A 72,089-nucleotide genomic window follows, 5' to 3' on the forward strand; every position below is an offset into this window, starting at 1 on the left:
AGCTTCTGACAGGTGCTGATCATCTGGCTGACAGGTGCTAACCAAGCTGCTGATAGGCGCTATTTGCGCACCTGAGACTGCAATGATCAAGCAGCTGACAGGCACTGATCAATCGGTAGGCAGGTGCTGATCAACTGGTTGACAAGTGCTAATCAAGTAGCTGATAATCGATGATCAAGCTGCTGACAGGTTCTGATCAAGAGGCTGACAGGTGCTGATCAACTGGCTGACAGGTGCTAATCACACGGCTGATAGGCGATGATCAAGGGGCTGACAGGTGCTGTTCAACTGGCTGACAGGTGCTAATGAAGCGGCTGACAGGTGCTGATCAATTGGCTGACAGGTGCTGATCAACTAGCTGACAGGTGCTAATCAAGTGGCTAATAGGCCCTGATCAAGCTGCTGACAGGTGATTTTCAGGCGGCGGACTGATACTTATCGCGAGGCTGCATTGGCGCTTTTCAATCGGCTGAGTGGGCAGTGGTCAAGCTGCTGACAGGCGCTAATCAAGCGGCTGACATTTGCTCATAAAGTGGTTGACAGGTGCTGATCAAGCGACTGATAGTCGCTGATAAAGTGGCTGACAGTACTTATGAAGTGTCTGTCAGGCGCACCTCGCACGGCTGAGTAGGCGCTGATCGCGGGGCTGAGTAGACACAGATCAAGCGGTTGAGGCGATGATCATGCGGCTGAGTAAATGATGATCGCGTGGCTGATTAGGTGCTGGTCAAGAGGCTGACACGCGTTTAGCAAGCTGCTGACAGGTGCTGATCAACTGGCTGACTGGTACTGATCAAGCGGCTGAGTAGGCGCTGATCATGCAGCTGGTTAGACGATGATAAAGTGGGTAACAGGCGCTGATAAAGCGGCTGACAGGTGCTGATCAAGTGGCTGATAGGTACTACTCAAGTGGCTGATAGGCCCTGATCATGCTTCTGACAGGTGCTTGTCAAGCGGCTGAGAGGCACTTATCGCGCGGCTGTGTAGGCGCTTTTCAATCAGCTGAGTGGGCACTGGTCAAGTGGCTGACAGGCACTGATGAAGTGCTTAACCAGGCGCTGAATGACCAGCAGAGCAGAAAATGATCAAGCGGCTGACATGCGCTGATCAACCGGCTGAGGGTCACTGATCACGTGGCTGAGTAGGATCTGATCACGCAGCAAAGTTGACGCTGATCAAGCAGTTGACAGGTGCTGATATAGTGGCTGACAGGTGCTGATAAAGTGGCTGACAGGTACCGATCAATCGGTTGAGTAGGCACTGATAGCGCAGCTGATTAGGCGATGATAAAGCGGCTGACAGGTGCTGATAAAGTCTTTGACGGATGTTGATCTAGCGGCTGATAATCGCTGATCAAGCGGCTGACAGGTCCTGATCCAGTGGCTTACAGGTGGTGATCAACTGGCTGAGAGGTGCTGATCAACTGAATGACAGGTACTTCTCTAGCGGCTGACAGGCACGGATCGGGCGGCTGAGTAGGCGTTGATTGCTGGGCTCAGTAGGTGCAGATCAACTGGCTGAGAGATGCAATTTGCGCGGCTGAGTAGGCACTCTTCAACTTGCTGACAGGTGCTGATCAAGTGGATGACCGACTCTGATAAAGAGGCTGACAGACTATGATCACGCGGCTGTGTAGGGGCTGATTCGCGGCTGAGTAGGCGCTGATCGCGCAGCTGAGAAGGCAATGATCGCGCAGCTGACAGGCACGGATGAAGCGGCTGGCAGGCGCTGTTTAAGCGGCTTACAGGTGCTGATCAAGCAGCTGACAGGTGCTGATCAACTGGCTGACAGTTGCTAATGAAGCGGCTGACAGGTGTTGATCAACATGCTGACAGGTGCTAATCAAGCAGCTGATAGGTGCTGATAAATCTGCTGACAGGTGCTGATCAAGCCGCTGACAGGTGCTGGTCAACTGGCTGACAGTTGCTAAAAATGTAGTTGACAGGTGTTGATCAACATGCTGACAGGTGCTAATCAAGCAGCTGATAGGCTCTGATCAAGCTGCTGACAGGTGCTGGTCAACTGGCTGAATGGTACTGATCAAGCGGCTGAGTAGGCGCTGATCATGCAGCTGATTAGGCGATGATAAAGCGGCTAACAGGCGCTGATCAAGCGGCTGACAGGTGCTGATAAAGTGGTTGACAGGAGCTGATCAAGCAGCTGATAGTCGTTGATCAAGTGACTGTCTGGAGCAGATCGCATGGCTGAGTAAATGATCATCGCGTGGTTGATTAGGTGCTGATCAAGAGGCTGACACTCGTTTATCAAGTTGTTGACAGGAGCTGATCAAGCTGCTGACAGGTGCTTAACAAGCGGCTGACAATTGCTCGTCACCTGGCTGACGGGCTAATCAAGAGGCTGATAGGTGCTGACAAGCGGCTGATAAGCGTTGAACAAGGGGCTGACAGGTGCTGATCAACTTGCTGATAGGTACTCTTCAAGTGGCTGAAAGCCCTGATCAAGCGGCTGATAGGCACTTATCTCGTGGCTGCGTAGGCGTTTTTCAATCAGCTGACTGGGCACTGGTCAAGTGGCTGACAGGCACTGATGAAGTTGTTGACCAGGCGATGAATGACCAGCAGAGCAGGAAATGATCAAGCGGCTGACAGGCGCTGATCAACAGGCTGAGGGTCACTGTTCACGTAGCTGAGTAGGATCTGATCACGCAGCAAAGTGGTCTCTGATCAAGCAGTTGAAAGGTGCTGATATAGTGGCTGACAGGTACTGATAAAGTGGCTGACAGGTACTGATCAAGCCGTTGAGTAGGTGCTGATCGTGCAGCTGATTAGGCGATGATAAAGTGGCTGACAGGCGCTGATCAAGCGGCTGACAGGTGCTGATATTCATTGACAGATGTTGATCTAACGGCTGATAATCACTGATCAAGCAGCTGACAAGCGCTGATCAAGCGGCTGACAGGTGCTGGTCAACTGGCTGACAGGGTCTAATCAAGCGGCTGAAAGGTGCTGATCAAGCGGCTGACAGGTGCTGATCCAGTGGCTTACAGGTGGTGATCAACTGGCTGACAGGTGCTAATCAAGCAGCTTATAGGCGCTGATCAAGGTGCTGACAGGTGCTGATCAACTGGCTGAGTAGGCGCTGATCATGCAGCTGATTATGTGATGATCAAGCGGCTAACAGGCGCTGATCAAGAGGCTGACAGGTGATGATAAAGTGGTTGACAGGTGCTGATCAAGCGGCTGATAGTCGTTGATCAAGTGGCTGTCAGGCGCAGATCGCATGGCTGTGTAGGCGCTGGTCGTGGGGCTGAGTAGGCACAGATCAAGAGGCTGAGGTTATGATCGCGCGGCTGAGTAAATGATCATTGAGTGGCTGATTAGGTGCTGATCAAGAGGCTGACACGCGTTTATCAAGCTGCTGACAGGTGCTGATCAAGTGGCTGACAGGTAGTTGTCAAGCGGCTGAAAAGCACTGTTCGGGCGACTGTGTAGGCACTGACTGCGGGGCTCAGTACGCACAGATCAACTGGCTGAAAGATGCTATTCGCGCGGCTGAGACGGTGCATTGCAAACGGCTGAGTGGAAAGTGGTCATGCGCTGATCAAGCTGCTGACAGGTGCTTAACAAGCGGCTGACAATTGATGATCAACTGGCTGACAGGGGCTAATGAAGCCACTGAGAGGCGCTGATCAAGAGGCTCACAGGTGCTAGTCAACTGGCTGTCGTGTGCTCCTCAACGGCTGATAGGCACTCATCAAGCGGCTGACAGGTGCTGATCAAGCGGCTGATAGGCGCTAATCAACGAGCTGACAGGTGCTGATCAACTGGCTGATAGGTACTATTCAAGTGGCTGATAGGCCCTGATCAAGCTTCTGACAGGTGCTTTTCAAGCGGCTGTGAGGCACTTATCGGGCCGCGTAGGCGCTTTTCAATCAACTGAGTGGGCACTGGTCAAGAGGCTGACAGGCACTGATGAAGTGGTTGACCAGGCGCTGAATGATCAAAAGAGCAGGAAATGATCAAGCGGCTGACAGGCGCTGATCAACCCGCTGAGGGTCACTGATCACGAGGCTGAGTAGGAACTGATCACGCAGCAAAGTGGTAGCTGATCAAGCAGTTGACAGCTGCTGATATAGTGGCGGACAGGTACTGATCAAGAGGATGAGTAGGTGCTGATCGCACAGCTGATTAGGCGATGATAAAGCGACTTCTAGGTGCTGATCAAGCGGCTGACCGGTGGTGATAAAGTCGTTGACAGATGTTGATCTAGCGGCTGATAATCGCTGATCAAGCGGCTGACAGGCGCTGATCAAGCGGCTGAAAGGTGCTGATAAAGTCGTTGAGAGATGCTGATAATGGCTGATAATCGCTGATCAAGCGGCTGACAGTACTTCTCAATCGGCTGTCAGGCACATATCGCACGGCTGAGTAGGCACTGATCACGGAGCTGAGTAGGAACAGATCATGCGGCTGAGGCGATGATCCCATGGCTCAGTACATACTGATAGTGAATCTAATTAGGTGTTGATCAAGTGGTTTATAGGAGCTTGTCAAGCGGCTGACAGGTGCTGATCGCGCCGCTCAATAGGCGCTGATCGAGGGGATGATTAGTCGCTGATCAAGAGGCTGACCGTCTCTGATCAGGCGGCCGACAGAGTATGATCACGCGGCTGTGTAGGGGCTGATTCGCCGCTGAGTAGGTATTGATCGCGCAGCTGAGAAGGCACTGATCAAGTGGCTGGCAGGTGCTGTTTAAGTGGCTTACAGGTGCTGATCAAGCAGCTGACAGGTGCTGATCAACTTGCTGACAGTTGCTAATGAAGCGGCTGACAGGTGTTGATTAACATGCTGACAGGTGTTAATCAAGCAGCTGATAGGTGCTGATCAAGCCGCTGACAGGTGCTGATCAAGCTGCTGACAGGAGCTGATTAAGCGGCTGACAGGTGCTAATCAACTGGCTGACAGGTGCTAATCAAGCGGCTGATAGGCGCTGATCAAGCGGCTAACAGGTGCTGATCAACTGGCTGAGAAGTGTTAATTAAGCAGCTGATAGGCGCTGATCAAGCTGCTGAAAGGTGCTGATGAAGCCGCTGACAAGTGCTGATTCAGTGGCTTACAGGTGATGATTAACTGGCTGATAGGTTCTGATCAAGCGGCTAACAGGAGCTGATCAACTGGCTGAGAAGTGTTAATTAAGCAGCTGATAGGCGCTAATCAAGCTTCTGATAGGTGCTGATCAAGCGGATGAAAGGTGCTGATCCAGTGGCTTACAGGTGGTGATCAGCAGGCTGAGAGGTGCTGATCAACTGGCTGACAGGTACTTCTCAAGCGGCTGACAGGCACTGATCGGGCGGCTGAGTAGGCGCTGATTGCGGTGCTCAGTAGGCGCAGATCAACTGGCTGAGAGATGCAATTTGCGCTGCTGAGTAGGCACTCTTCAACCTGCTGACAGGTGCCGATCAACTGGCTGACATATTGTGATCAAGCGGCTGAGTAGGCGCTGATCGTGCAGCTGATAAGGCGATGATCAAGTGGCTAACAGACGCTGATCCAGTGGCTTACAGGTGCTGATCAACTAGCTGACAGGTGCTAATCAAGCAGCTGATTGGCGCTGATCAAGCTGCTGATAGGTGCTGATCAACTGGATGACTGGTACTGATCAAGTGGCTGAGTAGGCGCTGATCAGGCAGCTGATTAGGCGATGAGAAAGCAGCTAACAGGTGCTGATCAAGTGGCTGACAGGCACAGATCACACGGCTGAGTAGGCGCTGGTCGTGGGGCTAAGTAGGCACAGATCAAGAGGCTGAGGCAATGATCACGCGGCTGAGTAAATGATCATCGCGTGGCTGATTAGGTGCTGATCAAGAGGCTGACACGCGTTTATCAAGCTGCTGACAGGTGCTGATCAAGTGGCTGACAGGTACTTGTCAAGCGGCTGACAAGCACTGATCGGGCGGCTGTGTAGGCACTGACTGCGGGGCTCAGTAGGCACAGATCAACTGGCTGAAAGATGCTATTCGCGAGGCTGAGTCAGTGCTTTTCAATCGGCTGAGTGGAAAGTGATCAAGCGCTGATCAAGCTACTGACAAATGCTTAACAAGCGGCTGACAATTGCTGATCAACTAGCTGACAGGGGTAATCAAGCCACTGATAGGCGCTGATCAAGCGGCTGACAGGTGCTGGTCAACTGGCTGGCAGTTGCTAATCTAGCGGCTGATAGGCGCTCATCAAGCGGCTGACAGGCGCTGATCAAGGAGCTGACAGGTGCTGATCAACTGGGTGATAGGTACTATTCAAGTGGCTGATAGGCCCTGATCAAGCTTCTGACAGGTGCTTGTCAAGCGGCTGAGAGGCACTTATCGCGCGGCTGCGGAGGCGCTATTCATTCAGCTCTGTGGGCAGTGGTCAAGTGGCTGACAGGCATTGATGAAGTGGTTGACCAGGCGCTGAATGACCAGCAGAGCAAAAAATGATCAAGCGGCTGACAGGCGCTGATCAACCGGCTGAGGGTCACTGATCATGTGGCTGAGTAGGATCGATCACGCAGCAAAGTGGTCGCTGATCAAGCTGCTGACAGGTGCTGATATAGTGGCTGACAGGTGGTGATATAGTGGCTGACAGGTACTGATCAAGCGGTTGAGTAGGCGCTGATCGTGCAGCTGATTAGGCGATGATAAAGCGGCTGACAGGCGCTGATCAAGCGGCTGATAGGTGCTCATAAAGTCGTTGACAGATGTTGATCTAGCGGCTGATAATCGCTGATCAAGCGGCTGAAATTACTTCTCAATCGGCTGTCAGGTACATATCGCACAGCTGAGTAGGCACTGATCGAGGGGCTGAGTAGGCACAGATCATGCGGCTGAGGCGATGATCACATGGCTCAGTAAATACTGATAGCGAAGCTAATTAGGTGTTGATCAAGTGGTGTATAGGCCCTTGTCAAGCGGCTCACAGGTGCTGATCGCGCCGCTCAATAGGCGCTGATGGAGAGGGTGATTAGGTGCTGATCAAGCGTATGACAGCCTCTGATCAAGCGGCTGACAGACTATGATCACACGGCTGTGTAGGGTCTAATTCACGGCTGAGTAGGCATTGATCGCCCAGCTGAGAAGGCACTGATTAAGTGGCTGGCAGTCCTTGTTTAAGCGGCTTACAGGTGCTGATCAAGCAGCTGACAGGTGCTGATCAACTGGCTGACAGTTGCTAATGAAGCGGCTGACAGGTGTTGAACAACATGCTGACAGGTGCTAATCAAGCAGCTGATAGGTGCTGATAAGGCTGCTGACAGGTGCTGATCAAGCAGCTGACAGGTGCCGATCAACTGGCTGACAGTTTCTGATCAAGAGTCTGAGTAGGCGCTGATCGTGCAGCTGATAAGGCGATGATCAAGCAGCTGACAGGTGCTGGTCAACTGCTGACAGGTGCTAATCAAGCGGAAGATAGACGCTCATCACGTGGCTGACAGGTGCTGATCAAGCGGCTGATAGGCGCTGATTAAGCGCCTGAAACGTGATGATCAAGCGGCTGACAGGTGCTGATCCAGTGGCTTACAGGTGGTGATAAACTGGCTGAGAGGTCCTGAGCAACTGGCTGACAGGTACTTCTCAAGCGGCTGACAGGAACTGATCGCGCGGCTGAGTAGGCGCTGATTGCGGGCCTCAGTAGGCGCAGATCAACTGGCTGAGTGATGCAATTCGCGCGGCTGAGTAGGCACTCTTCAACCCGCTGACAGGTGCTGATCAAGCGGATGACCGACTCTGATAAAGAGGCTGACAGACTATGATCACGCGGCTGTGGAGGGGCTGATTCGCGGCTAAGTAGGCGCTGATTGCGGAGCTGAGAAGGCAATGATCAACAGCTGACAGGCACTGATGAAGCGGCTGGCAGGCGCTGTTTAAGCGGCTTACAGGTGCTGATCAAGCAGCTGACAGGTGCTGATCAACTGGCTGACAGGTGCTAATCCAGCAGCTGACAGTTGTTGATTAACAGGCTGACAGGTGCTAATGAAGCAGCTGATAGGTTCTGATAAAGCTGCTGACAGGTGCTGATCAAGCGGCTGACAGGTGCCGATCAACTGGCTGACAGGTTCTGATCAAGAGTCTGAGTAGGCGCTGATCAAGCGGCTAACAGGAGCTGATCAACTGGCTGAGAAGTGTTAATTAAGCAGCTGATAGGCGCTAATCAAGTTTCTGATAGGTGCTGATCAAGCGGCTGAAAAGTGCTGATCCAGTGGCTTACAGGTGGTGATCAACTGGCTGAGAGGTGCTGATCAACTGGCTGACAGGTATTTCTCAAGCGGCTGACAGGCACTTATTGGGCGGCTGAGTAGGCGCTGATTGCGGTGCTCAGTAGGTGCAGATCAACTGGGTGAGAGATGCAATTCGCGCTGCTGAGTAGGCACTCTTCAACCTGCTGACAGGTGCCGATCAACTGGCTGACATATTGTGATCAAGCGGCTGAGTAGGCGCTGATCGTGCAGCTGATAAGGCGATGATCAAGCGGCTAACAGACGCTGATCCAGTGGCTTACAGGTGCTGATCAACTAGCTGACAGGTGCTAATCAAGCAGCTGATTGGCGCTGATCAAGCTGCTGATAGGTGCTGATCAACTGGATGACTGGTACTGATCAAGTGGCTGAGTAGGCGCTGATCAGGCAGCTGATTAGGCGATGAGAAAGCGGCTAACAGGTGCTGATCAAGTGGCTGACAGGTGATGATAAAGTGTTTGAAAGGTGCTGATCAAGCGGCTGATAGTCGTTGATCAAGTGGCTGTCAGGCACAGATCACATGGCTGAGTAGGCGCTGGTCGTGGGGCTGAGTAGGCACAGATCAAGAGGCTGAGGCAATGATCACGCGGCTGAGTAAATGATCATCGCGTGGCTGATTAGGTGCTGATCAAGAGGCTGACACGCGTTTATCAAGCTGCTGACAGGTGCTGATCAAGTGGCTGACAGGTACTTGTCAAGCGGCTGACGAGCACTGATCGGGCGGCTGTGTAGGCACTGACTGCGGGGCTCAGTAGGCACAGATCAACTGGCTGAAAGATGCTATTCGCGTGGCTGAGTCGGTTCTTTTCAATCGGCTGAGTGGAAAGTGGTCAAGCGCTGATCAAGCTACTGACAAGTGCTTAACAAGCGGCTCACAATTGCTGATCAACTAGCTGACAGGGGTAATCAAGCCACTGATAGGCGCTGATCAAGCGGCTGACAGGTGCTGATCAAGTGGCTGATAGGCGCTGATCAAGGAGCTGACAGGTGCTGATCAACTGGGTGATAGGTACTATTCAAGTGGCTGATAGGCCCTGATCAAGCTTCTGACAGGTGCTTGTCAAGCGGCTGAGAGGCACTTATCGCGCGGCTGCGGAGGCGCTATTCAATCAGCTCTGTGGGCAGTGGTCAAGTGGCTGACAGGCATTGATGAAGTGGTTGACCAGGCGCTGAATGACCAGCAGAGCAGAAAATGATCAAGCAGCTGACAGGCGCTGATCAACCGGCTGAGGGTCACTGATCATGTGGCTGAGTAGGATCGATCACACAGCAAAGTGGTCGCTGATCAAGCTGCTGACAGGTGCTGATATAGTGGCTGACAGGTGCTGATAAAGTGGCTGACAGGTACTGATCAAGCTGCTGACATGCGTTTATCAAGCGGCTGACAGGTGCTGATCAAGTGGCTGACAGGTAGTTCTCAAGAGGCTGACAGTCACTGATCGGGCGGCTGAGTAGGCGCTGATCATGGGGCTCAGTAGGAGCAGATCAACTGGCTGAGAGATGCTATTTGCGCGGCTGAATAGGCACTGTTCAACCGGCTGACAGGTGCTGATCAAGCAGCTGACAGACACTGATCTCGCGGCTGATTAAGCACTGATAGCGCAGCTCAGTAAGTGTTGATCAAGCGGTTTACAGGTGCTTGTAAAGCGGCTGACAGGCGCTTATCGCTCGGCTGCGTAGGCGCTTTTCAATCTGCTGAGTGGGCAGTGGTCAAGCGGCTGACTGACACTGATCCAGTGGTTGACCAGGCGCTGAATGACCAGCAGAGCAGGAAATGATCAAGCGCCTGACAGGAGAAGATCAACCGGCTGAGCGTCACTGACCGCGTGGCTGAGTAGGCTCTGTTCATGCAGCAAAGTGGGTGCTGATCTACGGTTGACAGGTGATGATCAATAGACAGACAGGTGTTAATTGAGCAGCTGATACGCACTGATTAACCTGCTGACAGGTGCTGATCAAGCGGATGACAGGTGCTGATCAACTGGCTGACAGGTGCTAATGAAGCGACTCTCAGGTGCTGATCAACTGGCTGACATTGGCTAATCAAGTGGCTGATAGGCCCTGATCAATCTGCTGACAGGTGCTGATCAACTGGCTGACAGGTGCTGATCAAGCAGCTGATACTCGCTGCTAAAGCTGCTGACAGGTGCTGATCATCTGGCCGACAGGTGCTAATCAAGCGGCTGATAGACGATGATCAAGGTGCTGACAGGTGCTGATCAACTGGCTGACAGGTGCTAATCAAGCAGTTGATAGGCGCTGATCAAGCTGCTGACAGGTGTTGATCAACTGGCTGACTGGTGCTAATCAAGCGGCTGATAGACGATGATCAAGGTGCTGACAGGTGCTGATCAACTGGCTGACAGGTGCTAAACAAGCAGCTGATAGGTGCTGATTGCGCAGCTGAGAATGCAATGATCAAGCAGCTGACAGGCACTGATCAATCGGTAGGCAGGTGCTGATCAACTGGCTGACAAGTGTTAATCAAGTAGCTGATAGGCGATGATCAAGCTGCTGACAGGTGCTAATGAAGCGGCTGACAGGTGCTGATCAATTGGCTGACAGGTGCTGATCAACTAGCTGACAGGTGCTAATCAAGTGGCTAATAGGCCCTGATCAAGCTGCTGACAGGTGATTTTCAGGCGGCTGACTGGTGCTTATCGCGCGGCTGCATTGGCGCTTTTCAATCGGCTGAGTGGGCAGTGGTCAAGCAGCTGACAGGCACTAATCAAGCGGCTGACAGGTGCTCATAAAGTCGTTGACAGGTGCTGATCAAGCGACTGATAGTCGCTCATAAAGTGGCTGACAGTACTTCTCAAGTGTCTGTCAGGCGCACCTCGCACGGCTGAGTAGGCTCTGATCGCGGGGCTGAGTAGACACAGATCAAGCGGCTGAGGCGATGATCGTGCGGCTGAGTAAATGATGATTGCGTGGCTGATTAGGTGCTGGTCCAGTGGCTGCCAGGTACTTCTCAAGCAGCTGACAGGCACTGATCAAGTGGATGACTAGGAGCTGAATGACCAGCAGAGCAGGAAATGATCAAGCGGCTGACTGGTGCTGATCAACTGCCTGACAGGTTCTGACCAAGCCGCTGAGTAGGTGCTGATCGTGAAGCTGATAAGGCGATGATCAAGCGGCTGATAGTCGTTGATCAAGTGGCTGTCAGGCACAGATCGCATGGCTGAGTAGGCGCTGGTCATGGGGCTGAGTAGGCACAGATCAAGAGGCTGAGGCGATGATCCCGCGGCTGAGTAAATGATCATCGTGTGGCTGATTAGGTGCTGATCAAGAGGCTGACAGGTACTTGTCAAGCGGCTGACAAGCACTGATCAGGCGGCTGTGTAGGCACTGACTGCGGAGCTCAGTAGGCACAGATCAACTGGCTGAAAGATGCTATTCATGCAGTTGAGTCTTTGCTTTTCAATCGGCTGAGTGGAAAGTGGTCAAGCGCTGATCAAGCTGCTGACAGGTGCATAAAAAGCGGCTGATAATTGCTGATCAACTGGCTGACAGGGGCTAATCAAGCCACTGATAGGCGCTGACCAAGCGGCTGACAGGTGCTGGTCAACTGGCTGACAGGTGCTAATCAAGCGGCTGATAGGTGCACATCAAGCTGCTGACAGGTGCTTATCAAGTGGCTGACAGGTACTTGTCAAGCGGCTGACAAGCACTGATCCGGCAGCTGTGTAGGCACTGACTGCGGGGCTCAGTAGGCACAGATCAACTGGCTGAAAGATGCTATTCATGCAGTTGAGTCTTTGCTTTTCAATCGGCTGAGTGGAAAGTGGTCAAGCGCTGATCAAGCTGCTGACAGGTGCATAAAAAGCGGCTGACAATTGCTGATCAAGTGGCTGACAGGGGCTAATCAAGCAGGTGATAGGTGCTGATAAACCTGCTGACAGGTGCTGATCAAGCGGTTGACAGGTTCTGATACAGCGGCTAACACGTGCTGATAATGTGGCTGACAGTTAATGATCAAGCTGCTTATAGGGGCTGCCCTAGCGCCTGACAGTTGCTGATAAAGTGGCTGACAGGTGCAAATGAAGTGGCTGACAGATGCTGTTCAACTGGCTGACAGGTACTGATCAAGTTGCTGACAGATGCTTCTCAAGTGGCTGACAGGCGCTTATCGCGTGGATGCGTATGCGTTTATCAATCAGCTGAGTGGGCACTGGTCAAGGGGCTGACAGGCACTGATCTAGTGGTGGACCAGGCGCTGAATGACCATCAGAGCAGGAAATGATCAAGCCGCTGACAGGCGCTGATCAGCCCGCTGAGGGTCACTGACCCTAAGGCGGAGTAGGCTCTGATTAGCAGCTAAGCGGGCACTGATCAAGCTGTTGAGAGTTGCTGATATATTGGCTGACAGGTGCTGATCCAGTGGCTTACAGGTGCTGATCAACTGGCTGAGAGGTGCTGATCAACTGGCTGACAGGTGCTAATCAAGCAGTTGATAGGCGCTGATCAAGCTGCTGACAGGTGTTGATCAACTGGCTGACTGGTACTGATCAAGCGGCTGAGTAGGTGCTGATCAGGCTGCTGTTTAGGCGATGATAAAGCGGCTAACAGGCGCTGATCAAGCGGCTGACAGGTGATGATAAAGTGGTTGACAGGTGCTGATCTAGCGGCTGATAATCGCTGATCAAGCGGCTGACAGGTGCTGGTCAAGTTGCTGACAGGTGCTAATCAAGCGCCTGATAGGCGCTCATCAAGCAGCTGACAGATGCTAATCAAGCGGCTGATAGGCGCTGATCAAGGCGCTGACAGGTGCTGATCAACTGGCTGATAGGTAGTATTCAAGTGGCTGATAGGCCCTGATCAAGCTTCTGACAGGTGCTTGTCAAGTGGCTGAGAGACACTTAACGCGCAGCTGTGTAGGCGCTTTTCAATCAGCTGAGTGGCCACTGGTCAAGTGGCTGACAGGCAGTGATGAAGTGGTTGACCAGGGGCTGAATGACCAGCAGAGCAGGAAATGATCAAGTGGCTGACAGGCGCTGATCAAGCGGCTGAAATGTGCTGATAAAGTCGTTGACAGATGCTGATCTACCGGCTGATAATCGCTGATCATTCGGCTGACAGGACTTCGCAATCGGCTGTCAGGCACATATCGCACGGCTGGGTAGGCACTGATTCCGGGGCTGAGAAGGCACTGATCAAACGGCTGGCAGGCGCTGTTTAAGTGGCTTACAGGTGCTGATCAAGTAGCTGACAGGTGCTGATCAACTGGCTAGACAGGTGCTAAATAAGCGGCTGATAGGCGCTGATCAAGCAGCTCACAGGTGCTGATCAACTGGATGAGAAGTGTTAATTAAGCAGCTGATAGGTGCTGATCAAGATGCTGAACGGTGCTGATGAAGCGGCTGACAGGTGCTGATCCAGTGGCTTACAGGTGCTGATCAACTGGCTGACAGGTGCTGATCAAACGGCTAACAGGTGCCGATCAACTGGCTGAGAAGTGTTAATTAAGTAGCTGATACGCGCTGATCAAGCGGCTGACAGGTCCTGATCCAGTGGCTTACAGGTGGTGATCAACTGGCTGAGAGGTGCTGATCAACTGAATGACAGGTACTTCTCAAGCGGCTGACAGGCATGGATCGGGCGGCTGAGTAGGCGTTGATTGCTGGGCTCAGTAGGTGCAGATCAACTGGCTGAGAGATGCAATTTGCGCGGCTGAGTAGGCACTCTTCAACTTGCTGACAGGTGCTGATCAAGCGGATGACCGACTCTGATAAAGAGGCTGACAGACCAGGATCACGCGGCTGTGTAGGGGCTGATTCTCGGCTGAGTAGGCGCTGATCGCGCAGCTGAGAAGGCAATGATCAAGCAGCTGACAGGCACGGATGAAGCGGCTGGCAGGCGCTGTTTAAGCGACGTGGCTCAGTCCGTGCTTTTCAATCGGCTGAGTGGAAAGTGGTCAAGCGCTGATCAAGCTGCTGACAGGTGCTTAACAAGCGGCTGACAATTGCTGATCAACTGGCCGACAGGGGCTAATCAAGCCACTGATAGGCGCTGATCAAGCAGCTGACAGGTGCTGATCAACTGGCTGATAGGTACTATACAAGTGGCTGATAGGCCCTGATCAAGCTTCTGACAGGTTCTTGTCAAGCGGCTGAGAGGCACTTATCGCGCGGCTGCGTAGGCGCTTTTCAATCAGCTGAGTGGGCACTGGTCAAGTGGCTGACAGGCACTGATGAAGTGGTTGACCAGGCGCTGAATGACCAGCAGAGCAGGAAATGATCAAGCGGCTGAGGGTCACTGATCACGTGGCTGAGTAGGATCTGATCACGTGGCTGAGTAGGATCTGATCAAGCAGAAAATTGGTCGCTGATCAAGCAGTTGACAGGTGCTGATATAGTGGCTGACAGGTGCTGACAAAGTGGCTCCCAGGTAGTGATGAAGCGGTTGAGTAGGCGCTGATCGCGCAGCTGATTAGGTGATGATAAAGTGGCTGACAGGCGCTGATCAAGCAACTGACAGGTGCTGATAAAGTCGTTGACAGATGTTGATCTAGCGGCTGATACTCGCTGGTCAAGCGGCTGAAAGGTGCTGATAAAGCCGTTGGCAGATGCTGATCTAGCGGCTGATGATCGCTGATCAAGCGGCTGACAGTACTTCGCATTCGGCTGTCAGGCACATATTGCACGGCTGATTAGGCCCTGATCGCGGGGCTCAGTAGGCACAGATCATGCGGCTGAGGCGATGATCACATGGCTCAGTAAATACTGATAGTGAATCTAATTAGGTGTTGATCAAGTGGTTTATAGGTGCTTGTCAAGCAGCTGACAGGTGCTGATTGGGCCGCTCAATAGGCGTTGATCGAGGAGGTGATTATGCGCTGATCAAGCGTCTGACAGTCTCTGATCACGCGGCTGTTTAGGGGCTCATTCAAGGCTCAGTAGGCATTGATCGTGCAGCTGAGAAGGCACTGATCAAGCGCTGACAGGCATTGATGAAGCGACTGGCAGGCGTTGTTTAAGAGGCTTACAGGTGCTGATCAAGCAGCTGACAGGTGCTGATCAACTGGCTGACAGTTGCTGATCAACTGGCTGAGAGTTGCTAATGAAGCGGCTGACAGGTGTTGATCAACATGCTGACAGGTGCTAATCAAGCAGCTGGTAGGTGCCTATCAAGCGGATGACAGGTGCTGATCAAGCGGATGACAGGTGCTGATCAACTGGCTGATAGGTACTATTCAAGTGGCTGACAGGCCCCGATCAAGCTTCTGACAGGTGCTTGTCTAGCGGCTGAGAGGCACTTATCACGCGGCTGCATAGGTGCTTTTCAATCAGCTGAGTGGGCACTGGTCAAGTGGCTGACAGGCACTGATGAAGTGGTTGACCAGGCGCTGAATGACCAGCAGAGCAGGAAATGATCAAGCGGCTGACAGGCGCTGATCAACAGGCTGAGGGTCACTGACCACGTGGCTGTGTAGGATCTGATCATGCAGCAAAGTGGTCGCTGATCAAGCAGCTGACAGGCACTGATGAAGCGGCTGGCAGGCGCTGTTTAACCGGCTTACAGGTGCTGATCAAGCAGCTGACAGGTGCTGACCAACTGGCTGATAGGTGCTGATCAAGCGGCTAACAGGTGCTGATCAACTGGCTGAGAAGTGTTAATTAAGTAGCTGATAGGCGCTGATCAAGCTGCTGATAGGTGCTGATCAAGCGGCTGACAGGTACTTCTCAAGCGGCTGACAGGCACTGATCGGGTGGCTGAGTAGGCGCTGATTGCTGGGCTCAGTAGGTGCACATCAACTGGCTGAGAGATGCAATTCGCGCGGCTGAGTAGGCACTCTTCAACTTGCTGACAGGTGCTGATCAAGCGGATCACCGACTCTGATAAAGAGGCAGACAGACTATGATCACGCGGTTGTGGAGGGGCTGATTCGCGGCTGAGTAGGCGCTGATCGCGCAGCTGAGAAGGCAATGATCAAGCACGTGACAGGCACTGATGAAGCGGCTGGCAGGCACTGTTTAAGCGGCTTACAGGTGCTGATCAATCAGCTGAAAGGTGCTGATCAACTGGCTGACAGTGGCTAATGAAGCGGCTGACAGGTGTTGATCAACATGCTGACAGGTGCTAATCAAGCAGCTGATAAGTGCTGATAAAGCTACTGACAGGTGCTGATCAAGCGGCTGACAGGTGCCGATCAACTGGCTGACAGGTTCTGATCAAGCAGCTGAGTAGGCGCTGATCGTGCACCTGATAAGGCGATGATCAAGCGGCTAACAGGCGCTGATCCAGTGGCTTACAGGTGCTGATCAACTGGCTGAGAGGTGCTGATCAACTGGCTGACAGGTGCTAATCAAGCAGTTGATAGGCGCTGATCAAGCTGCTGACAGGTGTTGATCAACTGGCTGACTGGTACTGATCAAGCGGCTGAGTAGGTGCTGATCAGGCTGCTGTTTAGGCGATGATAAAGCGGCTAACAGGCGCTGATCAAGCAGCTGACAGGTGATGATAAAGTGGTTGACAGGTGCTGATCTAGCGGCTGATAATCGCTGATCAAGCGGCTGACAGGTGCTGGTCAAGTTGCTGACAGGTGCTAATCAAGCGCCTGATAGGCGCTCATCAAGCAGCTGACAGATGCTAATCAAGCGGCTGATAGGCGCTGATCAAGGCGCTGACAGGTGCTGATCAACTGGCTGATAGGTAGTATTCAAGTGGCTGATAGGCCCTGATCAAGCTTCTGACAGGTGCTTGTCAAGCGGCTGAGAGACACTTAACGCGCAGCTGTGTAGGCGCTTTTCAATCAGCTGAGTGGCCACTGGTCAAGTGGCTGACAGGCACTGATGAAGTGGTTGACCAGGGGCTGAATGACCAGCAGAGCAGGAAATGATCAAGTGGCTGACAGGCGCTGATCAAGTGGCTGACAGGTGCTGATAAAGTCGTTGACAGATGTTGATCTAGCTGCTGATAATCGCTGATCATGCAGGCTGACAGGCGCTGATCAAGCGGCTGAAATGAGCTGATAAAGTCCTTAACAGATGCTGATCTACCGGCTGATAATCGCTGATCATTCGGCTGACAGGACTTCGCAATCGGCTGTCAGGCACATATCGCACGGCTGGGTAGGCACTGATTCCGGGGCTGAAAAGGCACTGATCAAACGGCTGGCAGGCGCTGTTTAAGTGGCTTACAGGTGCTGATCAAGTAGCTGACAGGTGCTGATCAACTGGCTGACAGTTGCTAGTGAAGCGGCTAACAGGTGTTGATCAACATGGTGACAGGTGCAAATCAAGCAGCTGATATGTGCTGATCAAGCTGCTGACAGGTGCTGATCAAGCTGTTGACAGGTGCTGATTAAGCGGCTGACAGGTGCTAATCAACTGGCTAGACAGGTGCTAAATAAGCGGCTGATAGGCGCTGATCAAGCGGCTCACAGGTGCTGATCAACTGGATGAGAAGTGTTAATTAAGCAGCTGATAGGTGCTGATCAAGATGCTGAACGGTGCTGATGAAGCGGCTGACAGGTGCTGATCCAGTGGCTTACAGGTGCTGATCAACTGGCTGACAGGTGCTGATCAAACGGCTAACAGGTGCCGATCAACTGGCTGAGAAGTGTTAATTAAGTAGCTGATACGCGCTGATCAAGCGGCTGACAGGTCCTGATCCAGTGGCTTACAGGTGGTGATCAACTGGCTGAGAGGTGCTGATCAACTGAATGACAGGTACTTCTCAAGCGGCTGACAGGCACGGATCGGGCGGCTGAGTAGGCGTTGATTGCTGGGCTCAGTAGGTGCAGATCAACTGGCTGAGAGATGCAATTTGCGCGGCTGAGTAGGCACTCTTCAACTTGCTGACAGGTGCTGATCAAGCGGATGACCGACTCTGATAAAGAGGCTGACAGACCAGGATCACGCGGCTGTGTAGGGGCTGATTCTCGGCTGAGTAGGCGCTGATCGCGCAGCTGAGAAGGCAATGATCAAGCAGCTGACAGGCACGGATGAAGCGGCTGGCAGGCGCTGTTTAAGCGACGTGGCTCAGTCCGTGCTTTTCAATCGGCTGAGTGGAAAGTGGTCAAGCGCTGATCAAGCTGCTGACAGGTGCTTAACAAGCGGCGGACAATTGCTGATCAACTGGCTGACAGGGGCTAATCAAGCCACTGATAGGCGCTGATCAAGCGGCTGACAGGTGCTGATCAACTGGCTGATAGGTACTATACAAGTGGCTGATAGGCCCTGATCAAGCTTCTGACAGGTTCTTGTCAAGCGGCTGAGAGGCACTTATCGCGCGGCTGCGTAGGCGCTTTTCAATCAGCTGAGTGGGCACTGGTCAAGTGGCTGACAGGCACTGATGAAGTGGTTGACCAGGCGCTGAATGACCAGCAGAGCAGGAAATGATCAACCGGCTGAGGGTCACTGATCACGTGGCTGAGTAGGATCTGATCACATGGCTGAGTAGGATCTGATCACGCAGAAAATTGGTCGCTGATCAAGCAGTTGACAGGTGCTGATATAGTGGCTGACAGGTGCTGATAAAGTGGCTCCCAGGTAGTGATGAAGCGGTTGAGTAGGCGCTGATCGCGCAGCTGATTAGGTGATGATAAAGCGGCTGAAAGGCGCTGATCAAGCAACTGACAGGTGCTGATAAAGTCGTTGACAGATGTTGATCTAGCGGCTGATACTCGCTGGTCAAGCGGCTGAAAGGTGCTGATAAAGCCGTTGGCAGATGCTGATCTAGCGGCTGATGATCGCTGATCAAGCGGCTGACAGTACTTCGCATTCGGCTGTCAGGCACATATTGCACGGCTGATTAGGCCCTGATCGCGGGGCTCAGTAGGCACAGATCATGCGGCTGAGGCGATGATCACATGGCTCAGTAAATACTGATAGTGAATCTAATTAGGCGTTGATCAAGTGGTTTATAGGTGCTTGTCAAGCAGCTGACAGGTGCTGATTGGGCCGCTCAATAGGCGTTGATCGAGGAGGTGATTATGCGTTGATCAAGCGTCTGACAGTCTCTGATCACGCGGCTGTGTAGGGGCTCATTCAAGGCTCAGTAGGCATTGATCGTGCAGCTGAGAAGGCACTGATCAAGCGCTGACAGGCATTGATGAAGCGACTGGCAGGCGTTGTTTAAGAGGCTTACAGGTGCTGATCAAGCAGCTGACAGGTGCTGATCAACTGGCTGACAGTTGCTGATCAACTGGCTGAGAGTTTCTAATGAAGCGGCTGACAGGTGTTGATCAACATGCTGACAGGTGCTAATCAAGCAGCTGGTAGGTGCTGATAAATCTGCTGACAGGTGCTGATCAAGCGGATGACAGGTGCTGATCAACTGGCTGATAGGTACTATTCAAGTGGCTGACAGGCCCCGATCAAGCTTCTGACAGGTGCTTGTCTAGCGGCTGAGAGGCACTTATCACGCGGCTGCATAGGTGCTTTTCAATCAGCTGAGTGGGCACTGGTCAAGTGGCTGACAGGCACTGATGAAGTGGTTGACCAGGCGCTGAATGACCAGCAGAGCAGGAAATGATCAAGCGGCTGACAGGCACTGATGAAGTGGTTGACCAGGCGCTGAATGACCAGCAGAGCAGGAAATGATCAAGCGGCTGACAGGCGCTGATCAACAGGCTGAGGGTCACTGACCACGTGGCTGTGTAGGATCTGATCATGCAGCAAAGTGGTCGCTGATCAAGCAGCTGACAGGCACTGATGAAGCGGCTGGCAGGCGCTGTTTAACCGGCTTACAGGTGCTGATCAAGCAGCTGACAGGTGCTGACCAACTGGCTGATAGGTGCTGATCAAGCGGCTAACAGGTGCTGATCAACTGGCTGAGAAGTGTTAATTAAGTAGCTGATAGGCGCTGATCAAGCTGCTGATAGGTGCTGATCAAGCGGCTGACAGGTACTTCTCAAGCGGCTGACAGGCACTGATCGGGCGGCTGAGTAGGCGCTGATTGCTGGGCTCAGTAGGTGCACATCAACTGGCTGAGAGATGCAATTCGCGCAGCTGAGTAGGCACTCTTCAACTTGCTGACAGGTGCTGATCAAGCGGATCACCGACTCTGATAAAGAGGCAGACAGACTATGATCACGCGGTTGTGGAGGGGCTGATTCGCGGCTGAGTAGGCGCTGATCGCGCAGCTGAGAAGGCAATGATCAAGCACGTGACAGGCACTGATGAAGCGGCTGGCAGGCACTGTTTAAGCGGCTTACAGGTGCTGATCAAGCAGCTGACAGGTGCTGATCAACTGGCTGAGAGGTGCTAATGAAGCGGCTGACAGGTGTTGATCAACATGCTGACAGGTGCTAATCAAGCAGCTGATAAGTGCTGATAAAGCTACTGACAGGTGCTGATCAAGCGGCTGACAGGTGCCGATCAACTGGCTGACAGGTTCTGATCAAGCAGCTGAGTAGGCGCTGATCGTGCACCTGATAAGGCGATGATCAAGCGGCTAACAGGCGCTAATCAACTGGCTAAGAGGTGCTGATCAACTGGCTGACAGGTGCTAATCAAGCAGTTGATAGGCGCTGATCAAGCTGCTGACAGGTGTTGATCAACTGGCTGACTGGTACTGATCAAGCGGCTGAGTAGGTGCTGATCAGGCTGCTGTTTAGGCGATGATAAAGCGGCTAACAGGCGCTGATCAAGCGGCTGACAGGTGATGATAAAGTGGTTGACAGGTGCTGATCTAGCGGCTGATAATCGCTGATCAAGCGGCTGACAGGTGCTGGTCAAGTTGCTGACAGGTGCTAATCAAGCGCCTGATAGGCGCTCATCAAGCAGCTGACAGATGCTAATCAAGCGGCTGATAGGCGCTGATCAAGGCGCTGACAGGTGCTGATCAACTGGCTGATAGGTAGTATTCAAGTGGCTGATAGGCCCTGATCAAGCTTCTGACAGGTGCTTGTCAAGTGGCTGAGAGACACTTAACGCGCAGCTGCGTAGGCGCTTTTCAATCAGCTGAGTGGCCACTGGTCAAGTGGCTGACAGGCAGTGATGAAGTGGTTGACCAGGGGCTGAATGACCAGCAGAGCAGGAAATGATCAAGTGGCTGACAGGCGCTGATCAAGTGGCTGACAGGTGCTGATAAAGTCGTTGACAGATGTTGATCTAGCTGCTGATAATCGCTGATCATGCGGCTGACAGGCGCTGATCAAGCGGCTGAAATGTGCTGATAAAGTCGTTGACAGATGCTGATCTACCGGCTGATAATCGCTGATCATTCGGCTGACAGTACTTCGCAATCGGCTGTCAGGCACATATCGCACGGCTGGGTAGGCACTGATTCCGGGGCTGAGAAGGCACTGATCAAACGGCTGGCAGGCGCTGTTTAAGTGGCTTACAGGTGCTGATCAAGTAGCTGACAGGTGCTGATCAACTGGCTGACAGTTGCTAATGAAGCGGCTAACAGGTGTTGATCAACATGGTGACAGGTGCAAATCAAGCAGCTGATATGTGCTGATCAAGCTGCTGACAGGTGCTGATCAAGCTGTTGACAGGTGCTGATTAAGCGGCTGACAGGTGCTAATCAACTGGCTAGACAGGTGCTAAATAAGCGGCTGATAGGCGCTGATCAAGCGGCTCACAGGTGCTGATCAACTGGATGAGAAGTGTTAATTAAGCAGCTGATAGGTGCTGATCAAGATGCTGAACGGTGCTGATGAAGCGGCTGACAGGTGCTGATCCAGTGGCTTACAGGTGCTGATCAACTGGCTGACAGGTGCTGATCAAACGGCTAACAGGTGCCGATCAACTGGCTGAGAAGTGTTAATTAAGTAGCTGATACGCGCTGATCAAGCGGCTGACAGGTCCTGATCCAGTGGCTTACAGGTGGTGATCAACTGGCTGAGAGGTGCTGATCAACTGAATGACAGGTACTTCTCAAGCGGCTGACAGGCACGGATCGGGCGGCTGAGTAGGCGTTGATTGCTGGGCTCAGTAGGTGCAGATCAACTGGCTGAGAGATGCAATTTGCGCGGCTGAGTAGGCACTCTTCAACTTGCTGACAGGTGCTGATCAAGCGGATGACCGACTCTGATAAAGAGGCTGACAGACCAGGATCACGCGGCTGTGTAGGGGCTGATTCTCGGCTGAGTAGGCGCTGATCGCGCAGCTGAGAAGGCAATGATCAAGCAGCTGACAGGCACGGATGAAGCGGCTGGCAGGCGCTGTTTAAGCGACGTGGCTCAGTCCGTGCTTTTCAATCGGCTGAGTGGAAAGTGGTCAAGCGCTGATCAAGCTGCTGACAGGTGCTTAACAAGCGGCGGACAATTGCTGATCAACTGGCTGACAGGGGCTAATCAAGCCACTGATAGGTGCTGATCAAGCGGCTGACAGGTGCTGATCAACTGGCTGATAGGTACTATACAAGTGGCTGATAGGCCCTGATCAAGCTTCTGACAGGTTCTTGTCAAGCGGCTGAGAGGCACTTATCGCGCGGCTGCGTAGGCGCTTTTCAATCAGCTGAGTGGGCACTGGTCAAGTGGCTGACAGGCACTGATGAAGTGGTTGACCAGGCGCTGAATGACCAGCAGAGCAGGAAATGATCAACCGGCTGAGGGTCACTGATCACGTGGCTGAGTAGGATCTGATCACGTGGCTGAGTAGGATCTGATCACGCAGAAAATTGGTCGCTGATCAAGCAGTTGACAGGTGCTGATATAGTGGCTGACAGGTGCTGATAAAGTGGCTCCCAGGTAGTGATGAAGCGGTTGAGTAGGCGCTGATCGCGCAGCTGATTAGGTGATGATAAAGCGGCTGACAGGCGCTGATCAAGCAACTGACAGGTGCTGATAAAGTCGTTGACAGATGTTGATCTAGCGGCTGATACTCGCTGGTCAAGCGGCTGAAAGGTGCTGATAAAGCCGTTGGCAGATGCTGATCTAGCGGCTGATGATCGCTGATCAAGCGGCTGACAGTACTTCGCATTCGGCTGTCAGGCACATATTGCACGGCTGATTAGGCCCTGATCGCGGGGCTCAGTAGGCACAGATCATGCGGCTGAGGCGATGATCACATGGCTCAGTAAATACTGATAGTGAATCTAATTAGGCGTTGATCAAGTGGTTTATAGGTGCTTGTCAAGCAGCTGACAGGTGCTGATTGGGCCGCTCAATAGGCGTTGATCGAGGAGGTGATTATGCGCTGATCAAGAGTCTGACAGTCTCTGATCACGCGGCTGTGTAGGGGCTCATTCAAGGCTCAGTAGGCATTGATCGTGCAGCTGAGAAGGCACTGATCAAGCGCTGACAGGCATTGATGAAGCGACTGGCAGGCGTTGTTTAAGAGGCTTACAGGTGCTGATCAAGCAGCTGACAGGTGCTGATCAACTGGCTGACAGTTGCTGATCAACTGGCTGAGAGTTGCTAATGAAGCGGCTGACAGGTGTTGATCAACATGCTGACAGGTGCTAATCAAGCAGCTGGTAGGTGCCTATCAAGCGGATGACAGGTGCTGATCAAGCGGATGACAGGTGCTGATCAACTGGCTGATAGGTACTATTCAAGTGGCTGACAGGCCCCGATCAAGCTTCTGACAGGTGCTTGTCTAGCGGCTGAGAGGCACTTATCACGCGGCTGCATAGGTGCTTTTCAATCAGCTGAGTGGGCACTGGTCAAGTGGCTGACAGGCACTGATGAAGTGGTTGACCAGGCGCTGAATGACCAGCAGAGCAGGAAATGATCAAGCGGCTGACAGGCGCTGATCAACAGGCTGAGGGTCACTGACCACGTGGCTGTGTAGGATCTGATCATGCAGCAAAGTGGTCGCTGATCAAGCAGCTGACAGGCACTGATGAAGCGGCTGGCAGGCGCTGTTTAACCGGCTTACAGGTGCTGATCAAGCAGCTGACAGGTGCTGACCAACTGGCTGATAGGTGCTGATCAAGCGGCTAACAGGTGCTGATCAACTGGCTGAGAAGTGTTAATTAAGTAGCTGATAGGCGCTGATCAAGCTGCTGATAGGTGCTGATCAAGCGGCTGACAGGCACTTCTCAAGCGGCTGACAGGCACTGATCGGGTGGCTGAGTAGGCGCTGATTGCTGGGCTCAGTAGGTGCACATCAACTGGCTGAGAGATGCAATTCGCGCGGCTGAGTAGGCACTCTTCAACTTGCTGACAGGTGCTGATCAAGCGGATCACCGACTCTGATAAAGAGGCAGACAGACTATGATCACGCGGTTGTGGAGGGGCTGATTCGCGGCTGAGTAGGCGCTGATCGCGCAGCTGAGAAGGCAATGATCAAGCACGTGACAGGCACTGATGAAGCGGCTGGCAGGCACTGTTTAAGCGGCTTACAGGTGCTGATCAAGCAGCTGACAGGTGCTGATCAACTGGCTGACAGTGGCTAATGAAGCGGCTGACAGGTGTTGATCAACATGCTGACAGGTGCTAATCAAGCAGCTGGTAGGTGCCTATCAAGCGGATGACAGGTGCTGATCAAGCGGATGACAGGTGCTGATCAACTGGCTGATAGGTACTATTCAAGTGGCTGACAGGCCCCGATCAAGCTTCTGACAGGTGCTTGTCTAGCGGCTGAGAGGCACTTATCACGCGGCTGCATAGGTGCTTTTCAATCAGCTGAGTGGGCACTGGTCAAGTGGCTGACAGGCACTGATGAAGTGGTTGACCAGGCGCTGAATGACCAGCAGAGCAGGAAATGATCAAGCGGCTGACAGGCGCTGATCAACAGGCTGAGGGTCACTGACCACGTGGCTGTGTAGGATCTGATCATGCAGCAAAGTGGTCGCTGATCAAGCAGCTGACAGGCACTGATGAAGCGGCTGGCAGGCGCTGTTTAACCGGCTTACAGGTGCTGATCAAGCAGCTGACAGGTGCTGACCAACTGGCTGATAGGTGCTGATCAAGCGGCTAACAGGTGCTGATCAACTGGCTGAGAAGTGTTAATTAAGTAGCTGATAGGCGCTGATCAAGCTGCTGATAGGTGCTGATCAAGCGGCTGACAGGCACTTCTCAAGCGGCTGACAGGCACTGATCGGGTGGCTGAGTAGGCGCTGATTGCTGGGCTCAGTAGGTGCACATCAACTGGCTGAGAGATGCAATTCGCGCGGCTGAGTAGGCACTCTTCAACTTGCTGACAGGTGCTGATCAAGCGGATCACCGACTCTGATAAAGAGGCAGACAGACTATGATCACGCGGTTGTGGAGGGGCTGATTCGCGGCTGAGTAGGCGCTGATCGCGCAGCTGAGAAGGCAATGATCAAGCACGTGACAGGCACTGATGAAGCGGCTGGCAGGCACTGTTTAAGCGGCTTACAGGTGCTGATCAAGCAGCTGACAGGTGCTGATCAACTGGCTGACAGTGGCTAATGAAGCGGCTGACAGGTGTTGATCAACATGCTGACAGGTGCTAATCAAGCAGCTGATAAGTGCTGATAAAGCTACTGACAGGTGCTGATCAAGCGGCTGACAGGTGCCGATCAACTGGCTGACAGGTTCTGATCAAGCAGCTGAGTAGGCGCTGATCGTGCACCTGATAAGGCGATGATCAAGCGGCTAACAGGCGCTGATCCAGTGGCTTACAGGTGCTGATCAACTGGCTGAGAGGTGCTGATCAACTGGCTGACAGGTGCTAATCAAGCAGTTGATAGGCGCTGATCAAGCTGCTGACAGGTGTTGATCAACTGGCTGACTGGTACTGATCAAGCGGCTGAGTAGGTGCTGATCAGGCTGCTGTTTAGGCGATGATAAAGCGGCTAACAGGCTCTGATCAAGCAGCTGACAGGTGCTGATCAAGCGGCTGAAATGTGCTGATAAAGTCGTTAATAGATGCTGATCTAGCGGCTGATAATCGCTGATCAAGCGACTGACAGTACTTCTCAATCGGCTTTCAGGCACATATCGCATGGCTGAGTAGACATTGATCGCGGGGCTGAGTAGGCACAGATCATGCGGCTGAGGCGATGATCGCATGGCTCAGTAAATACTGATAGCGAAGCTAATTAGGTGTTGATCAAGTGGTGTATAGGAGCTTGTCAAGCGGCTGACAGGTGCTGATCACGCCGCTGAATATGCGCTGATCGAGGGGGTGATTAGGCGCTGATCAAGTGTCTGACAGTCTCTGATCAAGCGGCTTACAGACTATGATCACGCGGCTGTTTAGGGGCTGATTCGCAGATGAGTAGGCATTGATCCCGCAGCTGAGAAGGCAATGATCAAGAGGCTGTCAGGTGCTGTTTAAGCGGCTTTCAGGTGCTGATCAAGCAGCTGACAGGTGCTGATCAACTGGCTGACAGTTGCTAATGAAGCGGCTGAAAGGTTTTGATCAACATGCTGACAGGTGCTGATTAAGCGGCTGACAGGTGCTGATCAAGCTGCTGACAGGTGCTGATCAAGCTGCTGACAGGTGTTTAACAAGCATCTAACAATTGCTGATCAACTGGCTGACAGGGGCTAATCAAGCCACTGATAGGCGCTTATCAAGCGGCTGACAGGTGCTGGTCAACTGGCTGACAGGTGCTAATCAAGCGCCTGATAGGCACTCATCAAGCGGCTGACAGGTGCTGATCAAGCGGCTGATAGGCGCTGATCAAGGGGCTGACAGGTGCTGATCACCTGGATGACAGATGCTGATCTGGCGGCTGATAATCGCTGATCAAGCGGCTGACAGTAATTCTCAATCGGCTGTCAGGCACATATCGCACGGCTGAGTAGGCAGTGATCGCGGGGTTGAGTAGGCACAGATCATGCGGCTGAGGCGAGCATCGCATGGCTCAGTAAATACTGATAGCGAAGCTAATTAGGTGTTGATCAAGTGGTGTATAGGAGCTTGTCAAGCGGCTGACAGGTGCTGATCACGCCGCTGAATAGGCGCTGATCGAGGGGGTGATTAGGCGCTGATCAAGCGTCTGACAGTCTCTGATCAAGCGGCCGACAGACTATGATCACCCAGCAGTGTAGGGGCTGTTTCTCGGCTAAGTAGGCATTGATGGCGCAGCTGAGAAGGCACTGATCAAGCGGCTGGCAGCACTGTTTAAGCGGCTTACAGGTGCTGATCAAGCAGCTGACAGGTGCTGATCAACTGGCTGACAGTTGCTAATGAAGCGGCTGACAGGTGTTGATCAACATGCTGACAGGTGCTAATCAAGCAGCTGATAGGTGCTGATAAAGCTGCTGACAGATGCTGATCAAGCTGCTGACAGGTGCTGATTAAGCGGCTGACAGGTGCTAATCAACTGGCTGACAGGTGCTAATCAAGCAGCTGATAGGCGCTGATCAAGCGGCTCTCAGGTGCTGATCAACTGGCTGAGAAGTGTTAATTAAGCAGCTGATAGGCGCTGATCAAGCGTCTTTAAGGTGCTGATAACGTAGTTGACAGATGCTGACCTAGCGGTTGATGATCGCTGATCTAGCGGCTGATTATCACTGATCAAGCGAGTGACAGTACTTCTCAATCGGATGTCAGGCACATATCGCACGGCTGAGTAGACATTGATCGCGGGGCTGAGTAGGCACAGATCATGCGGCTGAGGCGATGATCGCATGGCTCAGTAAATACTGATAGCGAAGCTAATTAGGTGTTGATCAAGTGGTGTATAGGAGCTTGTCAAGCGGCTGACAGGTGCCGATCACGCCGCTGAATACGCGCTGATCGAGGGGGTGATTAGGCGCTGATCAATTGTCTGACAGTCTCTGATCAAGCGGCTTACAGACTATGAGCACGCGGCTGTTTAGGGGCTGATTCGCAGATGAGTAGGCATTGATCCCGCAGCTGAGAAGGCAATGATCAAGAGGCTGTCAGGTGCTGTTTAAGCGGCTTTCAGGTGCTGATCAAGCAGCTGACAGGTGCTGATCAACTGGCTGACAGTGGCTAATGAAGCGGCTGACAGCCGCTGATCAACTGGCTGACAGTTGCTAATGAAGCGGCTGAAAGGTTTTGATCAACATGCTGACAGGTGCTGATTAAGCGGCTGACAGGTGCTGGTTAACTGGCTGACAGGTGCTAATCAAGCGGCTGATAGGCACTCATCAAGCGGCTGACAGGTGCTGATCAAGCGGCTGATAGGCGCTGATCAAGGGGCTGACAGGTGCTGATCAACTGGCTGACAGGTGCTAATCAAGCGGCTGATAGGCACTCATCAAGCAGCTGGCAGGTGCTGATCAAGTGGCTGATAGGCCCTGATCAAACTTCTGACAGGTGCTGGTCAAGCGGCTGAGAGGCACTTATCGCGCGGCTGTGTAGGCGCTTTTCAATCAGCTGATTGGGCACTGGTCAAGTGGCTGACAGGCACTGATGAAGTGGTTGACCAGGCGCTGAATGACCAGCAGAGCAGGAAATGATCAAGCGGCTGACAGGCGCTGATCAACCGGCTGAGGGTCACGGATCACGTGGCTGAGTAGGAACTGATCACGCAGCAAAGTGGTCGCTGATCAAGCAGTTGACAGGTGCTGATAGAGTGGCTGACAGGTGCTGATAAAGTGGCTGACAGGTACTGATCAAGCCGTTGAGTAGGCGCTGATCGCGCAGCTGATTAGGCGATGATAAAGCGGCTGACAGGCGCTGATGAAGTGGCTGACAGGTGCTGATAAAGTCGTTGACAGATGTTGATCTAGCGGCTAATAATCGCTGATCAAGGGGCTGACAGGTGCTGTTAAATCTTTGACAGATGCTGATCTGGCGGCTGATAATCGCTGATCAAGCGGCTGACAGTAATTCTCAATCGGCTGTCAGGCACATATCGCACGGCTGAGTAGGCAGTGATCGCGGGGTTGAGTAGGCACAGATCATGCGGCTGAGGCGAGCATCGCATGGCTCAGTAAATACTGATAGCGAAGCTAATTAGGTGTTGATCAAGTGGTGTATAGGAGCTTGTCAAGCGGCTGACAGGTGCTGATCACGCTGCTGAATAGGCGCTGATCGAGGGGGTGATTAGGCGCTGATCAAGCGTCTGACAGTCTCTGATCAAGCGGCCGACAGACTATGATCACCCGGCAGTGTAGGGGCTGTTTCTCGGCTAAGTAGGCATTGATGGCGCAGCTGAGAAGGCACTGATCAAGCGGCTGGCAGCACTGTTTAAGCGGCTTACAGGTGCTGATCAAGCAGCTGACAGGTGCTGATCAACTGGCTGACAGTTGCTAATGAAGCGGCTGACAGGTGTTGATCAACATGCTGACAGGTGCTAATCAAGCAGCTGATAGGTGCTGATAAAGCTGCTGACAGATGCTGATCAAGCTGCTGACAGGTGCTGATTAAGCGGCTGACAGGTGCTAATCAACTGGCTGACAGGTGCTAATCAAGCAGCTGATAGGCACTGATCAAGGGGCTCTCAGGTGCTAATCAACTGGCTGAGAAGTGTTAATTAAGCAGCTGATAGGCGCTGATCAAGCGTCTGAAAGGTGCTGATAAAGTAGTTGACAGATGCTGATCTAGCAGTTGATGATCACTGATCTAGCGGCTGATTATCACTGATCAAGCGAGTGACAGTAATTCTCAATCGGATGTCAGGCACATATCGCACGGCTGAGTAGGCACTGATCGCGGGGCTGTGTAGGCACAGATCATGCAGCTGAGGCCATGATCGCATGGCTCAGGAAATACTGAGAGTGAAGCTAATAAGGTGTTGATCAAGTGGTGTATAAGTTCTTGTCAAGCGCCTGACAGGTGCTGATCGCCCTGCTCAATAGGCGCTGATGGAGGGGGTGATTAGGCGCTGATCAAGCGCCTGACAGTCTCTGCTCAAGCGGTTGGCAGACTATGATCACGCGACTGTGTAGGGGCTGATTGGTGGCTGAGTAGGCGCTGATAGCCCAGCTGAGAAGGCAACGATCAAGCAGCTGACGGGCACTGATGAAGCCGGTTACATGTGCTGATCAAGCAGCTGACAGGTGCTGATCAACTGGCTGAGAGGTGCTAATGAAGCGGCTGACAGGTGTTGATCAACATGCTGACAGGTGCTAATCAAGCAGCTGATAGGTGCTGATAAAGCTGCTGACAGGTGCTGATCAAGCGGCTGACAGGTGCTGATCAACTGGCTGACAGATTCTGATCAAGCGGCTGAGTAGGCGCTGATCGCGCAGCTGATTAGGCAATGATAAAGTGGCTGACAGGCGCTGATCAAGTGGCTGACAGGTGCTGATCAAGTCGTTGACAGATCTTGATCTAGCGGCTGATAATCGCTGATCAAGCAGCTGACAGGCGCTGATCAAGCGGCTGAAAGGTGCTGATAAAGTCGTTAATAGATGCTGATCTAGCGGCTGATAATCGCTGATCAAGCGACTGACAGGACTTCTCAATCGGCTTTCAGGCACATATCCATGGTTGAGTAGACATTGATCGCGGGGCTGAGTAGGCACAGATCATGCGGCTGAGGCGATGATCGCATGGCTCAGTAAATACTGATAGCGAAGCTAATTAGGTGTTGATCAAGTGGTGTATAGGAGCTTGTCAAGCGGCTGACAGGTGCTGATCACGCCGCTGAATATGCGCTGATCGAGGGGGTGATTAGGCGCTGATCAAGTGTCTGACAGTCTCTGATCAAGCGGCTTACAGACTATGATCACGCGGCTGTTTAGGGGCTGATTCGCAGATGAGTAGGCATTGATCCCACAGCTGAGAAGGCAATGATCAAGAGGCTGTCAGGTGCTGTTTAAGCGGCTTTCAGGTGCTGATCAAGCAGCTGACAGGTGCTGATCAACTGGCTGACAGTTGCTAATGAAGCGGCTGAAAGGTTTTGATCAACATGCTGACAGGTGCTGATTAAGCGGCTGACAGGTGCTGATCAAGCTGCTGACAGGTGCTGATCAAGCTGCTGACAGGTGTTTAACAAGCATCTAACAATTGCTGATCAACTGGCTGACAGGGGCTAATCAAGCCACTGATAGGCGCTTATCAAGCGGCTGACAGGTGCTGGTCAACTGGCTGACAGGTGCTAATCAAGCGGCTGATAGGCACTCATCAAGCGGCTGACAGGTGCTGATCAAGCGGCTGATAGGCGCTGATCAAGGGGCTGACAGGTGCTGATCAACTGGCTGACAGGTGCTAATCAAGCGGCTGATAGGCACTCATCAAGCAGCTGGCAGGTGCTGATCAAGTGGCTGATAGGCCCTGATCAAACTTCTGACAGGTGCTTGTCAAGCGGCTGAGAGGCACTTATCGCGCGGCTGTGTAGGCGCTTTTCAATCAGCTGATTGGGCACTGGTCAAGTGGCTGACAGGCACTGATGAAGTGGTTGACCAGGCGCTGAATGACCAGCAGAGCAGGAAATGATCAAGCGGCTGACAGGCGCTGATCAACCGGCTGAGGGTCACGGATCACGTGGCTGAGTAGGAACTGATCACGCAGCAAAGTGGTCGCTGATCAAGCAGTTGACAGGTGCTGATAGAGTGGCTGACATGTGCTGATAAAGTGGCTGACAGGTACTGATCAAGCCGTTGAGTAGGCGCTGATCGCGCAGCTGATTAGGCGATGATAAAGTGGCTGACAGGCGCTGATGAAGTGGCTGACAGGTGCTGATAAAGTCGTTGACAGATGTTGATCTAGCGGCTAATAATCGCTGATCAAGGGGCTGACAGGTGCTGTTAAATCTTTGACAGATGCTGATCTGGCGGCTGATAATCGCTGATCAAGCGGCTGACAGTAATTCTCAATCGGCTGTCAGGCACATATCGCACGGCTGAGTAGGCAGTGATCGCGGGGTTGAGTAGGCACAGATCATGCGGCTGAGGCGAGCATCGCATGGCTCAGTAAATACTGATAGCGAAGCTAATTAGGTGTTGATCAAGTGGTGTATAGGAGCTTGTCAAGCGGCTGACAGGTGCTGATCACGCCGCTGAATAGGCGCTGATCGAGGGGGTGATTAGGCGCTGATCAAGCGTCTGACAGTCTCTGATCAAGCGGCCGACAGACTATGATCACCCAGCAGTGTAGGGGCTGTTTCTCGGCTAAGTAGGCATTGATGGCGCAGCTGAGAAGGCACTGATCAAGCGGCTGGCAGCACTGTTTAAGCGGCTTACAGGTGCTGATCAAGCAGCTGACAGGTGCTGATCAACTGGCTGACAGTTGCTAATGAAGCGGCTGACAGGTGTTGATCAACATGCTGACAGGTGCTAATCAAGCAGCTGATAGGTGCTGATAAAGCTGCTGACAGATGCTGATCAAGCTGCTGACAGGTGCTGATTAAGCGGCTGACAGGTGCTAATCAACTGGCTGACAGGTGCTAATCAAGCAGCTGATAGGCGCTGATCAAGCGGCTCTCAGGTGCTGATCAACTGGCTGAGAAGTGTTAATTAAGCAGCTGATAGGCGCTGATCAAGCGTCTTTAAGGTGCTGATAACGTAGTTGACAGATGCTGACCTAGCGGTTGATGATCGCTGATCTAGCGGCTGATTATCACTGATCAAGCAAGTGACAGTACTTCTCAATCGGATGTCAGGCACATATCGCACGGCTGAGTAGGCACTGATCGCGGGGCTGAGTAGGCACAGATCATGCAGCTGAGGCCATGATCGCATGGCTCAGGAAATACTGAGAGTGAAGCTAATAAGGTGTTGATCAAGTGGTGTATAAGTTCTTGTCAAGCGCCTGACAGGTGCTGATCGCCCTGCTCAATAGGCGCTGATGGAGGGGGTGATTAGGCGCTGATCAAGCGCCTGACAGTCTCTGCTCAAGCGGCTGGCAGACTATGATCACGCGTCTGTGTAGGGGCTGATTCGCGGCTGAGTAGGCGCTGATAGCCCAGCTGAGAAGGCAATGATCAAGCAGCTGATGGGCACTGATGAAGCCGGTTATATGTGCTGATCAAGCAGCTGACAGGTGCTGATCAACTGGCTGAGAGGTGCTAATGAAGCGGCTGACAGGTGTTGATCAACATGCTGACAGGTGCTAATCAAGCAGCTGATAGGTGCTGATAAAGCTGCTGACAGGTGCTGATCAAGCGGCTGACAGGTGCTGATCAACTGGCTGACAGATTCTGATCAAGCGGCTGAGTAGGCGCTGATCGCGCAGCTGATTAGGCAATGATAAAGTGGCTGACAGGCGCTGATCAAGTGGATGACAGGTGCTGATCAAGTAGTTGACAGATCTTGATCTAGCGGCTGATAATCGCTGATCAAGCAGCTGACAGGCGCTGATCAAGCGGCTGAAAGGTGCTGATAAAGTCGTTAATAGATGCTGATCTAGCGGCTGATAATCGCTGATCAAGCCACTGACAGTACTTCTCAATCGGCTTTCAGGCACATATCGCATGGCTGAGTAGACATTGATCGCAGGGCTGAGTAGGCACAGATCATGCGGCTGAGGCGATGATCGCATGGCTCAGTAAATACTGATAGCGAAGCTAATTAGGTGTTGATCAAGTGGTGTATAGGAGCTTGTCAAGCGGCTGACAGGTGCCGATCACGCCGCTGAATACGCGCTGATCGAGGGGGTGATTAGGCGCTGATCAATTGTCTGACAGTCTCTGATCAAGCGGCTTACAGACTATGATCACGCGGCTGTTTAGGGGCTGATTCGCAGATGAGTAGGCATTGATCCCGCAGCTGAGAAGGCAATGATCAAGAGGCTGTCAGGTGCTGTTTAAGCGGCTTTCAGGTGCTGATCAAGCAGCTGACAGGTGCTGATCAACTGGCTGACAGTTGCTAATGAAGTGGCTGACAGCCGCTGATCAACTGGCTGACAGTTGCTAATGAAGCGGCTGAAAGGTTTTGATCAACATGCTGACAGGTGCTGATTAAGCGGCTGACAGGTGCTGGTTAACTGGCTGACAGGTGCTAATCAAGCGGCTGATAGGCACTCATCAAGCGGCTGACAGGTGCTGATCAAGCGGCTGATAGGCGCTGATCAAGGGGCTGACAGGTGCTGATCAACTGGCTGACAGGTGCTAATCAAGCGGCTGATAGGCACTCATCAAGCAGCTGGCAGGTGCTGATCAAGTGGCTGATAGGCCCTGATCAAACTTCTGACAGGTGCTGGTCAAGCGGCTGAGAGGCACTTATCGCGCGGCTGTGTAGGCGCTTTTCAATCAGCTGATTGGGCACTGGTCAAGTGGCTGACAGGCACTGATGAAGTGGTTGACCAGGCGCTGAATGACCAGCAGAGCAGGAAATGATCAAGCGGCTGACAGGCGCTGATCAACCGGCTGAGGGTCACGGATCACGTGGCTGAGTAGGAACTGATCACGCAGCAAAGTGGTCGCTGATCAAGCAGTTGACAGGTGCTGATAGAGTGGCTGACAGGTGCTGATAAAGTGGCTGACAGGTACTGATCAAGCCGTTGAGTAGGCGCTGATCGCGCAGCTGATTAGGCGATGATAAAGCGGCTGACAGGCGCTGATGAAGTGGCTGACAGGTGCTGATAAAGTCGTTGACAGATGTTGATCTAGCGGCTAATAATCGCTGATCAAGGGGCTGACAGGTGCTGTTAAATCTTTGACAGATGCTGATCTGGCGGCTGATAATCGCTGATCAAGCGGCTGACAGTAATTCTCAATCGGCTGTCAGGCACATATCGCACGGCTGAGTAGGCAGTGATCGCGGGGTTGAGTAGGCACAGATCATGCGGCTGAGGCGAGCATCGCATGGCTCAGTAAATACTGATAGCGAAGCTAATTAGGTGTTGATCAAGGGGTGTATAGGAGCTTGTCAAGCGGCTGACAGGTGCTGATCACGCTGCTGAATAGGCGCTGATCGAGGGGGTGATTAGGCGCTGATCAAGCGTCTGACAGTCTCTGATCAAGCGGCCGACAGACTATGATCACCCGGCAGTGTAGGGGCTGTTTCTCGGCTAAGTAGGCATTGATGGCGCAGCTGAGAAGGCACTGATCAAGCGGCTGGCAGCACTGTTTAAGCGGCTTACAGGTGCTGATCAAGCAGCTGACAGGTGCTGATCAACTGGCTGACAGTTGCTAATGAAGCGGCTGACAGGTGTTGATCAACATGCTGACAGGTGCTAATCAAGCAGCTGATAGGTGCTGATAAAGCTGCTGACAGATGCTGATCAAGCTGCTGACAGGTGCTGATTAAGCGGCTGACAGGTGCTAATCAACTGGCTGACAGGTGCTAATCAAGCAGCTGATAGGCGCTGATCAAGGGGCTCTCAGGTGCTAATCAACTGGCTGAGAAGTGTTAATTAAGCAGCTGATAGGCGCTGATCAAGCGTCTGAAAGGTGCTGATAAAGTAGTTGACAGATGCTGATCTAGCAGTTGATGATCACTGATCTAGCGGCTGATTATCACTGATCAAGCGAGTGACAGTACTTCTCAATCGGATGTCAGGCACATATCGCACGGCTGAGTAGGCACTGATCGCGGGGCTGTGTAGGCACAGATCATGCAGCTGAGGCCATGATCGCATGGCTCAGGAAATACTGAGAGTGAAGCTAATAAGGTGTTGATCAAGTGGTGTATAAGTTCTTGTCAAGCGCCTGACAGGTGCTGATCGCCCTGCTCAATAGGCGCTGATGGAGGGGGTGATTAGGCGCTGATCAAGCGCCTGACAGTCTCTGCTCAAGCGGTTGGCAGACTATGATCACGCGACTGTGTAGGGGCTGATTTGTGGCTGAGTAGGCGCTGATAGCCCAGCTGAGAAGGCAACGATCAAGCAGCTGACGGGCACTGATGAAGCCGGTTACATGTGCTGATCAAGCAGCTGACAGGTGCTGATCAACTGGCTGAGAGGTGCTAATGAAGCGGCTGACAGGTGTTGATCAACATGCTGACAGGTGCTAATCAAGCAGCTGATAGGTGCTGATAAAGCTGCTGACAGGTGCTGATCAAGCGGCTGACAGGTGCTGATCAACTGGCTGACAGATTCTGATCAAGCGGCTGAGTAGGCGCTGATCGCGCAGCTGATTAGGCAATGATAAAGTGGCTGACAGGCGCTGATCAAGTGGCTGACAGGTGCTGATCAAGTCGTTGACAGATCTTGATCTAGCGGCTGATAATCGCTGATCAAGCAGCTGACAGGCGCTGATCAAGCGGCTGAAAGGTGCTGATAAAGTCGTTAATAGATGCTGATCTAGCGGCTGATAATCGCTGATCAAGCGACTGACAGGACTTCTCAATCGGCTTTCAGGCACATATCCATGGTTGAGTAGACATTGATCGCGGGGCTGAGTAGGCACAGATCATGCGGCTGAGGCGATGATCGCATGGCTCAGTAAATACTGATAGCGAAGCTAATTAGGTGTTGATCAAGTGGTGTATAGGAGCTTGTCAAGCGGCTGACAGGTGCTGATCACGCCGCTGAATAGGCGCTGATCGAGGGGGTGATTAGGCGCTGATCAAGTGTCTGACAGTCTCTGATCAAGCGGCTTACAGACTATGATCACGCGGCTGTTTAGGGGCTGATTCGCAGATGAGTAGGCATTGATCCCGCAGCTGAGAAGGCAATGATCAAGAGGCTGTCAGGTGCTGTTTAAGCGGCTTTCAGGTGCTGATCAAGCAGCTGACAGGTGCTGATCAACTGGCTGACAGTTGCTAATGAAGCGGCTGAAAGGTTTTGATCAACATGCTGACAGGTGCTGATTAAGCGGCTGACAGGTGCTGATAAAGCTGCTGACAGGTGCTGATCAAGCTGCTGACAGGTGTTTAACAAGCATCTAACAATTGCTGATCAACTGGCTGACAGGGGCTAATCAAGCCACTGGTAGGCGCTTATCAAGGGGCTGACAGGTGCTGATCAACTGGCTGACAGGTGCTAATCAAGCAGCTGATAGGCACTCATCAAGCAGCTGGCAGGTGCTGATCAAGTGGCTGATAGGCCCTGATCAAACATCTGACAGGTGCTTGTCAAGCGGCTGAGAGGCACTTATCGCGTGGCTGTGTAGGCGCTTTTCCATCAGCTGATTGGGCACTGGTCAAGTGGCTGACAGGCACTGATGAAGTGGTTGACCAGGCGCTGAATGACCAGCAGAGCAGGAAATGATCAAGCGGCTGACAGGCGCTGATCAACCGGCTGAGGGTCACGGATCACGTGGCTGAGTAGGAACTGATCACCCAGCAAAGTGGTCGCTGATCAAGCAGTTGACAGGTGCTGATAGAGTGGCTGACAGGTACTGATCAAGCCGTTGAGTAGGCGCTGATCGCGCAGCTGATTAGGCGATGATAAAGCGGCTGACAGGCGCTGATGAAGTGGCTGACAGGTGCTGATAAAGTCGTTGACAGATGTTGATCTAGCGGCTAATAATCGCTGATCAAGGGGCTGACAGGTGCTGTTAAATCTTTGACAGATGCTGATCTGGCGGCTGATAATCGCTGATCAAGCGGCTGACAGTAATTCTCAATCGGCTGTCAGGCACATATCGCACGGCTGAGTAGGCAGTGATCGCGGGGTTGAGTAGGCACAGATCATGCGGCTGAGGCGAGCATCGCATGGCTCAGTAAATACTGATAGCGAAGCTAATTAGGTGTTGATCAAGTGGTGTATAGGAGCTTGTCAAGCGGCTGACAGGTGCTGATCACGCTGCTGATAGGCGCTGATCGAGGGGGTGATTAGGAGCTGATCAAGCGTCTGACAGACTCTGATCAAGCGGCCGACAGACTATGATCACCCGGCAGTGTAGGGGCTGTTTCTCGGCTAAGTAGGCATTGATGGCGCAGCTGAGAAGGCACTGATCAAGCGGCTGGCAGCACTGTTTAAGCGGCTTACAGGTGCTGATCAACTGGCTGACAGTTGCTAATGAAGCGGCTGACAGGTGTTGATCAACATGCTGACAGGTGCTAATCAAGCAGCTGATAGGTGCTGATAAAGCTGCTGACAGATGCTGATCAAGCTGCTGACAGGTGCTGATTAAGCGGCTGACAGGTGCTAATCAAGCAGCTGATAGGCGCTGATCAAGCGGCTCTCAGGTGCTGATCAACTGGCTGAGAAGTGTTAATTAAGCAGCTGATAGGCGCTGATCAAGCGTCTGAAAGGTGCTGATAAAGCTGCTGACAGATGCTGATCAAGCTGCTGACAGGTGCTGATTAAGCGGCTGACAGGTGATAATCAACTGGCTGACAGGTGCTAATCAAGCAGCTGATAGGCGCTGATCAAGCGGCTCTCAGGTGCTGATCAACTGGCTGAGAAGTGTTAATTAAGCAGCTGATAGGCGCTGATCAAGCGTCTGAAAGGTGCTGATAAAGTAGTTGACAGATGCTGATCTAGCGGTTGATGATCGCTGATCTAGCGGCTGATTATCACTGATCAAGCGAGTGACAGTACTTCTCAATCGGATGCCAGGCACATATCGCACGGCTGAGTAGGCACTGATCGCGGGGCTGAGTAGGCACAGATCATGCAGCTGAGGCCATGATCGCATGGCTCAGGAAATACTGAGAGTGAAGCTAATAAGGTGTTGATCAAGTGGTGTATAAGTTCTTGTCAAGCGCCTGACAGGTGCTGATCGCCCTGCTCAATAGGCGCTGATGGAGGGGGGGATTAGGCGCTGATCAAGCGCCTGACAGTCTCTGCTCAAGCGGCTGGCAGACTACGATCACGCGTCTGTGTAGGGGCTGATTCGCGGCTGAGTAGGCGCTGATAGCCCAGCTGAGAAGGCAATGATCAAGCAGCTGATGGGCACTGATGAAGCCGGTTACATGTGCTGATCAAGCAGCTGACAGGTGCTGATCAACTGGCTGAGAGGTGCTAATGAAGCGGCTGACAGGTGTTGATCAACATGCTGACAGGTGCTAATCAAGCAGCTGATAGGTGCTGATAAAGCTGCTGACAGGTGCTGATCAAGCGGCTGACAGGTGCTGATCAACTGGCTGACAGATTCTGATCAAGCGGCTGAGTAGGCGCTGATCGCGCAGCTGATTAGGCAATGATAAAGTGGCTGACAGGCGCTGATCAAGTGGCTGACAGGTGCTGATCAAGTCGTTGACAGATCTTGATCTAGCGGCTGATAATCGCTGATCAAGCAGCTGACAGGCGCTGATCAAGCGGCTGAAAGGTGCTGATAAAGTCGTTAATAGATGCTGATCTAGCGGCTGATAATCGCTGATCAAGCGACTGACAGGACTTCTCAATCGGCTTTCAGGCACATATCGCATGGCTGAGTAGACATTGATCGCGGGGCTGAGTAGGCACAGATCATGCGGCTGAGGCGATGATCGCATGGCTCAGTAAATACTGATAGCGAAGCTAATTAGGTGTTGATCAAGTGGTGTATAGGAGCTTGTCAAGAGGCTGACAGGTGCTGATCACGCCGCTGAATAGGCGCTGATCGAGGGGGTGATTAGGCGCTGATCAAGTGTCTGACAGTCTCTGATCAAGCGGCTTACAGACTATGAGCACGCGGCTGTTTAGGGGCTGATTCGCAGATGAGTAGGCATTGATCCCGCAGCTGAGAAGGCAATGATCAAGAGGCTGTCAGGTGCTGTTTAAGCGGCTTTCAGGTGCTGATCAAGCAGCTGACAGGTGCTGATCAACTGGCTGACAGTGGCTAATGAAGCGGCTGACAGCCGCTGATCAACTGGCTGACAGTTGCTAATGAAGCGGCTGAAAGGTTTTGATCAACATGCTGACAGGTGCTGATTAAGCAGCTGACAGGTGCTGATAAAGCTGCTGACAGGTGCTGATCAAGCTGCTGACAGGTGTTTAACAAGCATCTAACAATTGCTGATCAACTGGCTGACAGGGGCTAATCAAGCGGCTGATAGGCGCTGATCAAGGGGCTGACAGGTGCTGATCAACTGGCTGACAGGTGCTAATGAAGCGGCTGATAGGCACTCATCAAGCAGCTGGCAGGTGCTGATCAAGTGGCTGATAGGCCCTGATCAAACTTCTGACAGGTGCTGGTCAAGCGGCTGAGAGGCACTTATCGCGCGGCTGTGTAGGCGCTTTTCAATCAGCTGATTGGGCACTGGTCAAGTGGCTGTCAGGCACTGATGAAGTGGTTGACCAGGCGCTGAATGACCAGCACAGCAGGAAATGATCAACCGGCTGAGGGTCACGGATCACGTGGCTGAGTAGGAACTGATTACGCAGCAAAGTGGTCGCTGATCAAGCAGTTGACAGGTGCTGATAGAGTGGCTGACAGGTGCTGATAAAGTGGCTGACAGGTACTGATCAAGCCGTTGAGTAGGCGCTGATCGCGCAGCTGATTAGGCGATGATAAAGCGGCTGACAGGCGCTGATGAAGTGGCTGACAGGTGCTGATAAAGTCGTTGACAGATGTTGATCTAGCGGCTAATAATCGCTGATCAAGGGGCTGACAGGTGCTGTTAAATCTTTGACAGATGCGGATCTGGCGGCTGATAATCGCTGATCAAGCGGCTGACAGTAATTCTCAATCGGCTGTCAGGCACATATCGCACGGCTGAGTAAGCAGTGATCGCGGGGTTGAGTAGGCACAGATCCTGCGGCTGAGGCGAGCATCGCATGGCTCAGTAAATACTGATAGCGAAGCTAATTAGGTGTTGATCAAGTGGTGTATAGGAGCTTGTCAAGCGGCTGACAGGTGCTGATCACGCTGCTGAATAGGCGCTGATCGAGGGGGTGATTAGGCGCTGATCAAGCGTCTGACAGTCTCTGATCAAGCGGCCGACAGACTATGATCACCCGGCAGTGTAGGGGCTGTTTCTCGGCTAAGTAGGCATTGATGGCGCAGCTGAGAAGGCACTGATCAAGCGGCTGGCAGCACTGTTTAAGCGGCTTACAGGTGCTGATCAAGCAGCTGACAGGTGCTGATCAACTGGCTGACAGTTGCTAATGAAGCGGCTGACAGGTGTTGATCAACATGCTGACAGGTGCTAATCAAGCAGCTGATAGGTGCTGATAAAGCTGCTGACAGATGCTGATTAAGCGGCTGACAGGTGCTGATCAACTGGCTGACAGATTCTGATCAAGCGGCTGAGTAGGCGCTGATCGCGCAGCTGATTAGGCAATGATAAATTGGCTGACAAGCGCTGATCAAGTGGCTGACAGGTGCTGATCAAGTCGTTGACAGATCTTGATCTAGCGGCTGATAATCGCTGATCAAGCAGCTGACAGGCGCTGATCAAGCGGCTGAAAGGTGCTGATAAAGTCGTTAATAGATGCTGATCTAGCAGCTGATAATCGCTGATCAAGCGATTGACAGTACTTCTCAATCGGCTTTCAGGCACATATCGCATGGCTGAGTAGACATTGATCGCGGGGCTGAGTAGGCACAGATCATGCGGCTGAGGCGATGATCGCATGGCTCAGTAAATACTGATAGCGAAGCTAATTAGGTGTTGATCAAGTGGTGTATAGGAGCTTGTCAAGCGGCTTACAGGTGCTGATCACGCCGCTGAATATGCGCTGATCGAGGGGGTGATTAGGCGCTGATCAAGTGTCTGACAGTCTCTGATCAAGCGGCTTACAGACTATGATCACGCGGCTGTTTAGGGGCTGATTCGCAGATGAGTAGGCATTGATCCCGCAGCTGAGAAGGCAATGATCAAGAGGCTGTCAGGTGCTGTTTAAGCGGCTTTCAGGTGCTGATCAAGCAGCTGACAGGTGCTGATCAACTGGCTGACAGTGGCTAATGAAGCGGCTGACAGCCGCTGATCAACTGGCTGACAGTTGCTAATGAAGCGGCTGAAAGGTTTTGATCAACATGCTGACAGGTGCTGATTAAGCGGCTGACAGGTGCTGATAAAGCTGCTGACAGGTGCTGATCAAGCTGCTGACAGGTGTTTAACAAGCATCTAACAATTGCTGATCAACTGGCTGACAGGGGCTAATCAAGCCACTGATAGGCGCTTATCAAGCGGCTGACAGGTGCTGGTCAACTGGCTGACAGGTGCTAATCAAGCGGCTGATAGGCACTCATCAAGCGGCTGACAGGTGCTGATCAAGCGGCTGATAGGCGCTGATCAAGGGGCTGACAGGTGCTGATCACCTGGCTGACAGGTGCTAATCAAGCGGCTGATAGGCACTCATCAAGCAGCTGGCAGGTGCTGATCAAGTGGCTGATAGGCCCTGATCAAACTTCTGACAGGTGCTGGTCAAGCGGCTGAGAGGCACTTATCGCGCGGCTGTGTAGGCGCTTTTCAATCAGCCGATTGGGCACTGGTCAAGTGGCTGACAGGCACTGATGAAGTGGTTGACCAGGCGCTGAATGACCAGCAGAGCAGGAAATGATCAAGCGGCTGACAGGCGCTGATCAACCGGCTGAGGGTCACGGATCACGTGGCTGAGTAGGAACTGATCACGCAGCAAAGTGGTCGCTGATCAAGCAGTTGACAGGTGCTGATAGAGTGGCTGACAGGTGCTGATTAAGTGGCTGACAGGTACTGATCAAGCCGTTGAGTAGGCGCTGATCGCGCAGCTGATTAGGCGATGATAAAGCGGCTGACAGGCGCTGATGAAGTGGCTGACAGGTGCTGATAAAGTCGTTGACAGATGTTGATCTAGCGGCTAATAATCGCTGATCAAGGGGCTGACAGGTGCTGTTAAATCTTTGACAGATGCTGATCTGGCGGCTGATAATCGCTGATCAAGCGGCTGACAGTAATTCTCAATCGGCTGTCAGGCACATATCGCACGGCTGAGTAGGCAGTGATCGCGGGGTTGAGTAGGCACAGATCATGCGGCTGAGGCGAGCATCGCATGGCTCAGTAAATACTGATAGCGAAGCTAATTAGGTGTTGATCAAGGGGTGTATAGGAGCTTGTCAAGCGGCTGACAGGTGCTGATCACGCTGCTGAATAGGCGCTGATCGAGGGGGTGATTAGGCGCTGATCAAGCGTCTGACAGGCTCTGATCAAGCGGCCGACAGACTATGATCACCCGGCAGTGTAGGGGCTGTTTCTCGGCTAAGTAGGCATTGATGGCGCAGCTGAGAAGGCACTGGTCAAGCGGCTGGCAGCACTGTTTAAGCGGCTTACAGGTCCTGATCAAGCAGCTGACAGGTGCTGATCAACTGGCTGACAGTTGCTAATGAAGCGGCTGACAGGTGTTGATCAACATGCTGACAGGTGCTAATCAAGCAGCTGATAGGTGCTGATAAAGCTGCTGACAGATGATGATCAAGCTGCTGACAGGTGCTGATTAAGCGGCTGACAGGTGCTAATCAACTGGCTGACAGGTGCTAATCAAGCAGCTGATAGGCGCTGATCAAGCGGCTCTCAGGTGCTGATCAACTGGCTGAGAAGTGTTAATTAAGCAGCTGATAGGCGCTGATCAAGCGTCTCAAAGGTGCTGATAAAGTAGTTGACAGATGCTGATCTAGCGGTTGATGATCGCTGATCTAGCGGCTGATTATCACTGATCAAGCGAGTGACAGTACTTCTCAATCGGATGTCAGGCACATATCGCACGGCTGAGTAGGCACTGATCGCGGGGCTGAGTAGGCACAGATCATGCAGCTGAGGCCATGATCGCATGGCTCAGGAAATACTGAGAGTGAAGCTAATAAGGTCTTGATCAAGTGGTGTATAAGTTCTTGTCAAGCGCCTGACAGGTGCTGATCGCCCTGCTCAGTAGGTGCTGATGGAGGGGGTGATTAGGCGCTGATCAAGCGCCTGACAGTCTCTGCTCAAGCGGCTGGCAGACTATGATCACGGTTCTGTGTAGGGGCTGATTCGCGGCTGAGTAGGCGCTGATAGCCCAGCTGCGAAGGCAATGATCAAGCAGCTGACGGGCACTGATGAAGCCGGTTATATGTGCTGATCAAGCAGCTGACAGGTGCTGATCAACTGGCTGACAGTTGCTAATGAAGCGGCTGACAGGTGTTGATCAAGCGGTTGACAGGTTCTGATACAGCGGCTAACAGGTGCTGATAATGTGGCTGACAGTTAATGATCAAGCTGCTTATAGGGGCTGCCCTAGCGCCTGACAGTTGCTGATAAAGTGGCTGACAGGTGCAAATGAAGTGGCTGACAGGTGCTGATCAACTGGCTGACAGGTGCTGATCAAGCTGCTGACAGGTGCTGATCAACTGTCTGACTGGTACTGATCAAGGGGCTGAATAGGTGCTAATCATGCAGCTGAGGAGGCGATGATAAAGCGGCTGACACGCGCTGATCAAGCGGGTGAGAGGTGCTGATAAAGTCGTTTACAGATGCTGATCTAGCGGCTGATAATCACTGATCAAGCGTCTTACAGTACTTCGCAATCAGCTGTCAGGCACGTATCGCACGACTGCATAGGCACTGATCACGGGGCTGAGTAGGCACAGATAATGTGCTTGAGGCAATGATCACATGGCTCAGTAAATACTGATAGCGAAGCTAATTAGGTATTGATCAAGTGGTTTATAGGTGCTTGTCAAGCGGCTGACAGGTGCTGATCGCGCCGCGCAATAGGTGCTGATCGAGGGGGTGATTAGGCGCTGATCAAGCATCTGACAGTCTCTGATCAAGCGGCTGACAGACTATTATCACACGGCTGTGTAGGGGCTGATCAAGCAGCTGACAAGGGCTGAGCAACTGGCTGGCAGTTTCCAATGAAGCGGCTGACAGGTGTTGATCAACCTGCTGACAGGTGCTAATCAAGCAGATGATAGGTGCTGATAAACCTGCTGACAGGTGCTGATCAAGCTGCTGTCAGGTGCTGATTAAGCGGCTAATAGGTGCTGTTCAAGCGGATAACAGGTGCTGATCAACTGGCTGAGAAGTGTTAATTAAGAAGCGGATAGGCGTTGATCAAGCGTTTGAAAGGTGCTGATCAAGCGGCTGACAGGTACTTCTCAAGCGGCTGACAGGCACTGATCAGGCGGCTGAGTAGGCGCTGATTGCGGGGCTCAGTAGGCGCAGATCAACTGGCTGAGAGACGCAATTCGCGCGGCTGAGTAGGCACTCTTCAACCTGCTGACAGGTGCTGATCAAGCGGATGACCGACTCTGATAAAGAGGCTGACAGACTATGATCACGCGGCTGTGTAAGGGCTGATTCGCGGCTGAGTAGGCGCTCATCGTGCAGCTGAGGAGGCAATGATCATGCAGCTGACAGGCATTGATGAAGCGGTTGGCAGGTGTTGTTTAAGCGGCTTACAGGTGCTGATCAACTGGCTGACAGGTGCTAATCCAGCGGCTGACAGTTGTTGATCCACTGGCTGACAGTTGCTAATGAAGCGGCTGAGAGGTGTTGATCAACATGCTGACAGGTGCCAATCAAGCAGCTGATAGGTGCTGATAAAGCTTCTGACAGGTGCTTATCAAGCAGCTGACAGGTGCCGATCAACTGGCTGACAGGTGCTAATGAAGCGACTCTCAGGTGCTGATCAACTGGCTGACAGGTGCTAATCAAGTGGCTGATAGGCCTGATCAATCTGCTGACAGGTGCTGATCAACTGGCTGACAGGTGCTGATCAAGCAGCTGATACTCGCTGCTCAAGCTGCTGAAAGGTGCTGATCATCTTGCTGACAGGTGCTAATCAAGCGGCTGATAGGCGATGATCAAGGTGCTGACAGGTGCTGATCAACTGGCTGACAGGTGCTAAACAAGCAGCTGATAGGTGCTGATTGTGCAGCTGAGAATGCAATGATCAAGCAGCTGATAGTCGCTGATAAAGTGGCTGACAGTACTTCTCAAGTGTCTGTCAGGCGCACATCGCACGGCTGAGTAGGCGCTGATCGCGGGGCTGAGTAGACACAGATCAAGCGGCTGAGGCGATGATCGTGCGGCTGAGTAAATGATGATCGCGTGGCTGATTAGGTGCTGGTCAAGTGGCTGCCAGGTACTTCTCAAGCGGCTGACAGGCACTGATCAAGTGGATGACCAGGAGCTGAATGACCAGCAGAGCAGGAAATGATCAAGCGGCTGACTGGTGCTGATCAACTGCCTGACAGGTTCTGATCAAGCGGCTGAGTAGGTGCTGATCGTGAAGCTGATAAGGCCATGATCAAGCGGCTGATAGTCGTTGATCAAGTGGCTGTCAGGCACAGATAGCATGGCTGATTAGGCGCTGGTCATGATTCTGAGTAGGCACAGATGAAGAGGCTGAGGCGATGATCGCGCGGCTGAGTAAATGATCATCGTGTGGCTGATTAGGTGCTGATCAAGAGGCTGACAGGTACTTGTCAAGCGGCTGACAAGCACTGATCAGGCGGCTGTGTAGGCACTGACTGCGGGGCTCAGTAGGCACAGATCAACTGGCTGAAAGATGCTATTTGCGTGGCTGAGTCGGTGCTTTTCAATCGGCTGTGGAAAGTGGTCAAGCGCTGATCAAGCTGCTGACAGGTGCTTAACAAGCAGCTGACAATGCTGATCAACTGGCTGACAGGGGCTAATCAAGCCACTGATAGGCGCTGATCAAGCGGCTGACAGGTGCTGTTCAACTGGCTGACAGGTGCTAATCAAGCGGCTTACAGGCGCACATCAAGCTGCTGACAGGTGCTGATCAAGTGGCTGACAAGTACTTGTCAAGCGGCTGACAAGCACTGATCGGGCGGCTGTGTAGGCACTGACTGCGGGGATCAGTAGGCACAGATCAACTGGCTGAAAGATGCTATTCAGGCGGTTGAGTCTTTGCTTTTCAATCGGCTGAGTGGAAATTGGTTAAGCGCTGATCAAGCTGCTGACAGGGGCTAATCAATCAGCTGATAGGCGCTGATCAAGCTGCTGATAGGTGCTGATCAAGCGGCTGACAGGTACTTCTCAAGCGGCTGACAGGCACGGACCGGGCGGCTGAGTAGGCGCTGATTCCTGGGCTCAGTACGTGCACATCAACTGGCTGAGAGATGCATTTCGCGCGGCTGAGTAGGCACTCTTCAACTTGCTGACAGGTTCTGATCAAGCAGATCACCGACTCTGATAAAGAGGCTGACAGACTATGATCACGCGGCTGTGGAGGGGCTGATTCGCGGCTGAGTAGGCGCTGATCGCGCAGCTGAGAAGGCAATGATCAAGCACGTGACAGGCACTGATGAAGCGGCTGGCAGGCACTGTTTAAGCGGCTTACTGGTGCTGATCAAGCAGCTGACAGGCACTGATCAACTGGCTGACAGTTGCTAATGAAGCGGCTGACAGGTGTTGATCAAGCGGTTGACAGGTTCTGATACAGCGGCTAACAGGTGCTGATAATGTGGCTGACAGTTAATGATCAAGCTGCTTATAGGGGCTGCCCTAGCGCCTGACAGTTGCTGATAAAGTGGCTGACAGGTGCAAATGAAGTGGCTGACAGGTGCTGATCAACTGGCTGACAGGTGCTGATCAAGCTGCTGACAGGTGCTGATCAACTGTCTGACTGGTACTGATCAAGGGGCTGAGTAGGTGCTAATCATGCAGCTGAGGAGGCGATGATAAAGCGGCTGACACGCGCTGATCAAGCGGGTGAGAGGTGCTGATAAAGTCGTTTACAGATGCTGATCTAGCGACTGATAATCACTGATCAAGCGTCTTACAGTACTTCGCAATCAGCTGTCAGGCACGTATCGCACGACTGCATAGGCACTGATCACGGGGCTGAGTAGGCACAGATAATGTGCTTGAGGCAATGATCACATGGCTCAGTAAATACTGATAGCGAAGCTAATTAGGTATTGATCAAGTGGTTTATAGGTGCTTGTCAAGCGGCTGACAGGTGCTGATCGCGCCGCGCAATAGGTGCTGATCGAGGGGGTGATTAGGCGCTGATCAAGCGTCTGACAGTCTCTGATCAAGCGGCTGACAGACTATTATCACACGGCTGTGTAGGGGCTGATCAAGCAGCTGACAAGGGCTGAGCAACTGGCTGGCAGTTTCCAATGAAGCGGCTGACAGGTGTTGATCAACCTGCTGACAGGTGCTAATCAAGCAGATGATAGGTGCTGATAAACCTGCTGACAGGTGCTGATCAAGCTGCTGTCAGGTGCTGATTAAGCGGCTAATAGGTGCTGTTCAAGCGGATAACAGGTGCTGATCAACTGGCTGAGAAGTGTTAATTAAGAAGCGGATAGGCGTTGATCAAGCGTTTGAAAGGTGCTGATCAAGCGGCTGACAGGTACTTCTCAAGCGGCTGACAGGCACTGATCAGGCGGCTGAGTAGGCGCTGATTGCGGGGCTCAGTAGGCGCAGATCAACTGGCTGAGAGATGCAATTCGCGCGGCTGGGTAGGCACTCTTCAACCTGCTGACAGGTGCTGATCAAGCGGATGACCGACTCTGATAAAGAGGCTGACAGACTATGATCACGCAGCTGTGTAGGGGCTGATTCGCGGCTGAGTAGGCGCTCATTGTGCAGCTGAGGAGGCAATGATCATGCAGCTGACAGGCATTGATGAAGCGGTTGGCAGGTGTTGTTTAAGCGGCTTACAGGTGCTGATCAACTGGCTGACAGGTGCTAATCCAGCGGCTGACAGTTGTTGATCCACTGGCTGACAGTTGCTAATGAAGCGGCTGAGAGGTGTTGATCAACATGCTGACAGGTGCCAATCAAGCAGCTGATAGGTGCTGATAAAGCTTCTGACAGGTGCTTATCAAGCAGCTGACAGGTGCCGATCAACTGGCTGACAGGTGCTAATGAAGCGACTCTCAGGTGCTGATCAACTGGCTGACAGGTGCTAATCAAGTGGCTGATAGGCCTGATCAATCTGCTGACAGGTGCTGATCAACTGGCTGACAGGTGCTGATCAAGCAGCTGATACTCGCTGCTCAAGCTGCTGAAAGGTGCTGATCATCTTGCTGACAGGTGCTAATCAAGCGGCTGATAGGCGATGATCAAGGTGCTGACAGGTGCTGATCAACTGGCTGACAGGTGCTAAACAAGCAGCTGATAGGTGCTGATTGTGCAGCTGAGAATGCAATGATCAAGCAGCTGACAGGCACTGATCAATCGGTAGGCAGGTGCTGATCAACTGGCTGACAAGTGCTAATCAAGTAGCTGATAGGAGATGATCAAGCTGCTGACAGGTTCTGATCAAGGGGCTGACAGGTGCTAATCACACGGCAGATAGGCGATAATCAAGGTGCTGACAGGTGCTGTTCAACTGGCTGACAGGTGCTGATCAATTGGCTGACAGGTGCTGATCAACTAGCTGACAGGTGCTAATCAAGTGGCTTATAGGCCCTGATCAAGCTGCTTACAGGTGATTCTCAGGCGGCTGACGGGTGCTTATCGCGCGGCTGCATTGGCGCTTTTCAATCGGCTGAGTGGGCAGTGGTCAAGCAGCTGACAGGCGCTAATCAAGCGGCTGACAGGTGCTGATAAAGTCGTTGACAGGTGCTGATCAAGCGACTGATAGTCGCTGATAAAGTGGCTGACAGTACTTCTCAAGTGCCTGTCAGGCGCACATCGCACGGCTGAGTAGGCGCTGATCGCGGGGCTGAGTAGACACAGATCAAGCGGCTGAGGCGATGATCGTGCGGCTGAGTAAATGATGATCGCGTGGCTGATTAGGTGCTGGTCAAGTGGCTGCCAGGTACTTCTCAAGCGGCTGACAGGCACTGATCAAGTGGATGACCAGGAGCTGAATGACCAGCAGAGCAGGAAATGATCAAGCGGCTGACTGGTGCTGATCAACTGCCTGACAGGTTCTGATCAAGCGGCTGAGTAGGCGCTGATGGTGAAGCTGATAAGGCCATGATCAAGCGGCTGATAGTCGTTGATCAAGTGGCTGTCAGGCACAGATAGCATGGCTGATTAGGCGCTGGTCATGATTCTGAGTAGGCACAGATGAAGAGGCTGAGGCGATGATCGCGCGGCTGAGTAAATGATCATCGTGTGGCTGATTAGGTGCTGATCAAGAGGCTGACAGGTACTTGTCAAGCGGCTGACAAGCACTGATCAGGCGGCTGTGTAGGCACTGACTGCGGGGCTCAGTAGGCACAGATCAACTGGCTGAAAGATGCTATTTGCGTGGCTGAGTCGGTGCTTTTCAATCGGCTGTGGAAAGTGGTCAAGCGCTGATCAAGCTGCTGACAGGTGCTTAACAAGCAGCTGACAATGCTGATCAACTGGCTGACAGGGGCTAATCAAGCCACTGATAGGCGCTGATCAAGCGGCTGACAGGTGCTGTTCAACTGGCTGACAGGTGCTAATCAAGCGGCTTACAGGCGCACATCAAGCTGCTGACAGGTGCTGATCAAGTGGCTGACAAGTACTTGTCAAGCGGCTGACAAGCACTGATCGGGCAACTGTGTAGGCACTGACTGCGGGGATCAGTAGGCACAGATCAACTGGCTGAAAGATGCTATTCAGGCGGTTGAGTCTTTGCTTTTCAATCGGCTGAGTGGAAATTGGTTAAGTGCTGATCAAGCTGCTGACAGGGGCTAATCAATCAGCTGATAGGTGCTGATAAAGCTGCTGACAGGTGCTGATCAAGCGGTTGACAGGTTCTGATACAGCGGCTAACACGTGCTGATAATGTGGCTGACAGTTAATGATCAAGCTGCTTATAGGGGCTGCCCTAGCGCCTGACAGTTGCTGATAAAGTGGCTGACAGGTGCAAATGAAGTGGCTGAGAGGTGCTGATCAACTGGCTGACAGGTACTGATCAAGTTGCTGACAGATGCTTCTCAAGTGGCTGACAGGCACTTATCGCGTGGATGCGTATGCGTTCATCAATCAGCTGAGTGGGCACTGGTCAAGGGGCTGACAGGCACTGATCTAGTGGTTGTCCAGGCGCTGAATGTCCATCAGAGCAGGAAATGATCAAGCCGCTGACAGGCGCTGATCAGCCGCCTGAGGGTCACTGATCCTGTGGCTGAGTAGGCTCTGATTACGCAGCTAAGCGGGCACTGATCAAGATGTTGAGAGTTGCTGATATATTGGCTGACAGGTGCTGATCAAGTGGCTGACAGGTACTTCTCTAGAGGCTGACACGCGTTTATCAAGTGGCTGACAGGTGCTGATCAAGTGGCTGACAGGTGCTAATCCAGAGGCTGACAGTAGCTGATCAACTGGCTGAGTGTTGCTAATGAAGCGGCTGACAGGTGTTGATCAACATGCTGACAGGTGCTAATCAAGCAGCTGATAGGTGCTGATAAAGATGCTGACAGGTGCGGATCAAGCTGCTGACAGGTGCTGATTAAGCGGCTGACAGGTGCTCATCAACTGGCTGACAGGTGCTAATCAAGCGGCTGATAGGCGCTGATCAAGCGGCTCACAGGTGCTGATCAACTGGCTGAGAAGTGTTAATTAAGCAGCTGATAGGCGCTGATCAAGCGGCTGACAGGTACTTCTCAAGCGGCTGACAGGCACGGACCGGGCGGCTGAGTAGGCGCTGATTCCTGGGCTCAGTACGTGCACATCAACTGGCTGAGAGATGCATTTCGCGCGGCTGAGTAGGCACTCTTCAACTTGCTGACAGGTTCTGATCAAGCAGATCACCGACTCTGATAAAGAGGCTGACAGACTATGATCACGCGGCTGTGGAGGGGCTGATTCGCGGCTGAGTAGGCGCTGATCGCGCAGCTGAGAAGGCAATGATCAAGCACGTGACAGGCACTGATGAAGCGGCTGGCAGGCACTGTTTAAGCGGCTTACTGGTGCTGATCAAGCAGCTGACAGGCGCTGATCAACTGGCTGACAGTTGCTAATGAAGCGGCTGACAGGTGTTGATCAAGCGGTTGACAGGTTCTGATACAGCGGCTAACAGGTGCTGATAATGTGGCTGACAGTTAATGATCAAGCTGCTTATAGGGGCTGCCCTAGCGCCTGACAGTTGCTGATAAAGTGGCTGACAGGTGCAAATGAAGTGGCTGACAGGTGCTGATCAACTGGCTGACAGGTGCTGATCAAGTTGCTGACAGGTGCTGATCAACTGTCTGACTGGTACTGATCAAGGGGCTGAGTAGGTGCTAATCATGCAGCTGAGGAGGCGATGATAAAGCGGCTGACACGCGCTGATCAAGCGGGTGAGAGGTGCTGATAAAGTCGTTTACAGATGCTGATCTAGCGGCTGATAATCACTGATCAAGCGTCTTACAGTACTTCGCAATCAGCTGTCAGGCACGTATCGCACGACTGCATAGGCACTGATCACGGGGCTGAGTAGGCACAGATAATGTGCTTGAGGCAATGATCACATGGCTCAGTAAATACTGATAGCTAAGCTAATTAGGTATTGATCAAGTGGTTTATAGGTGCTTGTCAAGCGGCTGACAGGTGCTGATCTCGCCGCGCAATAGGTGCTGATTGAGGGGGTGATTAGGCGCTGATCAAGCATCTGACAGTCTCTGATCAAGCGGCTGACAGACTATTATCACACGGCTGTGTAGGGGCTGTTCAAGCAGCTGACAAGGGCTGAGCAACTGGCTGGCAGTTTCCAATGAAGCGGCTGACAGGTGTTGATCAACCTGCTGACAGGTGCTAATCAAGCAGATGATAGGTGCTGATAAACCTGCTGACAGGTGCTGATCAAGCTGCTGTCAGGTGCTGATTAAGCGGCTAATAGGTGCTGTTCAAGCGGATAACAGGTGCTGATCAACTGGCTGAGAAGTGTTAATTAAGAAGCGGATAGGCGTTGATCAAGCGTTTGAAAGGTGCTGATCAAGCGGCTGACAGGTACTTCTCAAGCGGCTGACAGGCACTGATCAGGCGGCTGAGTAGGCGCTGATTGCGGGGCTCAGTAGGCGCAGATCAACTGGCTGAGAGATGCAATTCGCGCGGCTGAGTAGGCACTCTTCAACCTGCTGACAGGTGCTGATCAAGCGGATGACCGACTCTGATAAAGAGGCTGACAGACTATGATCACGCGGCTGTGTAGGGGCTGATTCGCGGCTGAGTAGGCGCTCATCGTGCAGCTGAGGAGGCAATGATCATGCAGCTGACAGGCATTGATGAAGCGGTTGGCAGGTGTTGTTTAAGCGGCTTACAGGTGCTGATCAACTGGCTGACAGGTGCTAATCCAGCGGCTGACAGTTGTTGATCCACTGGCTGACAGTTGCTAATGAAGCGGCTGAGAGGTGTTGATCAACATGCTGACAGGTGCCAATCAAGCAGCTGATAGGTGCTGATAAAGCTTCTGACAGGTGCTTATCAAGCAGCTGACAGGTGCCGATCAACTGGCTGACAGGTGCTAATGAAGCGACTCTCAGGTGCTGATCAACTGGCTGACAGGTGCTAATCAAGTGGCTGATAGGCCTGATCAATCTGCTGACAGGTGCTGATCAACTGGCTGACAGGTGCTGATCAAGCAGCTGATACTCGCTGCTCAAGCTGCTGAAAGGTGCTGATCATCTTGCTGACAGGTGCTAATCAAGCGGCTGATAGGCGATGATCAAGGTGCTGACAGGTGCTGATCAACTGGCTGACAGGTGCTAAACAAGCAGCTGATAGGTGCTGATTGTGCAGCTGAGAATGCAATGATCAAGCAGCTGACAGGCACTGATCAATCGGTAGGCAGGTGCTGATCAACTGGCTGACAAGTGCTAATCAAGTAGCTGATAGGAGATGATCAAGCTGCTGACAGGTTCTGATCAAGGGGCTGACAGGTGCTAATCACACGGCAGATAGGCGATAATCAAGGTGCTGACAGGTGCTGTTCAACTGGCTGACAGGTGCTGATCAATTGGCTGACAGGTGCTGATCAACTAGCTGACAGGTGCTAATCAAGTGGCTTATAGGCCCTGATCAAGCTGCTTACAGGTGATTCTCATGCGGCTGACGGGTGCTTATCGCGCGGCTGCATTGGCGCTTTTCAATCGGCTGAGTGGGCAGTGGTCAAGCAGCTGACAGGCGCTAATCAAGCGGCTGACAGGTGCTGATAAAGTCGTTGACAGGTGCTGATCAAGCGACTGATAGTCGCTGATAAAGAGGCTGACAGTACTTCTCAAGTGTCTGTCAGGCGCACATCGCACGGCTGAGTAGGCGCTGATCGCGGGGCTGAGTAGACACAGATCAAGCGGCTGAGGCGATGATCGTGCGGCTGAGTAAATGATGATCGCGTGGCTGATTAGGTGCTGGTCAAGTGGCTGCCAGGTACTTCTCAAGCGGCTGACAGGCACTGATCAAGTGGATGACCAGGAGCTGAATGACCAGCAGAGCAGGAAATGATCAAGCGGCTGACTGGTGCTGATCAACTGCCTGACAGGTTCTGATCAAGCGGCTGAGTAGGCGCTGATGGTGCAGCTGATAAGGCCATGATCAAGCGGCTGATAGTCGTTGATCAAGTGGCTGTCAGGCACAGATAGCATGGCTGATTAGGCGCTGGTCATGATTCTGAGTAGGCACAGATGAAGAGGCTGAGGCGATGATCGCGCGGCTGAGTAAATGATCATCGTGTGGCTGATTAGGTGCTGATCAAGAGGCTGACAGGTACTTGTCAAGCGGCTGACAAGCACTGATCAGGCGGCTGTGTAGGCACTGACTGCGGGGCTCAGTAGGCACAGATCAACTGGCTGAAAGATGCCATTCGCGTGGCTGAGTCGGTGCTTTTCAATCGGCTGTGGAAAGTGGTCAAGCGCTGATCAAGCTGCTGACAGGTGCTTAACAAGCAGCTGACAATGCTGATCAACTGGCTGACAGGGGCTAATCAAGCCACTGATAGGCGCTGATCAAGCGGCTGACAGGTGCTGTTCAACTGGCTGACAGGTGCTAATCAAGCGGCTTACAGGCGCACATCAAGCTGCTGACAGGTGCTGATCAAGTGGCTGACAAGTACTTGTCAAGCGGCTGACAAGCACTGATCGGGCGGCTGTGTAGGCACTGACTGCGGGGATCAGTAGGCACAGATCAACTGGCTGAAAGATGCTATTCAGGCGGTTGAGTCTTTGCTATTCAATCGGCTGAGTGGAAATTGGTTAAGCGCTGATCAAGCTGCTGACAGGGGCTAATCAATCAGCTGATAGGTGCTGATAAAGCTGCTGACAGGTGCTGATCAAGCGGTTGACAGGTTCTGATACAGCGGCTAACACGTGCTGATAATGTGGCTGACAGTTAATGATCAAGCTGCTTATAGGGGCTGCCCTAGCGCCTGACAGTTGCTGATAAAGTGGCTGACAGGTGCAAATGAAGTGGCTGAGAGGTGCTGATCAACTGGCTGACAGGTACTGATCAAGTTGCTGACAGATGCTTCTCAAGTGGCTGACAGGCACTTATCGCGTGGATGCGTATGCGTTTATCAATCAGCTGAGTGGGCACTGGTCAAGGGGCTGACAGGCACTGATCTAGTGGTTGTCCAGGCGCTGAATGACCATCAGAGCAGGAAATGATCAAGCGGCTGACAGGCGCTGATCAGCCGCCTGAGGGTCACTGATCCTGTGGCTGAGTAGGCTCTGATTACGCAGCTAAGCGGGCACTGATCAAGATGTTGAGAGTTGCTGATATATTGGCTGACAGGTGCTGATCAAGTGGCTGACAGGTACTTCTCTAGAGGCTGACACGCGTTTATCAAGCGGCTGACAGGTGCTGATCAAGTGGCTGACAGGTGCTAATCCAGAGGCTGACAGTAGCTGATCAACTGGCTGAGTGTTGCTAATGAAGCGGCTGACAGGTGTTGATCAACATGCTGACAGGTGCTAATCAAGCAGCTGATAGGTGCTGATAAAGATGCTGACAGGTGCGGATCAAGCTGCTGACAGGTGCTGATTAAGCGGCTGACAGGTGCTGATCAACTGGCTGACAGGCTCTAATCAAGCGGCTGATAGGCGCTGATCAAGCGGCTCACAGGTGCTGATCAACTGGCTGAGAAGTGTTAATTAAGCAGCTGATAGGCGCTGATCAAGCGGCTGACAGGTACTTCTCAAGCGGCTGACAGGCACGGACCGGGCGGCTGAGTAGGCGCTGATTCCTGGGCTCAGTACGTGCACATCAACTGGCTGAGAGATGCATTTCGCGCGGCTGAGTAGGCACTCTTCAACTTGCTGACAGGTTCTGATCAAGCAGATCACCGACTCTGATAAAGAGGCTGACAGACTATGATCACGCGGCTGTGGAGGGGCTGATTCGCGGCTGAGTAGGCGCTGATCGCGCAGCTGAGAAGGCAATGATCAAGCACGTGACAGGCACTGATGAAGCGGCTGGCAGGCACTGTTTAAGCGGCTTACTGGTGCTGATCAAGCAGCTGACAGGCACTGATCAACTGGCTGACAGTTGCTAATGAAGCGGCTGACAGGTGTTGATCAAGCGGTTGACAGGTTCTGATACAGCGGCTAACAGGTGCTGATAATGTGGCTGACAGTTAATGATCAAGCTGCTTATAGGGGCTGCCCTAGCGCCTGACAGTTGCTGATAAAGTGGCTGACAGGTGCAAATGAAGTGGCTGACAGGTGCTGATCAACTGGCTGACAGGTGCTGATCAAGCTGCTGACAGGTGCTGATCAACTGTCTGACTGGTACTGATCAAGGGGCTGAGTAGGTGCTAATCATGCAGCTGAGGAGGCGATGATAAAGCGGCTGACACGCGCTGATCAAGCGGGTGAGAGGTGCTGATAAAGTCGTTTACAGATGCTGATCTAGCGGCTGATAATCACTGATCAAGCGTCTTACAGTACTTCGCAATCAGCTGTCAGGCACGTATCGCACGACTGCATAGGCACTGATCACGGGGCTGAGTAGGCACAGATAATGTGCTTGAGGCAATGATCACATGGCTCAGTAAATACTGATAGCGAAGCTAATTAGGTATTGATCAAGTGGTTTATAGGTGCTTGTCAAGCGGCTGACAGGTGCTGATCGCGCCGCGCAATAGGTGCTGATCGAGGGGGTGATTAGGCGCTGATCAAGCATCTGACAGTCTCTGATCAAGCGGCTGACAGACTATTATCACACGGCTGTGTAGGGGCTGATCAAGCAGCTGACAAGGGCTGAGCAACTGGCTGGCAGTTTCCAATGAAGCGGCTGACAGGTGTTGATCAACCTGCTGACAGGTGCTAATCAAGCAGATGATAGGTGCTGATAAACCTGCTGACAGGTGCTGATCAAGCTGCTGTCAGGTGCTGATTAAGCGGCTAATAGGTGCTGTTCAAGCGGATAACAGGTGCTGATCAACTGGCTGAGAAGTGTTAATTAAGAAGCGGATAGGCGTTGATCAAGCGTTTGAAAGGTGCTGATCAAGCGGCTGACAGGTACTTCTCAAGCGGCTGACAGGCACTGATCAGGCGGCTGAGTAGGCGCTGATTGCGGGGCTCAGTAGGCGCAGATCAACTGGCTGAGAGATGCAATTCGCGCGGCTGAGTAGGCACTCTTCAACCTGCTGACAGGTGCTGATCAAGCGGATGACCGACTCTGATAAAGAGGCTGACAGACTATGATCACGCGGCTGTGTAGGGGCTGATTCGCGGCTGAGTAGGCGCTCATCGTGCAGCTGAGGAGGCAATGATCATGCAGCTGACAGGCATTGATGAAGCGGTTGGCAGGTGTTGTTTAAGCGGCTTACAGGTGCTGATCAACTGGCTGACAGGTGCTAATCCAGCGGCTGACAGTTGTTGATCCACTGGCTGACAGTTGCTAATGAAGCGGCTGAGAGGTGTTGATCAACATGCTGACAGGTGCCAATCAAGCAGCTGATAGGTGCTGATAAAGCTTCTGACAGGTGCTTATCAAGCAGCTGACAGGTGCCGATCAACTGGCTGACAGGTGCTAATGAAGCGAATCTCAGGTGCTGATCAACTGGCTGACAGGTGCTAATCAAGTGGCTGATAGGCCTGATCAATCTGCTGACAGGTGCTGATCAACTGGCTGACAGGTGCTGATCAAGCAGATGATACTCGCTGCTCAAGCTGCTGACAGGTGCTGATCATCTTGCTGACAGGTGCTAATCAAGCGGCTGATAGGCGATGATCAAGGTGCTGACAGGTGCTGATCAACTGGCTGACAGGTGCTAAACAAGCAGCTGATAGGTGCTGATTGTGCAGCTGAGAATGCAATGATCAAGCAGCTGACAGGCACTGATCAATCGGTAGGCAGGTGCTGATCAACTGGCTGACAAGTGCTAATCAAGTAGCTGATAGGAGATGATCAAGCTGCTGACAGGTTCTGATCAAGGGGCTGACAGGTGCTAATCACACGGCAGATAGGCGATAATCAAGGTGCGGACAGGTGCTGATCAACTAGCTGACAGGTGCTAATCAAGTGGCTTATAGGCCCTGATCAAGCTGCTTACAGGTGATTTTCAGGCGGCTGACGGGTGCTTATCGCGCGGCTGCATTGGCGCTTTTCAATCGGCTGAGTGGGCAGTGGTCAAGCAGCTGACAGGCGCTAATCAAGCGGCTGACAGGTGCTGATAAAGTCGTTGACAGGTGCTGATCAAGCGACTGATAGTCGCTGATAAAGTGGCTGACAGTACTTCTCAAGTGTCTGTCAGGCGCACCTCGCACGGCTGAGTAGGCGCTGATCGCGGGGCTGAGTAGACACAGATCAAGCGGCTGAGGCGATGATCGTGCGGCTGAGTAAATGATGATCGCGTGGCTGATTAGGTGCTGGTCCAGTGGCTGCCAGGTACTTCTCAAGCGGCTGACAGGCACTGATCAAGTGGATGACCAGGAGCTGAATGACCAGCAGAGCAGGAAATGATCAAGCGCCTGACAGGAGAAGATCAACCGGCTGAGCGTCACTGACCGCGTGGCTGAGTAGGCTCTGTTCATGCAGCAAAGTGGGTGCTGATCTAGCGGTTGACAGGTGATGATCAATAGACTGACAGGTGTTCATCAAGCAGCTGATACGCACTGATCAACCTGCTGACAGGTGCTGATCAACCGGATGACAGGTGCTGATCAACTGGCTGACAGGTGCTAATGAAGCGACTCTCAGGTGCTGATCAACTGGCTGACAGGTGCTAATCAAGTGGCTGATAGGCCCTGATCAATCTGCTGACAGGTGCTGATCAACTGGCTGACAGGTGCTGATCAAGCAGCTGATACTCGCTGCTCAAGATGCTGACAGGTGCTGATCATCTGGCTGACAGGTGCTAATCAAGCGGCTGATAGGCCATGATCAAGGTGCTGACAGGTGCTGATCAACTGGCTGACAGGTGCTAAACAAGCAGCTGATAGGTGCTGATTGCGCAGCTGAGAATGCAATGATCAAGCAGCTGACAGGCACTGATCAATCGGTAGGCAGGTGCTGATCAACTGGCTGACAAGTGCTAATCAAGTAGCTGATAGGCGATGATCAAGCTGCTGACAGGTTCTGATCAAGAGGCTGACAGGTGCTGATCAACTGGCTGACAGGTGCTAATCACACGGCTGATAGGCGATGATCAAGGGGCTGACAGGTGCTGTTCAACTGGCTGACAGGTGCTAATGAAGCGGCTGACAGGTGCTGATCAATTGGCTGACAGGTGCTGATCAACTAGCTGACAGGTGCTAATCAAGTGGCTAATAGGCCTGATCAAGCTGCTGACAGGTGATTTTCAGGCGGCTGACTGGTGCTTATCGCACGGCTGCATTGGCGCTTTTCAATCGGCTGAGTGGGCAGTGGTCAAGCAGCTGACAGGCACTAATCAAGCGGCTGACAGGTGCTGATAAAGTCGTTGACAGGTGCTGATCAAGCGACTGATAGTCGCTGATAAAGTGGCTGACAGTACTTCTCAAGTGTCTGTCAGGCGCACCTCGCACGGCTGAGTAGGCACTGATCGGGGGGCTGAGTAGGCACAGATCAAGCGGCTGAGGCGATGATCGTGCGGCTGAGTAAATGATGATCGCGTGGCTGATTAGGTGCTGGTCAAGTGGCTGCCAGGTACTTCTCAAGCGGCTGACAGGCACTGATCAAGTGGATGACCAGGAGCTGAATGACCAGCAGAGCAGGAAATGATCAAGCGGCTGACTGGTGCTGATCAACTGCCTGAGAGGTTCTGACCAAGCGGCTGAGTAGGTGCTGATCGTGCAGCTGATAAGGCGATGATCAAGCGGCTGATAGTCGTTGATCAAGTGGCTATCAGGCACAGATCGCATGGCTGAGTAGGCGCTGGTCATGTACCTGAGTAGGCACAGATCAAGAGGCTGAGGCGATGATCGCGCGGCTGAGTAAATGATCATCGTGTGGCTGATTAGGTGCTGATCAAGAGACTGACAGGTACTTGTCAAGAGGCTGACAAGCACTGATCAGGCGTCTGTGTAGGCACTGACTGCGGGGCTCAGTGGGCACAGATCAACTGTCTGAAAGATGCTATTCACGCGGCTGAGTCGGTGCTTTTCAATCGGCTGAGTGGAAAGTGGTCAAGCGCTGATCAAGCTGCTGACAGGTGCTTAACAAGCGGCTGACAATTGCTGATCAACAGACTGACAGGGGCTAATCAAGCCACTGATAGGCGATGATCAAGCGGCTGACAGGTGCTGGTCAACTGGCTGAGAGGTGCTAATCAAGCGGCTGTTAGGCGCACATTAGGCTGCTGACAGGTGCTGATCAAGTGGCTGACAGGTAATTGTCAAGCGGCTGACAAGCACTTTTCGGGCGGCTGTGTAGGCACTGACTGCGGGGCTCAGTAGGCACAGATCAACTGGCTGAAAGATGCTATTCACGCGGTTGAGTCTTTGCTTTTCAATCGGCTGAGTGGAAAGTGGTCAAGCGCTGATCAAGCTGCTGTCAGGTGCATAACAAGGGACTGACAATCGCTGATCCAGTGGCTGACAGGGGCTAATCAAGCAGCTGATAGGTGCTGATAAAGCTGCTGACAGGTGCTGATCAAGCGGTTGACAGGTTCTGATACAGCGGCTAACAGGTGCTGATAATGTGGCTGACAGTTAAGGATCAAGCTGCTTATAGGGTCTGCACTAGCGCCTGACAGTTGCTGATAATGTGGCTGACAGGTGCAAATGAAGTGGCTGACTGGTGCTGATCAACTGGCTGACAGGTACTGATCATTTGGCTGATAGGCCCTGATCAAGCTGCTGACAGGTGCTGATTAAGCGGCTGACAGGTGCTAATCAAGCGGCTGACAGGCATGGACCGGGAGGCTGAATAGGCGTTCATTGCGGTGCTCAGTAGGCGCAGATCAACTTGGTGAGAGATGCAATTCGCGCGGCTGAGTAGGCACCCTTCAACCTGCAGACAGTTGCTGATCAAGCGGATGACTGACTCTGATAAAGAGGCTGAAAGACTATGATCACGTGGCTGAGTAGGCGCTGATCGCGCAGCTGAGAAGGCAATGATCCAGCAGCTGAGAGGCACTGATGAAGCGGCTGGCAGGTGCTGTTTAATCGGCTTACAGGTGCTGATCAAGCAGCTGACACGTGCTGATCAACTGGCTGACAGGTGATAATCAAGCGGCTGACAGTTGCTGATCAACTGGCTGACAGTTGCTAATGAAGCGGCTGACAGGTGTTGATCAACATGCTGACAGGTGCTAATCAAGCAGCTGATAGGTGCTGATAAAGCTGCTGACAGGTGCTGATCAAGCTGTTGACAGGTTCTGATACAGCGGCTAACAGGTGCTGATAATGTGGCTGACAGTTAATGATCAAGCTGCCTATAGGGGCTGCCCTAGCGCCTGACAGTTGCTGATAAAGTGGCTGACGGGTGCAAATGAAGTGGCTGACAGGTGCTGATCAACTGGCTGACAGGTACTGATCAAGTGGCTGATAGGCCCTGATCAAGTTGCTGACACATGCTTCTCAAGTGGCTGACAGGCGCTTATCGCGTGGATGCGTATGCATTTATCAATCAGCTGAGTGGGCACTGGTCAAGGGGCTGACAGGCACTGATCTAGTGGTTGTCCAGGCGCTGAATGACCGTCAGATCAGGAAATGATCAAGCCGCTGACAGGCGCTGATCAGCCGCCTGAGGGTGACTGATCCTGTGGCTGAGTAGGCTCTGATTAAGCAGCTAACCGGGCACTGATCAAGCTGTTGAGAGTTGCTGATATATTGGCTGACAGGTGCTGATAAAGTGGCTGACAGGTACTTCTCTAAAGGCTGACACGCGTTTATCAAGCGGCTGACAGATGCTGATCAAGTGGCTGACAGGTGCTAATCCAGCGGCTGACAGTGGCTGATCAACTGGCTATGAGTTGCTAATGAAGCTGCTGACAGGTGTTGATCAACATGCTGACAGGTGCTAATCAAGCAGCTGATAGGTGCTGATAAAGCTGCTGACAGGTGCTGATCAAGCTGCTGACAGGTGCTGATTAAGCGGCTGACAGATTCTAATCAACTGGCTGACAGGTGCTAATCAAGCGGCTGATAGGCGCTGATCAAGCGGCTAACAGGTGCTGATGAACTGGCTGAGAAGTGTTTATTAAGCAGCTGATAGGTGCTGATCAAGCTGCTGAATGGTGCTGATCAAGCGGCTTACAGGTGGTGATCAACTGGCTGAGAGGTACTGATCAACTGGATGACAGGTACTAATCACACGGCTGATAGGGGATGATCAAGGTGCTGACAGGTGCTGTTCAACTGGCTGACAGGTGCTAATGAAGTGGCTGAGAGGTGCTGATCAACTAGCTGACAGGTGCTAATCAAGTGGCTAATAGGCCCTGATCAAGCTGCTGACAAGTGATTTTCAGGCGGCTGACTCGTGCTTATCGCCCGGCTGCATTGGCGCTTTTCAATCAGCTGAGTGGGCAGTGGTCAAGCAGCTGACAGGCGCTAATCAAGCAGCTGACAGGTGCTGATAAAGTCGTTGACAGGTGCTGATCAAGCGACTGATAGTCGCTGATAAAGTGGCTGACAGTACTTCTCAAGTGTCTGTCAGGCGCTGATCGCGGGGCTGAGTAGACACAGATCAAGCGGGTGAGGTGATGATCGTGCGGCTGAGTAAATGATGATCGCGTGGCTGATTAGGTGCTGGTCAAGAGGCTGACACACGTTTATCAAGCTGCTGACAGGTGCTGATCAACTGGCTGACTGGAATTGATCAAGCGGCTGAGTAGGCGCTGATCATGCAGCTGGTTAGACGATGATAAAGTGGGTAACAGGCGCTGATCAAGCGGCTGATAGGTGCTCATCAAGCGGCTGACAGGTGCAGATCAAGCGGCAAACAGGTGCTGATCAACTGGCTGACAGGTGCTAATGAAGCGACTCTCAGGTGCTGATCAACTGGCTGACAGGTGCTAATCAAGTGGCTGATAGGCCCTGATCAATCTGCTGACAGGTGCTGATCAACTGGCTGGCAGGTGCTGATCAAGCAGCTGATACTCGCTGCTCAAGCTGCTGACAGGTGCTGATCATCTCGCTGACAGGTGCTAATAAAGCGGTTGATAGGCGATGATCAAGGTGCTGACAGGTGCTGATCAACTGGCTGACTGGTGCTGATCAACTGGCTGACAGGTGCTAATCAAGTGGCTGATAGGCCCTGATCAATCTGCTGACAGGTGCTGATCAACTGGCTGACAGGTGCTGATCAAGCAGCTGATACTCGCTGCTCAAGCTGCTGACAGGTGCTGATCATCTCGCTGACAGGTGCTAATCAAGCGGCTGATAGGCAATGATCAAGGTGCTGACAGTTGCTGATCAACTGGCTGACTGGTGCTGATCAACTGGCTGACAGGTGCTAATCAAGTGGCTGATAGTCCCTGATCAATCTGCTGAGAGGTGCTGATCAAGCAGTTGATACTCGCTGCTCAAGCTGCTGACAGGTGCTGATCATCTCGCTGACAGGTGCTTATCAAGCGGCTGATAGGCAATGATCAAGGTGCTGACAGGTGCTGATCAACTGGCTGACAGGTGCTAAACAAGCAGCTGATAGGTGCTGATTGCGCAGCTGAGAATGCAATGATCAAGCAGCTGACAGGCACTGATCAATCGGTAGGCAGGTGCTGATCAACTGGCTGACAAGTGCTAATCAAGTAGCTGATAGGCGATGATCAAGCTGCTGACAGGTTCTGATCAAGAGGCTGACAGGTGCTAATCACACAGCTGATAGGCGATGATCAAGGTGCTGACAGGTGCTGTTCAACTGGCTGACAGGTGCTGATCAATTGGCTGACAGGTGCTGATCAACTAGCTGACAGGTGCTAATCAAGTGGCTAATAGGCGCTGATCAAGCTGCTGACAGGTGATTTTCAGGCGGTTGACTGGTGCTTATCGCGCGGCTGCATTGGCGCTTTTCAATCGGCTGAGTGGGCAGTGGTCAAGCAGCTGACAGGCGCTAATCAAGCGGCTGACAGGTGCTAATAAGGTCGTTGACAGGTGCTGATCAAGCGACTGATAGTCGCTGATAAAGTGGCTGACAGTACTTCTCAAGTGTCTGTCAGGCGCACATCGCAAGGCTGAGTAGGCGCTGATCGCGGGGCTGAGTAGACACAGATCAAGTGGCTGAGGTGATGATCGTGCCGCTGAGTATATGATGATCGCGTGGCTGATTAGGTGCTGGTCAAGAGGCTGACACGCGCTGGTCAAACTGCTGACAGGTGCTGATCAACTGGCTGACTGGTACTGATCAAGCTGGTGAGAAGGCCCTGATCATGCAGCTGATTAGACGATGATAAAGTGGCTAACAGGCGCTGATCAAGCGGCTGATAGGCGCTCACCAATCGGCTGACAGGTGCAGATCAAGCGGCTGATAGGCGCTCATCAAGCGGCTGACAGGTGCTGATCAACTGGCTGATAGGTACTATTCAAGTGGCTGATAGGCCCTGATCAAGCTTCTGACAGGTGCTTGTCAAGCGGCTGAGAGGCACTTATCGCGCGGCTGCACAGGCACTTTTCAATCAGCTGAGTGGGCACTGGTCAAGTGGCTGACAGGCACTGATGAAGTGCTTTACCAGGCGCTGAATGACCAGCAGAGCAGGAAATGATCAAGCGGCTGACAGGCGCTGATCAACCGGCTGAGGGTCACTGGTCACGTGGATGAGTAGGATCTGATCACGCAGCAAAGTGGTCGCTGATCAAGCAGTTGACAGGTGCTGATAGAGTGGCTGACAGGTGCTGATAAAGTGGCTGACAGTTGCTGATAAAGTCGTTGACAGATGTTTATCTAGCGGTTGATAATCGCTGATCAAGCGGCTGACAAGTGCTGATCGCGCCGCTCAATAGGCGCTGATGGAGGGGAGGATTAAGCGCTGATCAAGTGTCTGACAGTCTCTGATCAAATGGCTGACAGACTATGATCACGTGGCTGTGTAGGGGCTGATTCACGGCTGAGTAGGCATTGATCGTGCAGCTGAGAATGCACTTATCAAGCGGATGGCAGGCGCTGTTTAAGCGGCTTACAGGTGCTGATCAAGCAACTGACAGGTGCTGATCAACTAGCTGACAGTTGCTAATGTAGCGGCTGACAGGTGTTGATCAACATGCTGACAGGTGCTACTCAAGCAGCTGATAGGTGCTGATTAAGCGGCTGATATGAGGTGATCAAGCGGCTAACAGGTGCTGATCAACTGGCTGAGAAGTGTTAATTAAGCAGCTGATAGGTGCTGATCAAGCTGCTGAACGGTGCTAATCAAGCGTCTGACAGGTTCTGATCCAGTGGCTTACAGGTGGTGATCAACTGGCTGAGAGGTGCTGATCAACTGGCTTACAGGTATTTCTCAAGCAGCTGACACGCACTGATCGGGCGGCTGAGTAGGCGCTGATTGCAGGTCTCAGTAGGTGCAGATCAACTGGCTGAGAGATGGAATTCGCACGGCTGAGTAGGCACTCTTCAACCTGCTGACAGGTGCTGATCCAGCGGATGACCAACTCTGATAAAGAGGCTGACACACTATGATCACGCGGCTGTGTAGGGGCTGATTCGCGGCTGAGTAGGCGCTGATCCCGCAGCTGAGAAGGCAATGATCAAGCAGCTGACAGGCACTGATGAAGCGGCTGGCAGGCGCTGTTAAAGCGGCTTACAGGTGCTGATCAAGCAGCTGACAGGTGCTGATCAACTAGCTGACAGGTGGTAATCAAGCGGCTGACAGTTGCTGATCAACTGGCTGACAGTTGCTAATGAAGGGGCTGTCAGGTGTTGATCAACATGCTGACAGGTGCTAATCAAGCAGCTGATAGGTGCTGATACAGCTGCTGAAAGGTCCTGATCAAGCGGCTGACAGGTGTCGATCAACTGGATGACAGGTACTATTCAACTGGTAGATTGGCCCTGATCAAGCTTCTGACAGGTGCTTGTCAAGCGGCTGAGAGGCACTTATCGCGCAGCTGTGTAGGCGCTTTTCAATCAGCTGAGTGGGCACTGGTCAAGTGGCTGACAGGCACTGATGAAGTGGTTTACCAGGCGTTGAATGACCAACAGAGCAGGAAATGATCAAGCGGCTGACAGGCGCTGATCAACCAGCTGAGAGTCACTGATCACGTGGCTGAGTAGGATCTGATCACGCAGCAAAGTGGTCGCTGATCAAGCAGTTGACAGGTGCTGATATAGTGGCTGACAGGTGCTGATAAAGTGGCTGACAGGTACTGATCAAGCGGTTGAGTAGGCGCTGATCACGCAGCTGATTAGGCGATGATAAAGCGGCTGACAGGTGATGATAAAGTGGTTGACAGGTGCTGATCAAGCGGCTAATAGTCGTTGATCAAGTGGCTGTCAGGCACAGATCGCATGACTGAGTAGGCGCTGGTCGTGGCGCTGAGTAGGCACAGATCAAGAGGCTGAAGCGATGATCACGCGGCTAAGTAAATGATCATCACTTGGCAGATTAGGTGCTGATCAAGAGGCTGACAGGCGTTTATCAAGCTGCTGACAGGTGCTGATCAAGCAGCTGATAGGTGCTGATAAAGCTGCTGACATGTGCTGATCAAGCGGCTGACAGGTGCTGATCCAGCAGCTGATAGGTGCTGATAAACCTGCTGACAGGTGCTGATCAAGCGGCTTACAGGTGCTGATCAACTGGCTGAGAGCTTCTGATCAAGCAGCTGAGTAGGTGCTGATCGTGCATCTGATAAGGCGATGATCAAGCGGCTAACAGGCGCTGATCCAGTGGCTTACAGGTGCTGATCAACTGGCTGAGAGGTGCTGATCAACTGGCTATCAGGTGCTAATCAAGCGGCTGACAGTTGCTGATCAACTGGCTGACAGTTGCTAATGAAGCTGCTGACAGGTGTTGATCAACATGCTGACAGGTGCTAATCAAGCAGCTGATAGGTGCTGATCAAGCTGCTGACAGGTGCTGATCAAGCGGATGACAGGTGCTAATGAAGCGGCTGGCAGGTGCTGATCAATTGGCTGACAGGTGCTGATCAACTAGCTGACAGGTGCTAATCAAGTGGCTAATAGGCCCTGATCAAGCTGCTGACAGGTGATTTTCAGGCGGCTGACTGGTGCTTATCGCGCGGCTGCATTGGCACTCTTCAATCAGCTGAGTGGGCACTGGTCAAGGGGCTGACAGGCACTGATCTAGTGGTCGACCAGGCGCTTTATGACTATCAGAGCAGGAACTGATCAAGCAGCTGACAGGCGCTGATCAGCCAGCTGAGGGTCGCGCATCACGTGGCTGAGTAGGATCTGATCACGCAGAAAATTGGTCGCTATCAAGCAGTTGACAGGTGCTGATAGAGTGGCTGACAGGTGCTGATAATGTGGCTGACAGGTACTGATCATGCGGTTGAGTAGGCGCTGATCACGCAGCTGATTAGGCGATGATAAAGAGGCTGACAGGCGCTGATCATGTGGCTGACAGGTGCTGATAATGTCGTTGACAGATGTTGATCTAGCGGCTGATAATCGCTGATCAAGCGGCTAACAGGCATTAATCAAGCGGCTGAAAGGTGCTGATAAAGTCGTTGGCAGATGCTGATCTAGCGTCTGATGATCGCTGATCAAGCGGCTGACAGTACTTCCCATTCGGCTGTCAGGCACATATCGCACGGCTGAGTAGGCACTGATCGCGGGGCTCAGTAGGCACAGATCATGCGGCTGAGACGATGATCGCATGGCTCAGTAAATACTGATAGCGAAGCTAATTAGGTGTTGATCAAGTGGTTTATAGGTGCTTGTCAAGCAGCTGACAGGTGCTGATTGCGCCGCTCAGTAGGCGCTGATCGAGGGGGTGATTATGCGCTGAACAAGCGTCTGACAGTCTCTGATCAAGCGGCAGACAGACTATGATCACGTGGCTGTGTAGGGGCTGATTCGAGGCTCAGTAGGCATTGATCGCACAGCTGAGAAGGCACTGATCAAGCGCTGACAGGCATTGATTAAGCGGCTGGCAGGCGCTGTTTAAGCGGCTTACAGGTGCTGATCAAGCAGCTGACAGGTGCTAATCCAGCGGCTGACAGTGGCTGATCAACTGGCTGAGAGTTGCTAATGAAGCGGCTGACAGGTGTTGATCAACATGCTGACAGGTGCTAATCAAGCAGCTGATAGGTGCTGATAAAGCTGCTGACAGGTGCTGAATAAGGGGCTGACAGGTGCTGATCAACTGGCTGACAGGTTCTGATCAAGCGGCTGAGTAGGTGCTGATCGTGCAGCTGATAAGGCGATGATCAAGCAGCTAACTTGCGCTGATCCAGTGTCTTACAGGTTCTGATCAACTGGCTGAGAGGTGCTGATCAACTGGCTGACAGGTGCTAATCAAGCAGCTTACAGGCGCTGATCATGGTGCAGACAGGTGCTGATCAACTGGCTGACTGGAACTGATCAAGCAGCTGATTAGGCGCTGATCATGCAGCTGATTATGTGATGATAAAGCGGCTAACAGGCGCTGATCAAGCGGCTGACAGGTGATGATAAAGTGGTTGACAGGTGCTGATCAAGCGACTGATAGTCGTTGATTAAGTAGCTGTCAGGCGTAGATCACGTGGCTAAGTAGGCGCTGGTCGTGGGGCTGAGTAGGCACAGATCAAGAGGTTGAGGCGATGAACGCGGGGCTGAGTAAATGATCATCGCTTGGCAGATTAGGTGCTGATCAAGAGGCTGACACGCGTTTATCAAGCTGCTGACAGGTGCTGATCAAGTGGCTGACAGGTGCTGATCAAGCGGCTGATAGGCGCTGATTAAGGGGCTGACAGGTGCTGATCAACTGGCTGACAGTACTTCTCAAGCGGCTGACAGACACTGATCGGGCAGCTGAGTAGGCGCTGACTGCGGGGCTCAGTAGGCAGAGATCAACTGGCCGAAAGATGCTATTCGTGCGGCTGAGTCGGTGCTTTTCAATCGGCTGAGTGGAAAGTGGTCAAGCGCTGATCAAGCTGCTGACAGGTGCTTAACAAGCGGCTGACAATTGCTGATCAACTGGCTGACAGGGGCTAATCAAGCCACTGATATGCGTTGGTCAAGCGGCCCACAGGTGCTGGTCAACTGGCTGACAGGTGCTAATCAAGCTGCTGATAGGCGCACATCAAGCTGCTGACAGGTGCTGATCAAGTGGCTGACAGGTACTTGTCAAGCGGCTGACAAGCACTGATCGGGCGGCTGTGTAGGCACTGACTGCGGGGCTCAGTAGGCACAGATCAACTGGCTGAAAGATGCTATTCACGCGGTTGAGTCTTTGCTTTTTAATCGGCTGAGTGGAAAGTGGTCAAGCGCTGATCAAGCTGCTGACAGGTGCATAACAAGCGGCTGACAATTGCTGATCAAGTGGCTGACAGGGGCTAATCAAGCAGCTGATAGGTGCTGATAAAGCTGCTGACAGGTGCTGATCAAGCGGTTGACAGGTTCTGATACAGCGGCTAAAAGGCGCTGATAATGTGGCTGACAGTTAATGATCAAGCTGCTTATAGGGGCTGCCCTATCTCCTGACAGTTGCTGATAAAGTGGCTGAAGGGTGCAAATGAAGTGGCTGACAGGTGCTGATCAACTGGCTGACAGGTACTGTTCAAGTGGCTGATAGGCCCTGATCAAGCTGCTGACAGGTGCTGATTAAGCGGCTGACAGGTGCTAATCAACTGGCTGACAGGGGCTAATCAAGCGGCTGATAGGCGCTGATCAAGCGGCTAACAGGTGCTGATCAACTGGCTGAGAAGTGTTAATTAAGCAGCTGATAGGTGCTCATCAAGCTGCTGAAAGTCGCTGATCAAGCGGCTGACAGGTGCTGATCCAGTGGCTTACAGGTGCTGATCAACTGGCTTAGAGGTGCTTATCAACTGGCTGACAGGTACTTCTCAAGCAGCTGACAGGCACGGACCGGGCGGCTGAGTAGGCGTTCACTGCGGGGCTCAGTAGGCGCAGATCAACTGGGTGAGAGATGCAATTTGCGCGGCTGAGTAGGCACTCTTCAACCTGCAGACAGTTGCTGATCAAGCGGATGACTGACTCTGATAAAGAGGCTGACAGACTATGATCACGTGGCTGTGGAGGGGCTGATTCGAGGCTGAGTAGGCGCTGATCGCGCAGCTGAGAAGACAATGATCCAGCAGCTGACAGGCACTGATGAAGCGGCTTGCAGGTGCTGTTTAATCGGCTTACAGGTGCTGATCAAGCGGCTGACAGGTGCTGATCAACTGGCTGAGAAGTGTTAATTAAACAGCTGATAGGTGCTGATCAAGCTGCTGAAAGTTGCTGATCAAGCGGCTGACAGGTGCTGATCCAGTGGCTTACAGGTGCTGATCAACTGGCTGACAGGTACTTCTCATGCGGCTGACAGGCACGGACCGGGCGGCTGAGCAGGCATTCATTGCGGGGCTCAGTACGCACAGATCAAATGGGTGAGAGATGCAATTCGCGCGGCTGTGTAGGCACTCTTCAACCTTCAGACAGTTGCTGATCAAGCGGGTGACTGACTCTGATAAAGAGGCTGACAGACTATGATCACGTGGCTGTGGAGGGGCTGATTCGCGGCTGAGTAGGCGCTGATCGCGCAGCTGAGAAGACAATGATCCAGCAGCTGACAGGCACTGATGAAGCGGCTGGCAGGCACTGTTTAAGCGGCTTACAGGTGCTGATCAAGCAGCTGACAGGTGCTGATCTACTGGCTGACAGTTGCTAATGAAGCGGCTTCCAGGTGTTGATCAACATGCTGACAGGTGCTAATCAAGCAGCTGATAAGTGCTGATAAAGCTACTGACAGGTGCTGATCAAGCGGCTGACAGGTGCCGATCAACTGGCTGACAGGTTCTGATCAAGCAGCTGAGTAGGCGCTGATCGTGCACCTTGTAAGGCGATGATCAAGCGGCTAACAGGTGCTGATCCAGTGGCTTACAGGTGCTGATCAACTGGCTGACAGGTGCTAATCAAGCAGTTGATAGGCGCTGATCAAGCTGCTGACAGGTGTTGATCAACTGGCTGACTGGTACTGATCAAGCGGCTGAGTAGGCGCTGATCAGGCTGCTGTTTAGGCGATGATAAAGCGGCTAACAGGCGCTGATCAAGCGGCTGACAGGTGATGATAAAGTGGTTGACAGGTGCTGATCTAGCGGCTGATAATCGCTGATCAAGCGGCTGACAGGTGCTGGTCAAGTTGCTGACAGGTGCTAATCAAGCGGCTGATAGGCGCTCATCAAGCAGCTGACAGATGCTAATCAAGCGGCTGATAGGCGCTGATCAAGGCGCTGACAGGTGCTCATCAACTGGCTAATAGGTACTATTCAAGTGGCTGATAGGCCCTGATCAAGCTTCTGACAGGTGCTTGTCAAGCGGCTGAGAGGCACTTAACGCACAGCTGCGTAGGCGCTTTTCAATCAGCTGAGTGGCCACTGCTCAAGTGGCTGACAGGCACTGATGAAGTGGTTGACCAGGCGCTGAATGACCAGCAGAGCAGGAAATGATCAAGTGACTGACAGGCGCTGATCAAGTGGCTGACAGGTGCTGATAAAGTCGTTGACAGATGTTGATCTAGCTGCTGATAATCGCTGATCATGCGGCTGACAGGCGCTGATCAAGCGGCTGAAATGTGCTGATAAAGTCGTTGACAGATGCTGATCTAGCGGCTGATAATCGCTGATCAATCGGCTGACAGTACTTCGCAATCGGCTGTCAGGCACATATCGCACGGCTGGGTAGGCACTGATTCCGGGGCTGAGAAGGCACTGATCAAACGGCTGGCAGGCGCTGTTTAAGTGGCTTACAGGTGCTGATCAAGTAACTGACAGGTGCTGATCAACTGGCTGACAGTTGCTAATGAAGCGGCTAACAGGTGTTGATCAACATGGTGATGACAGGTGCAAATCAAGCAGCTGATATGTGCTGATCAAGCTGCTGACAGGTGCTGATTAAGCGGCTGACAGGTGCTAATCAACTGGCTAGACAGGTGCTAAATAAGCGGCTGATAGGCGCTGATCAAGCGGCTCACAGGTGCTGATCAACTGGCTGAGAAGTGTTAATTAAGCAGCTGATAGGTGCTGATCAAGATGCTGAACGGTGCTGATGAAGCGGCTGACAGGTGCTGATCCAGTGGCTTACAGGT

Source organism: Bubalus kerabau, unplaced genomic scaffold (assembly GCF_029407905.1).
Source record: "Bubalus kerabau isolate K-KA32 ecotype Philippines breed swamp buffalo unplaced genomic scaffold, PCC_UOA_SB_1v2 scaffold_25, whole genome shotgun sequence".
In the NCBI taxonomy this organism is placed as follows: domain Eukaryota; kingdom Metazoa; phylum Chordata; class Mammalia; order Artiodactyla; family Bovidae; genus Bubalus; species Bubalus kerabau.